Source organism: Tyto alba, unplaced genomic scaffold, assembly GCF_018691265.1.
Source record: "Tyto alba isolate M040663 unplaced genomic scaffold, T.alba_DEE_v4.0 Super-Scaffold_40, whole genome shotgun sequence".
NCBI lineage: Eukaryota > Metazoa > Chordata > Aves > Strigiformes > Tytonidae > Tyto > Tyto alba.
In genome coordinates, this window is record NW_024881316.1 from 9862713 (window position 1) to 9934801 (window position 72089).

The following is a 72089-nucleotide window of genomic DNA, read 5'->3' on the forward strand; positions in this document are numbered from 1 at the left end:
ATGAACACAGTACTCTGCTTTCAGAGATATATCTTCTCTGTCTTTGCTTTGCAGGATTGAGCAGGCCAAGTTGTTTTATTTTCCCTTCTGTGGTAAGTCCTGTCTTATCTTGACCATCTTGGTAGCTTTTCTCTGCAACTAGTTAGGTCTCAATTCATTTTTCTTGGAAAGTAGATAACCAACACTGTAGTCTTCCAGATGAGGTCTACATAACCTTGTATTGCTTTACTGGATATATCATACAGGATATATAAACTTGCACTTTTTCCTAGTCACATTAGCTACAAGAATCATAGTTCTCCTAAAACCAGTTAAAACATACAAGTTGTATTCTTCCTCATCTCTTTCCAGTAAGTCTGTTATAGGATGAGACTTTATGAGTTCTCAAATTAATTCATGAACTTGCACGCTAATATTTTAAATATTAGCCACTTTATTTATGTTGTCCTTGGAGCGGTCTAATTTTTCCCATTTGATATTCTTATCTTCCTCTTTATTAACCATGCTATCTAAACTTGTGTCAGCACAATCACTGTCACTCTCCTCATTCTCTTATCAACATCATTAATGAAATTATTAACAAGGTTGCTCTCTAAATTGAATCTTAAAAAAAAAATCTATTAGTAATTTCAATACTTCCCTTTTGATACTCCCCATTGTCTTCTTACTACTCGCCTTGCTTTTCACCCACTTTCAGTTCTTTTAGTGATTCTTATCATGTCCAACTTAATTAATAATTTCCCACAAGGAAATATATCAAATACAATCAAGACAGAATAGTTCTATCCATTCCCTTTGCCTAAAAATATCACAGAATTTATCAAAAATGATCTTTCGTTAATCTGAGATAATCTACCTTTGATTAAAAAGATGTGATATTTCATTCCGTTTACCTCCATGCTTTTTATTATTCTCTCCTTCACACTTTATTTTAAAGCCTACTGAGAGCAGACTAAAACATACTTAGATGCCTGGATCTGGTTTTGCACCTTTCTAAAATACCTTTGCTACTTCATAGTTAGCTGGTAACACTTCTGCCTTTCTCTAACGCACCTTCTATCAGAAATTTCATGTACCATGTCTTTCAGACATGTCAGTTGATCAGCCAGACTACTGACATCTGCCTTTCCCTCTTCTCTGTGTGCTAAATTCTTTAGTATCTTTTTCCCACGAGCCACTTAGTCAGCCAACCCCAGCTGCTGATAGCTGCAACAAGGGAAACTCATTAGTTTGGTTTCAGGACTGTATCTAGATTATCTCTCACCTTTACTTTGCCCTTACTGCACAGTGGCTGCATTACACCTCTTCCCTAGCTCACTTTGTGGCTTAGGCTGCTGGAAAATGCTGAGAGATTTAACATGTCTCAGATTAGGAGGTCAAATAAGCTTCAGAAACAACTGTGACCATTTGAGTTTCTGTAACATTTATACAAGAGAACTTTTTTCTTTTTAGTGGAGTATAGTTCCTTGCATTCAGTTATGTTTGGTATTTAGCAAAGCAGCTCATGCTTGTATTTTGCAAGGTTTTGTTTGTGTTTTGTTTTTTTTTTATATATACATATATGCATTTTATTACAAATGATAAAGAACACCACAGTTGAAGGAATTCATAGCTTTTTAGAAGATTTTACGCAGTGTGGGAAAGTCTTCCCAGAAATGGAAGGAAGTAATAAGAAAACACAAAGCATGTTGCGGATGATATCTCAGTGAATTTGGCAGAAGACACCCCTGTGCTACTTTGCAATAGTTTGCAAACCACTCATGCAAGACAGAATTGTTGAAATTGTTGAGATTCATAGTGAAATCTGACACACAACATGTTGCAACCTGCTTCTGAAAAATATTAACACAGGACCCAGAGGAGCTACATGAGAAGAGTGGATTAGGGAACAACTCTGCCATGCTGAGCAGCAGAAATCTTTCAATATCATCGTGGTGCTTTGTCCTCAGGAGATATTTTCACTGTACAAGAAGCAAGCTTCTTCAGGATCCCTCCCAGCTGGAACTTGAATTCGTACAGCACATGTGCATCATGGTGTGCTTCATACTACTGGTCACTAAGGACATGCTCTGGCCTCACACTTGCAAGGCAACACACAAGACAGTTCATCCACCAGTTCTTGCCTCTCAGTCACCCAGGCTAACTCCTCTCCTTTTAGTTCCTGCAGGTTTCCTATGAACACCATATATCCAGTCACTTTCCAACACACAGGCAAGGCAAGGCTGATGACTCGCAAACAGTTCTACGGCAACTGTGAAGGTCTTTAATCACGCAGGGTTCCCACGAACTGAAATGATATGACTTTGTATTTCCAAGAAAATATTTAACAAGAAAAATATAGTTAGTCTTACTAGAAACCTTAACTATTCCTGTGCTTAAAGATAGAAGGGAGCCTTTCTTGTAGGTATGCCAGTTGTTGAGACGATCCAACACCTTCCACCTCTACTTTCTAATATCATTCTTCCATTGCTTAAAATGACATAGTGTAAACAACTGAAAAATAATTTGCATATACTGAAAATACAGCACAAGTTGAAATCTTTTGAAAGAAGAAATCACTTAGCTCTTTTCTAAATTAAGTTAGAGAAAACTAATGCTGGTTTGCTCTTCTTAAAAAAATACAACTGTTACATGCAGTAATTTTAAGGGATCTGGACAAAGAGTAGCCAGGGTAATATATCTGCGCCTTTGTCTGTACTCATGAAAATGTGCCAAAATTCTAAGCTTTAAGATTCTGTATATGTTGGATGAATTGTAGTTAACATATCCAGACGTTTGGGCTAAGTCTCTGGTCTGTTAAGATGTCTCTCTAGACTTACTTTATGTTTTACATAAGACCTACTGTCTCATTTTTGGAAAAAAAATACAGCTTTTAAACCTGCTCTATGACAGGAGCTACGAACAGCTCCACAGCAGTTATCAGAGGTTTCAGCATTTGTGCATGCTCTGACTGTGGTGTCCTGAGACTTCCAACAATCCTTAAGGGCTCACCTTCCTGGCAGTGTAATCTCTTTCCAATGTTAAGAGACAAGGCAGAACATGGGCTTCCTGGGTTCTAGGTTCTTCTAAACACAAGAGCTGCTTTTCTCCCAGATAAAAACAGCCTGTGGAGGATGCAGCTTTTCTCTTCCTTCACCCTTCAAATGTATTTGTTGAATATTTAAAACGTTCCATTTGGGGGGTTTACAAGTTATATCCAGTCCCAAACACACAGCTAATTAAGACTGTGTCAGTCAGAAAACAAAAAGAAGTAATAATATCAAAATTGCTACATCCTTAAAACACCACTTGATCTTCATGACAGTGACATTTTGATAATGATGATGACTCTGACTTCACAATGAGAGAACTCATTTTTGAGATACATATTTCTACATCAATTTCTGAAAGGAAATGAACCTCACAAGCAACTATAATTGGAATGCTCGCCTCTGTGCTCTTAATTCTCATCAACAAAAAAAATAAAGGTCACGGAAAAATCTCACCACTAAAATATAAGAGACTGCAACTGTCACTTGCCTTCTCTCAAGAGAGGTCTGTGAAGCCTAACAAAAAGCCAAATATTCAGTTACTTTTACTAGAGATCATGAACTACCACCTAATGGACCACCACCCACCTAGCCAGCTTTCCAAAAAGCACTGATGTAGTTCACTTTCCCCACTGCATAGCATATGTGTCCAAATAAAACATTTTTTAAGTTTTAAGTTCAGAATTCTGCCTGATACTACACTCAAGCTTGCAACCAGGTATCAAGAACAGCAGTGATAGATTTTCACACTTTTTTTTTTCCCCCCCTCCTGTTCCCTGGCTTCGGTTGACTTTATGTGTTAGCTGCCTTGAATCCCAGTCTTTAAAAGCATTTAGAGAACTGAAGCAATTCATCCAGCACTATGAATTTATCTGAGAGGAAACTGGCTTTGATCTGATCTGCAGTTTCCCAATACCTCAGAAATCCATATTCTTCATCTTCCGAAAACCAATATATTGCACGCTCAGCAGCTGAGACTGTAGCAGCTGCTTGTACGAAAGTGATATGCTTTCCTTTAAGTCCTCAGGTCCAGGTCCAATCACAATACTTTGTGATACCATGTCACAAGTTGATCAAGACGTGTAGTAAGGGCAGCTTTCATGAAAATTAAACTAAAATGCATCTTTGGGTATAATCAGGTGCTAGATCCAAAGCATCCAGAGACTACATATCTGGAGAGCACCAAGGTCAGTATTAATATCCAAACCTATATACAACCTCTGAGAAACTAGGGGCTCTGAATAACCCTGTTGCTGGATGAATCAGATCTTAGCCAGATTTTGCGGTACCTGGAACCTTCCCATGTCTAACAGAAGCCTCTTTAGATCCTCTTAGACCAAATCATATCTGAAAATCAAAAAACAACAGGAACTCAATGCACGCAGGATACGAGTCTGCTCCCCACACACACAAATGGCTTGTGCGATGTAACTGGACCAGCCCAACCTGTTCTGGAGACTAGTTTCATCTTGTATGCAACACAGACTACCAAGTACACACACCATGACTGCTTGTCTGGGGTTCTGCATTGCTAGGCATCTGGAAATCCTGGACAAATTACTAAAACTGACAGAAAAAGGCAAGAGGGGAGCAAACCCAAAATGACAGTCTGTCACAAGGCGCAGCAGCTCTGACAAAGGCACTTTCACTTTAGTTTTTCTAACAAGAGCTGAGCCATTGTGACAGTAGGTCACTGCCCATATTCATCCTTGATCTTCTCTTTCCTATCTAACTGCTTAAGCAGCTTTCTCGGGCTAGTTCTGTAAATGAGCTCTATCTCCCGTTTACTAGACTTAACTATGAGGTACAGACATTCACTAGCATTTTAGCAGAGGAAGATATAGGAAAGCTTACTAGATCTACTAAAATTACATACTATTAATAGTATTGTACAATAACATAACTTTTTATATATAGCCCCAAGGCTAAACGTATTGAAATGAAGCACAGCTGTCTCCATGAAACACAGCAGCTACATCCACTCATCTCCGCACTGATTTCACACCGTGGGTCGCCCTGAAACCTCGGCCTGGGAGATTTACTACCAAAACACTGACGCGTTGCGTTGCTCCAGCCAAAAGCAGAAGCGCTAGCTGTTGGATGAGGGCCGAGATTCCCAATCAGCCCGGGGCCTGGAGAGGGAGCAGTTAAGGTATACATTCATCCCCGAGTCCTAAACCCTTATTGCTATGCGTTTACATCATTCGCTTAATTGCTCTCTGCTCCCCAGCCACCCTCCTACACACGCGTCCCCCGGAGAGACTCTCAACAAGCACAGGCCGCCCAACGCCGAGCTTCAGAGACAACACGCCCCCCCACACACGTCCACCTCTTCCCCTGGGGCGGGGGGGGGGGGTGGGAAATAAGAGAGGTATGAGGGAAAGTTACACAGCTCGACCCCCGCGGCGCGCTGCCCCGCACTCCCACGGCCGGTGGCGGGCGGCTGCCTCGGCCCCTGCGGCCGAGCGGACGCGCCCTGTGGCCGCGGGGAGCGGGCGATGCCCGGCGGTGGGGTGCTGCCTCGGCCGCGGCCTCGGCCTCGGCCCCTCCATCGCCGGCTGTACAAACACCCGCCCGCCCCGGTCCCGCCGCCGCCGCGCACCCCCGGCGGCAGCGGCGGCAGGAAGAGGAAGCGGGGCCGGAGGCGGGGCCGTGGCCGTGGCCCCGCCGCCGCCTGAGTCGCAGCCGCCGGCGCCGCGTTTCCCCTTCCCGCCCCCTCCCTCCCCGCCTCCGCGGCCGGGGCAGCAGGAAGCGGCGCTGATGTCAGCGGTCGCGGCGCAGCTCTGAGCGGCTCCCCGGACCCCCGCCGCCGCCCCTTCGCTCCGCCGCCGGGGCTGGCGGAGGCGGCTGGCTTCGGCCCCAGGGGGCGACCCCTTCCCTCCGCCGGGGACGCGCGGCCGAGGCGGCTCCCAGGCTCGGCGGAGGCCGCGGCCTAGGGCAGCGGGGGTGCGGGAGGGCGCGGGATGCGGAGCGGCGGCGGCGGCGCCGGCGGTCGGGCCTCCGCCCGCCGCCCCTGAGGCCCGCGGCCGCCGCGGATGCGGCCTCGCCCCGGCGGCGCCTCGGCCAGGCCTCCCCCGACCTGCGCCGGCGCGGAGGGCGGGAGCCGCCGCCGCGCCCCGCGGAGCCCCGGCCCAGGCCTCCGGCAGCCCGGCGCCCAGCCCTCCGCCCGCGGCCTGCCCTGGCCTCTCCTCCCCCCGGTGAAAGAGGAGGGATGTCCGCTGCCGCCTCCGCTGAAATGATTGAAACCCCCCCGGTCCTCAACTTCGAAGAAATCGACTACAAAGAGATCGAGGTGGAAGAGGTGAGTGAGGGCCCCGCCGCCGGGCGGCCTTTCCCCGCACCCCGGGCGCGGCCTGCGGGCGGGCCGGGCTGGCCCCCGCCGCTGCGGAAGGGGCCGCGGGGGCTTTTTGTGTGCGCGGGGGTGCCGGGGCAACCCCCCCAGTGAACCTGCCCGAGGGTGCCCAGTCCCCAGAGGATGCTGCAGTGGTTGGCGCCGGAGAACAAAGGGCGGCCAGCTGCGGGGTTGTGCTGAAGCGGGATAGATTTATGCAGGACTTAATTATCAAGTTTCGCCGCCCGTTTTGCCACCTACTTGGGTACGAGCGGCAAGCGCTGTCATAAGAGGGAACTGTTAATTCTGATGTTTCTTTTGATTCTCTGTTTCTCCGTGCCTCTGCTTTCTCCTTCCACCACCACTGGTAGCTGAACCATTGTGTATATAATTATCATACCAGCGTTAATTATTTGCTGAATGTACAGCCCTGTTAGCTGTAAGGACATACAGGTCTTTTATTATTTTTTCTTAACGTGGGCAGGTGATGTAGCACTCATGAATCTGTAACATTTCATTTGTGACCTGTGCACATTACCCAGGAAGTGACACTCGGTTATCATATAGCATAGCTGGTAGCAAGTATTTCTTCTTCTTCTGTAGAAAGTTTCATAGTAAAACTGCTGCCTGAAATTCTTTGAGGTTGAAATGAGATGGATAAAGTACAGAACTTCATCCGTACTTTTCCTCTGTCTGGTTTTCCTGTGAAAGTAGGATGGGTGTGATCTGGGATAGCTTACATGCTTTACTAAAGGGCTTAGTAGTATGCGTATAGCATAGTGTTGTTTAACTCTGAGAGTCACACAAAAATATTGCTGCTGTTGAATGTTTTTCTTCTTCCACTCTTGACATCTCTACAGGAACGAAATTGCTTCACACAGATCCATACTGAATCTGATGAGGCCAACTTGGATCTAACAGATACCCAAACCCTGCTGAAACAGTCTTTATGTTTCTATTCATAGATTAACATCTTTCTCTTTCAGTAATAATTTCCCTCTTTTTCTTAAAAATTCTGTGCAGAAGTAAATTTAGTTTTGTGTAGTAGCTTTTATAGATATGACAACCAGCGTCTCATGTTTTTAAAGTGGTTTGCTAGATACTGGTTAGTTCATAACTAGTACACGGGGCTCGTGTGGCCTGCAAAAGTTCAGAGAATATAAAATCTGCAATAGTTTCTTAGAACACCAGGGCACTTCCTGCTGTATTCAGGTAGTGTTGTAGTAATTTTGACTTTCATCATAGCAGACAGTGAAGTTCTGTTGGAAGATACTATCTTCTGAGACTGCCTTTTCTTCTTTCTGTGAATGTGGCCATCATGAAGATTTTTGACTCTTAAGTGTAATCGTTCCTCTTCCATTTATGCATTTAACTGTTCTAAAGTGAGAAAATCTCAACGGTGTTTGGGATCTGAAAGTATTTCTGCATTTAATAACACACTGATGTTTTTGCAATACTTACTAATGGACAGGGATCAAATCGTACACTTTGGGAGAAATAGCTTTCCTCACCCAAAGAAGAAAATAAAGTTGATAGGAGTGTCTCCATCATAAAAAGGTGTCCTGTGATGGCTCATAGAACTGAATAGCCTATCTGCTAAGTTACACATAGCATGTAGAATTAGCAAAACACTATACAAGTCTTTAATCCTCATGACACCCTTGGGAAGGCTGTTAGCAAGGATTAGATTGCTCTTTTTTATGTAAGAAATGTGGAACTGCACAGTGTGTAAGTGGTATAACTAGAATTTATCATTCTAAGGTTTAGTGTTTGGAGCTTGACTGTGTCCTACATACCTGCCTGGCACCCAGTGAGACAGGACTATCTGCACAAAAATGTATGTAGAGACGATGACTAAGAAGTAATTTGTGCTTTATTTAATGGGATTTGTTCCATTATCCTCAAAGTAGTATCTGGTGGAGAGGACAAAACTTGTGTGATGTAAGCAGGGGAGCTCTGATAAACTAATCTCTCCGTGAGAAAATCTGATGATGGCTGGTGTAGCACTTTGAGTTGCACTCAGTGTACCTGTCCTGCCAAAACTTTTTATGAGCGATGGGCATGTCGTAGTGTTGAACACAGTGTAAATGTCATTGCACAGGGGAAGAAATAAGATCTACTTGACAGTAGAACAGGTGAATTGGAGAAATACTTAGGCCTTGATTTTCTCAACTGTAGGTGTTGACCTCTTATTCATGATGTAGTTTCTGTGCAGACATAACAAAATATATATTGCTACTAAGGATTTTCTCTGCTCTCAGTTCAGGCTCAGAAGTTTTCAAGGGTTTTTAAATGGCTGTAAGGACTCAAAATGGCCAGATTTTAATATGCTTGGCAAACTTCAGATGTTTTAAAATGGAGTGTCGAGATCTACACTAAGAACTCAAATGAATGCTCGTATAATCATAGCTTTGCTGTTGTATTATCAAGGCTGTCTTGTCAGCAGATAGCAGTCCCACTCTGCCACTGGTTTATTAATAGATATTGAAGTTCTGGAATACTTGCAGGCCCTGAGTCCTTGCTAATAAATGTGAGATCTATAAGTGCACTTCCATTTAGGTTTGACTGAACTCTACTGGATAATATCAAGAATATACCATATTGTGTTTCAGCTACCGTGCACATGACTAACTGTGCTGTAGTGTTACTTCCCACCAGTCAAACATGTTTCCAACTTCAAGCTGCCTTTTCATTATTTAAAATGCTTATATTGAAATAAAATACAGAGACAATTACTATGAATGAGATGGAGTCGAATCAAAATTGATGTGACACAGTGGGAGCATCTTCAAAACTAGAAGGGGAAAAGCAGCATAAAACTTGGTTTCAACAGAAATGATCCCTACTTTACCATGCAAATTTTTGACAGTGAGGCTGTCCCCTCTTAAGTTTTCAAGTGTTAGATAGGCAAATCATTAGAAACTGAATACATAAAACTACAGAATTTATCTGAAAAAAATAATATAACTGAAATCAGGTTAACGATAAAAAGCTTAGTAGTCCTACTTTAAAATCTGGTATTAAAGCTTAAATACTGCTGTCTCTTCTTCCCAGAGGAACACTCACATCTAAGCAATAAACAGACTTTGGTGAATTGTTCTGGCAACCTGCTCCCTGCCACTCTTTCCTGAAATTCCCACAGCCCTTTCTCCATCATGTAACTTGATAACAGTCCCATACATGACCAAAACGCAGACCTCTTCAGCACATGACGTGTGTACGCCTTGGATCGCGCAGTGCGTGTCTGGTCATGTATGCTGTGGCCCTGCCCAGTCACTGTCTGATGTGGCCAGGTTGAAAACCATTGCCATATTTGTGTAGTTGCAAGTTACTTTTGAACAGTCTGAACGTGTAAATTATTTGCAAACTGTTGTTTAATGCTCTGCTGGTATACTGTAGTATATACTGAAGTTTATTGTCAACAAGCTGTTTGGGCAGCAGTAGTTAATTCTAAGGGGATTTAGGGTGATGTTTTCTTTAAGATGTACAGGTAAGCTTTCTAAATATTTATTTTATAAAACCTACTTAAGGTGCCAGCAACCAAAGATGCAATTTATGGCATGTTCACCTCCCTCAGACATTTTTGAAACAGTTGAGTAATTTAATTAATTGAGAATTGTCCTGAGAACTGCATGTTGTTCCTTGCAGTTATGGAGCAGAACAGTTCAGAGGCAAGAGAATGAGGAATTGGGAAGACAACTAACTGGTTTTTGCTCCCCTTTATAGTAGTTAACTTTTAAAAAGTTAATGAGATGCAGTGACCGATTATTTCTGTTACACTAAAAGGTAAAGTGGATTTGCATAAACTGCTGTTGAATATGGAGTTGTTACTACCTCCGTTGTTTTTTAAGACCTGGGAGATTGTGTCCACTTGTAGAATACCAATATGCATAACTGGAAGAAGTTTGGATGAGAACTGCAGGTGTGATTTGAGATCTGAACAATATTCTTGGCTATCTGATATGAGTACAAAAGGCTTGGTTCTCAAGAACCTAGGATGGTAGTTAGGAATCCATTTGAAGCCAGTTGCATCTGTAATTTCTCAGCCTTTTTCAGAGTTGGACATCCAGAAGAAAGGGCAAAAAATGATTCCATGGTGAAAACGCATGCCAGTTTTCTGTGGTTTTACTCTAAACACATTTCTGATTTAATTCAGATCACTATTTACATTTTGTTCAGTTATACCAATGGATGATTCTCATTATTCAACTACATAAGAAAATAGCTGAAGTCTCAGCTGGAGTGTTAATTTATAGCGGAAGTTACACAAGACCAATTTCATATGGATGAAATTTAGTGTGCAGTAGGTGTCAGAAGGTGGCTAATTAGCTAGTTAAACTGTTAATGTGAGACTTCACACTTATTTGTACACATGCAGATTTATTCAGTGAATCAGTTTGTGTCCTGTAAAATAAATTTATATTTTATTCTCATAAAGAATACATGGGAAGGGAACCTCACAGGCTCTTCTACCCCAGTGATGAAAGCAAGGTGCGTGTTTATGAGATAAGTTCTGTGTCTAATGCAGCAGCTAAGGTCACAAGTGAGTGACAGTGTAATTGCTGTTGGAAATTGGAGGGGGGGAGGCCTTTCTCTAAGGAAAAAAAAAACAAAACAAAAAAAACTAAATGGAAGAAGTTTCATGTGTTCCTTATTTATCCTACCCAGTGGATTCCAGTAGTATTTTCCTGACTGCATAGTGATTATTTGTTTTTCAAAGGCCAGTAATTTTAGACTGTGCCGGCCCAGCAAGCCCAACTCATGTTGGAGTCCTTCACCCTGAATGCCTCATTACACCGCATTTTGTGTCTAAAACTAGAATCTCCTGTCTGGGCAGCTGTAACAGAACAAATTGCTTCATGCTAGAATATCAGACAAGTGTTTTGTTAATGTTTTTAAAATACTGGTAATTAAAATTAGTTCACTTCTTAAGACAGATGTGTAAAAGGCTATCAGTGTGTAGAAAGCTGGAATGAAAGTATAACCTGATAAATGGTTATCTTTGCTTGAGATGCACACATTTCTTAGAATGACTGAGCTATCGAAATGCAGAGAGGGTTGGTTGGGTGTTTACAGCAAAGGAAGAATTTCTGGAAACACCTGTAATTTTAGGAAGATATATGATGGTACTTTGATGCTCCATAAACACGTTCTGAAGAAGTTGAAAAAAGAATTATTTCTTAAAACAGAATGAAATTCAGATAGCTGAGTCACTAAATAATAGCTGCACAGTGTTGTGCAGCTCTAATAGATGATGCCCTAAACACAGACCAACTGTATCAGTTTGTGGCAAGCAGATGTTATGTATATTTATTAAGAATATAAGTTGATTTTTAATAACCAATTTTTTTAACCGAGAAATCTTTTTTCTTACAGTGTTTTGCATAACTTTAAAGTTTAAACTTGGAAACTAAACTAAATGACTTAGTTTGCTTAAAATTAGTTGGATTGCTGACGGGGTTTAGGGGGGATGGTTTGGGGGTTTGGATTTGTTTTCATTGCTGTAAAAATCCCAGAAAGGGAAAACAACATTTAGGATTGGGTTGAGCAACAGTACAAATAAACAACCAGTCAAAGAACATAGCTGTAAGAATTGGCAGATCTGAACTCCTTCCTAAAAGTGCTGCCAGGGTATTGGCCACAGTCATTTGTAGCACGAGGCTGATTTGCTTCAACCTGCTTAATAAAGCATAGCACATACAGAGGAACCAAAGTTGGAATTCGAGGCTGGTTGAATGAATGACAGAAAATGTATGCATATATTTTTAGGGGCTGTAAACTGTTATTAGTGGCTGCTTCTGGCACTTTCTTTTTAAATCTAGATGCTTTCCATGTGTTGTACAGGGCAGATGTGTGAAAAACTGAAAATATTAGTATGCTTAATTGGTACTGCCAGAGCTCTAGTAGATAGAATAGAAGCAACTGAATTTAAAAATGTGTTTCTGTTTTTACAAAGCATTGTAGAACATCTTCCCCACCTCATTGCATCTGAAGCTTGAGAGATCCAAAAGTCAGTTTGCATAAAACCTTTCTTTCATTTGCAAATATACCAGTAACCAAGGGGTCATAGATATTAAAGATAATTCAGAGACTGCTGTCTGTTTGGAAGCATAGGTTTTGTTGTTTGGTTTTGTTTGTTTGTTTGTGGTTTTTTTTTTTTTTTTTATTAACTGTTTGTCTTGCTTCCCAAGATTGTAAACAAAAGTGTTATGTAGATACTGCAAATTATGAAGACAATTCTCCAAAGAATACAACATCTGCTAACCAGGGAGCTATTATATTTTATTGCTGCTTTATATATCTGGAAAGGTTTTTTTAGAAGGAAAAGCACTAGGTATCCAGCATGCAGAGCTAACTTAACATGGAAACGTTGGATAGAGATGAAAACTTTGCATCTTTATATTTTTGAGTGAAGACCTGTGCAGTTAATGCAAAGTTGAAACTAATTCTTGAAAGTTTTGACATTTGATAGGAGAATAGGTTACATCTGAATAAGCAGAGATGCATTTTTCTTGTTTTACTGAGGGGGTGGGGAATTATTAGTCACATCCCTTGGGATAAAATATATCTGCAGTCTCTATTTCCCGCAAGATTTCTAGTCTAGGTACTTAGCAGTCAGTATAGACTACATACCTAGAAGTCAGTATCATGTATCTTTGTTTATGTACAGCATTTGATACTATTTGTACACAGAGGCAGAGGTAATGTTTGTTCCAGGGCTCTTGTATGGTTCATACTCTTTAAATAAGACTCTAAATACATTATCTGGAAAACATGCAAACAGCACTCTCTTTTGCCATGTCACTTTGTCATGCAGTAAAACGTAACTTTTCACTGGTATGAAATTTACAGGGAGAATAATAAAGTTGTATATACTTTTCAATCTTTGAAGCTCTTTAATCATTTCTTCCAGTTTAGAACGTCTGTGTCATACTGAGTAGTTCCTGATAAACTTAATTCTATTCTGTAGAAAAGTAGAAGCACTGGTGTTCTATTTCTAAACGTGTCATCTGCCCTACATTTTCCTTTTTTCTACTAGAAGATATTTGAGGTCCAAAATCTTTTACCAAAAGAATGTGTTTATTTTTAGATCATTTTCCAACCATACACAGTGCTACAGATCAACTGCTGTTTATTGATTTGTTGTGTCAATAATTCCATGAACTGTGCTTCATATAATTCAGAATATGCACTACTGCCCAAACATATGGTGTGGCACCAACAGCAGGGAACAAGAAGGAATGAGTGTGAAGAAACTAAAGTTCAGGCAGTGCCTCCCTCCTGTGCTATTAAGTTACTTAGTTGCAGCACACGGTGTTGAAGGAAACGACAGTGTTTAAACCATTCTGACAAATTCTAAGACTTACTCCTTTAAAGAGTAAGTTCAGTGAAGACTTAAAGGAAGAAAATTAAATATAAATGGAATCCACCACAAGCAGTATTCTGCCAATTATAACGTATGCTTTTATGATGAATAAGATACTTTTTCCAGATTAAGTAGGAAAGACATACTTGGCTTTCACATATGATCAACTTAAAGTTTGTATCAGACCCATCATTGCTTCTGATAGTTGCTCCTTTCATATGCTGTCCAAGAGGCTGAGCTGCTTTAATGGAGGATCGGCTCTCCTCTGTTTGCCCTGTATCCTAGGTAAATATTCAGTGCATTCATGTCCTCTTCTCAAGTTCAACCCTCTGCCTACGCAGGCACCAAGTCACTGATAAATTGTTATGAAACCCTGACTGCATAGTCATTTATCAAACTCTTCACCAACCATAAAATTTATATATCTGATGGTCTCTCACAGCTTTCTATTACATAATTAAGATTTAGATTGCCTGATAAACTCTTCCTCTTAGTGTCTGACACAGATTTTTACGTTGTTGTTATGTTTTAATTTTTTTTTCAGTCATCAGCAGAACTTAATAAAGTGCACTCGATACTTGGAATTTATTCCACTTTTCAACTGGAGCCCAAGTATTGTGACACTCGTGGCATAATGTAAAACATCACATTGAGCAGTATACTCGTTAATCTTAGTTTCTTCACTGAACAGAAATGTTATTTTAAAAATAAGTCAAAATTTAAAAATAATGGTTTCTCTAGTATATGACCTGGAAATAGCTGTACCAATTCTTGGTATTAAACTTGCAAATAGTCATGGATTTGTCTTCAGAACAGTATGCAATTGTGTATTGGCCTGTGGGATGAATTTGATCGTATGGAATCAAATGCAAGAGATACTCTGGCTTGCTTTTTTTTTCTTATACATGTGATTTTTATTTACATGTGAAAAATAAATATATTGAATATATAAAAATACATGTGTGTATTACATAGTCATAATATTAATTACATCCATAATACATATAAAGTATTTGTACCTATGGACATATACAAGTCTTTTCAGCAAGGAAGGATATGACTAGACAAAAAAGTAAGCCTGATCTGTAACAAACTGTTGCAAATGATTCAGGCTAGGTAAAAAAAGTCAAATTGTTTCATTAAATTTTATCAGATACATCTGAGACCAACCTTTTAACTGATGTATGTGCACTGTTTTCAAATAGCAAGTTTCCTTCCACGTCACTGGACTAAATGTAACAGAGCTGTAGTCAAAACCCATGAAAGAGTATGAGAAAACGTACATTAAGAGAAGGAGCCTTCCTAAAGGAATCTCACTTGGTCTTGCACCACAAGGCCAACTGTATCCAGCTAGGAGTAATCATTATATGCACATCTCATTTTCCCAAAGTGGAGGGGACAGTTCTTCCCAGTTACTTGATCAGCTTGGGTTTCTTTCTATCACAGGGGAGCAGCAGACCTGGAACTGAATTGCTGCTGCCGGTGCGCTTCATTGTGCCTGAGTTGCTCTGTGGCATCCTTCTCGTTAACTGACTGCCCTTAGTAATTCTCCACTGTGAGCAGGGTGCTCTGAGTTACAGGTGCTTGCATGGTGGATGGTTTCCATGTGCTCAGTAAATCGGCACTTCTGTGAAATGCAGGCTTAAAAGCACACACACAGACCGATGAGATTTTTCTTAAACTGTAGGTCTGGTCATGCACTGTGTGAGGTGGGAAGAGGGGTTGTAAGGGACAACTCTCTGGTGCCAGTAGAAGGTGGGAGGCCTGCCAGCCCCAAGGAATTGGGCAATTTTATTCAAAATGTGGTCTGAGAAAGAAGGGGAAAATACCAAGGGAGATTATTTTGGGACTTTTAGGTCTTCAGGTGACTCACTCATTTCGTTTATATGTACTGTTTTTATGGGCTGTTTGACTGTCATTCATATGGGATGGTGTTTCCAGCCGCCATTGTGGACTGCAAGAAAATAGTTGCTGTGTGTTATACCAAGAGAAGAGTCAAAGCCCTATACTGTAGCTGGGGGAGGAGGTTACAGTCAACAGGTTCCCTTTTTACACAGGGCAGAATGGGGCATGTTCTGTGATCTGCTGTAGTTATCTTGTGATAGACTGTCGTGGTTTGAGCGTGGTCAGCAGCTGAACGCCCCGCAGCCGCTCACCCACCCTGCCCCCACTGGGGAACGGGGAGGGAATCGGAGGGGCAAAGGGAGACTCGCAGGTGGAGATAGCAACAGTTCAATAACAGTGACAGAACAATACGCTGACAGCAGCACCGACAGGTAATGTACCATACAGCTGCTCACCTCCCACCTGCTCCCGGCCGGCGATCCCCAACACAAAGGCCCCACGGCCACACTCCCAGGAGTGAGAGCCCCTCCCCGCCCACTCCTGCCTTTATATAGTGAGGGTGATGTCACGTGACACGGGATATCGGCCAATCGGGGCCCAGCCCTCCAGCTGTGCTCCCCCCGCCCCCGCACACAGGTGAGGGCACTGGGCCCTGGGGAGCCCCTGGGGTCTCAGGGGGCTGCAGCTCCTCCCGCTGCCAGACCCACGGGAACTCTAGGCCAGCCCCAGCCAGGGCATAGACTCAGTCTGTGAACCACTGTTGTGGAAGGTAAAGTTGAGAAGCCAGGAACTCCTGGAAGGCTAAGTGCACCCTGTAATGTAAAAGAGAAAAATACTTCTCTGTGTGTATTAAGGAAAGCAGAAGAGGAAAATGCTGTTGATCACCACTGCTGGGCAGCCATTTCTCATATCCATATGGAATCTTTCAAAAATATTGATCATGCTTCCCCTTTTCTCATCTTTTGTAATGCAAAATCTTGATATATTTTTTTTTTAATTTATTTATATTTTTCATCTCCTCAACCTGGGCTCTTGATTGCAGACTTTCTCATATTCATAATGAAAGTTTAGCAGGTCCTAAAGGAAAAGGTTTGCACCTGCAGCCTTTTCTCCCTCATTCTCAGGGGAAATCAGCTTTGCTATTGATTTACTTATTAGGAAAGCATGTAGTGAGAACCTAATCCAACCATGGTTTACATAAATGATAGCCAGTTTGCTTTGACATGGACCCTTGACAAGTGGTGCTTGTACATTCCTGGCTACCAAGTTACCTTTTCTGGATCAGCACTCTCAATTTACATACCAGATTATTACTATATTAAGGCCATCTCAAAAAAAAGGTATTTGCTCAAAGCATGAGCATTCAGGCATCAGGCAGTGTGCATTATTTCAGCATTGGGAATGTGTGGTGGTTCACTGATGTCCTACAAATCACACTTATTTTAAGAAACCATCCTGCTAAGGAGCTAATTCACTAGTGAACCTGTAAGAATTGGCGTGCTGTTTATAATGTGGATGCAATATTATGTTTGAACACTTTGTGGGTCTTTTAATTATGTTACATCTCTGTATTTTAATTTTGAATATTCCTTCTCACCCCCGAGAGAAGGAATATTCAAATTTTTTTTCCCCTTTTCCATTTTGTATTGGATAAACTCATAAATAACTGTGGCTTTCTAGTGAAGAGCTTTGTAATTTTGGGAAATGTGTTTTTCCATCCAAAATAATATTCTTGTTTGTGCATTACCCATTTAAGGAAGACAATAAAATAAAATTCTGCTGCAATTAACTATAATAATCACATTTGTAATGCTTCCACTCCACCCTACTCCTATTCCCTCCTCTTCTTGTTCACCTCCAAAAAAAGTGTTTTATTTCGTTAGAAGCGCCTGCTCCATTCCTCAGGGTATATATGGTATTACTCCAAATCAAGGACTAAGAACATGAGGGCAGAATGCCGTTAAAACCAATGAAGAAGAAAGGCTACTTGGGCCAAATACAGAATCTGTGGCCAGCCCACCTAGACCCTTATTTCTCCCCTGCCCCCATCCTTCTCATCTACCCTGCCTTGCTGCATTTTTTGGAGTTGGAAGAGCTGCTGTCTTTTAGCTGCTGCTGTGCCTTTATGTGCCTTCTATTTCTTCCTGCTCTCCGCTTTTCTTTTGGCCGTATGTGTAACAACTTGCTTGTCTGTGCTTTCCTGTAGCAGCTGGAGTCACTGTGTTGGTGACACTCTAGTTTCAACTTCACATTGCACATGCATGTTTTGTTGTTATTTCTGTATATTGTCATTTTTCCCCTGAAGAACACAATTAAAAGAAGTGAAATTTCAATTTACCATAGTTTATAACTCACCAGAAATTGGAAGTGACCTCATAGAAAAAGGACACTTATCTCTATCCCGCTTTGATTTTCGTGCTTGGTTTCAAAGACCTACTTCAAATAATGGTGATGTCAGAGCTTCTTCATGTAAAAGGGCTCTTGAATAATACAGTATGTAGAAGCTACTACTACTGCTTCAGTGAAGTTACACTGAAGAGTTATGACTCTTGTCTGGTTTTGTGTATTTTTAGGCAATGTTAATTCCAAATAAACTAGGAAGCAGACCTCAACCCAGAAATAAAACATAGTTCATACAGACACTGTGCTTATTTGGAGGACTCTCATGAGAATTTACTACTCTCATACTATTGAGGCATCTGTGAGAAAATGAAAGGATAACTTTGAGCACACTGACCACCCAATCCCAACTTCATCATAGTCCTATGTGTGCATTTAAATTGCAGGAGTTTGAATTCCTCTTACTAGCAAGAATAAACAAAGCAGCAGCAGATAGCTATAATTTCAGTGGTCAAATCTATAAATTTGCCATAGTTCCCTTGATTTTCTTCTAATCAAATCTTGTTTGAAATAATTAGGATCATATTTTTCTGAAATACTGTTACTGTATGTTAATAATAAAATGTTTTGAATGTGTGTTCTCCAGTTCTGTGAAGCTTAGCTAAGCATCAGTTCTGCTTTGACAGCATATTATTAAATTGCTGCTGCAAAACTCAATTCTGTGTGTCTTTAGTTTTCCAAGTTAAATTTCTTTTCTGCTTGTGAAGTCCTGTGCAGCAAATGAAACCAATTCAGGTTTAACTCAAGTGTTTCATATTTTGTTCTAGGTTGTTGGAAGAGGAGCCTTTGGTGTGGTCTGCAAGGCAAAATGGCGAGCTAAAGATGTAGCCATTAAACAAATAGAAAGTGAATCTGAAAGAAAAGCCTTCATTGTAGAGGTATGGTAAGTTTGCTGGAAAATACGGGGTTTGGTAGAGCTTTTCTTAAATTCATGGATGCGTTTAGTATACCAAAAGCTATGTCTGTATTACAAGATAAATGCAGCCTGTGGTACCCAATAGAGGCCTGGACACCTCCTCCTGCAGAACAGGACACCTGTCAGAGCACATTGCAACTCCTTTAGTTCGCTTCCCATAAAAACTGGAAGGCAAGGTGGGGGAGAGAGGAGGGCACATGGTCGGCACCGGTTCCTAGATTCTGTCCCAGTGTGGAGTCAGGGTGCAGCTGAAATACTCGCCAAAATTTTGGAGCTGATCAACACTTCCAGGGACTACAGCATAGGTTCTTCATACAATTAGATCCATACTTGAAACTGTTCTTAAGTTTTGTCAGCAGTTCTAATAATTTTGTTGGTGGTTTTTTTTTTTTTTTTTACATACAAGTTTATTAATACGTGTGTGTAGCTCATTTAAGGGCAATCATTCCTTTCATTCAATGTCTACTTCTGCAGAAAAATCTTGAGTAGTCCAGATACAGTGATAAACTTCCTAAGATAGATAACATTCTCTAGAATCAAAAGTTAGTGGTGTATTTTAAATGAGATCCATTGTGACTTGCTGCTTATTATTTAATCAGTAATAATCTAGGATTTCAAGATATACAAAAGGTGTTAAAAATAAAGCTCTTAATTTTGGAACTAGAAATGTAACAAACTGAAGGGTTAAAGGAAGCATATTTGTAATAGGCCTCTCTCTGTATATATTTATATGTTCATTACCATGGAAAGTTTTTAATGTTACTAATCTGAGTAATTAACACTGAGTAGATCTGATAAGTCTCGTAGCATTTTTGTGTTAGAAAGAGATATGAGAAGATAATACCAGAAATACTTCAGTAATTACTGGGATTCAGGAAACCCTACACAGTGCAAGCATCAGTTGTAATATTCTGTTTGGATTTTTTAGAACTTCTAAAGTGTACAGAAAAAATAATATTAGCTCCCTAGACATTGAACAGCGTAAACTGCCTCAGAAGTCTGTGTAAAGGGAAAAAAATTTCTTTTTCCCTCCTTTCTACTACCTACTGGTAAAGAAAAATTCGGTGCAAAATAGTCTGATTGTTAATTAGTACAAGCAGTAGTATGTTCTTAGAACTATGTCACATTAATATTGAACTGGCTGGCTTATTTTATAGGATCGTGGGGTTTGGTGGTGTTTTTAGAATAGTAATCTTCTGTAAAGCCAATATGAATCAGATTGTTTATGTAGTCAGACGATTGGGATTCCAAGGCTGGAGGTTCCAGGAAGAGCACTGAACCAATAGAGGTCATAGCTGTACAGTGCTTATGACCTGAGTGATTTTACTACGCCGTGAAAAAAATACTTTCTTTAAATTTAATTTATTCAAAATTTCTTATAAAATACAGTTCCAGTTAGACACAAACCTAATTACATAAATTAAAACTCAGACAGGGAGATCAATCTTGTAATTACTAAAATGACCATCTAGGGTTATGCAGACGTGTAAATTGCTGTTGTGGTATATGAATTACAGATGTGAAAATAAAGCATTAGCCTTTTTTTCCCATGGTTTGAAATGAAGTGTGATTTGTATTGCAGCTTCGACAACTGTCACGAGTAAACCATCCCAATATTGTCAAGTTATATGGAGCCTGTCTAAACCCAGTAAGTTATAGCTTTGTCAGTATGACAGAAGGTGACTAGCTTAACATATGCAAGCATCAACGCACAAAATGTGTATTTTATATATATTTTGTATGTTTTAGCCATAATAAGGGAACATACAGATATGTAGGTTGGTTGATATTTTCAGGTTTTTGTCTTTTTCTTTCCCCTGCTATGAGAAATAAATTATTTCAAGAAAAACCCAAAGCTATGTCTAAACACCGACTGTACTTCAGTTTGTGGGAATGGCATCTGGTGTATTGCATACGTAGCGTCATTCATATCCACAGTCTTACTAATTGCAAATCAGCAATCCGAAAAGAAAATACATTAGCAACACATGATTCATAGCTTGTAAATCAGTTCCTATTCGCATATATGCAATTTTCAGGATTTGCTTTTTCTCTGCAACAGCTGCAAACAGTCCCACAGATTCTCAAAGCAGAAAAGCAAGTACTGTGACAGGACAGATGTGTCCTTAGCTAATTCTAGCATGGGCTATTTAATTGGTTAAAATAGTGCTGCATCCCTTTTTTCTTAGTACTAGTGACATTTTTTTTACATGGTATTTAGAATTTTTTGTAAGTCACTAAAAAAAGCAAAGGCAAAAGAATTGCAGTTTGAAGACAGCATTTGCTTTTCAAGACTGGGAGGAAGGGAGGTCATTCTCTTCTTTCCTAGCTTACAGTGGGAACTAAGTATAAAACTGTTTCTTACATGTAAATATGTACCGTTCAAACTGATTCTTTACCTCATAGATAAGTTTTCTATTAGCTTAGGTATGGCGACTTTGCAGTTTCTCTCAAAGAACTTTCAGTTTACAAAAGCCGTTTTCCACCCCTACATTTAAAACATCCCTATTTTTTGTCCCCTCCCCCCCCAAAGGTGTGTCTTGTTATGGAGTATGCTGAAGGAGGTTCTCTATACAATGGTGAGTAGCATTTCAACATAGTATCTTCCTGGAGCTGAAGTGCTAGTGTTAGGGCAAACATGGTATAAAGTCATTTCATACATATATCCCCATCCTTGGGGATAACTCAGAAGCCACCTGGACACAGTCCTGGGCAACCGGCTCTAGATGGCCTGCTTGACCCTGCTTGGTGGACCTCCAGAGGTCCTTTCCAACCTCAGCCATTCTGTGGTTTTTTGAAATTCTTAAAATAATTTCAAAGAGAAAGGAATGTGCTTTTAAAAAACACTTTTCAGTCCCCTGGTTTGTTTCTTGTTATCAGTCTGTGTATTTTATACAAGTCATTTAGGATTTTCCAGTGGAACATCTGAAAATATTCTTCCTTAACTTGTAAATTCCCTGAGCATTTGTTTAACATAGACTTTACCAGGGATAGTTGAGAACAGGCAGCACCTTCCATATGGAGTTTTAACATCAAAAACTATTAAAGACAGGAAAATATTTTGACATTTCCATTATTTTAATAGTCTGCAGAAGGGTATTTTCAGTTGCAGTAATGAGGCATTGATAATTACTTAGATTCCATAGAGCTTTCTGACTGGTATGTTGTTAACTCCATTGTATCTGTTGTAATATGCAATAAAGTTCTTTTTAGTTTGTGCCTTTGTTTTGCAGTGCTGCATGGTGCTGAACCTCTGCCTCATTATACTGCTGCACATGCCATGAGTTGGTGTTTACAGTGTTCCCAAGGAGTGGCGTATCTCCACAGTATGAAACCAAAGGCTCTAATTCACAGAGACCTGAAGCCACCAAAGTAGGTTTATGGCTCATATTTCATGTTTTCTTACAATTGGAATTTAAGATAATTTATAATAATTTCATCACATTTGAAGGAAATACCTTTAATTGATACTGACTTTATTGGATGTACTATATTCTAAACGAAAGCTGTGCATTTGAAACTTAAGTTACAGAATATTGGTGCATGATACAGGCAGTGCCCTGTACTCGGTTACATTCAGTTAAACTGGAAAAAACATCCTGCTCCTGCCCTGAGTCATGGAAGAGGATTTTGATAGGGATAGGGATTCTCATCAAAAGGTTTTAAAATGCACAAATTTTACAGTTGGTTGTGGTGCTCAGTAAAAGAACATTAGGTGGGGGGATTATTTGGTTGCTTGGTTTGGTTTTAACATCATGTTTAATCTGATGTAATAGACCTCTTTCCCCACATGGCCATCCTCCTCTGTCCCCTTCGTGTGCCTGTTACACCGCCCCTGCCAGAATCTCCTATCAGGTTCCACTGCAACAAAAATGAATAGTTTTCTGCCCAGTCAGTTTGTTGATCTGACTCATTTTACAGCTTCAGATCTGACTCCACAGATTAGGTGGAAACAGAGATTGGGGGATCAGCAGGATCATTCCCTTTTGGTGGTAGCCTGCAATTATTACCAAATAAAATTATGATATGAAGCCATACTTTAAATCTTGAATTATTTCTTGTACACCCAGTTTTGATTTAGAGAGCTGTTAACATGTAACTGCAAGTGCTTTCATTTAAATAACTAACTATGTTGACTGACATTAATGGGAGTACTGATCATTCTTTTTTTTGGTAAAATTGTCATAGCAATTGCTGTTTCTCAAACTCTGGCATCTGAAAGACTAATTTTGTCTTAGTGGTTTACGGTGGCTAAAGATACTTATTTAAAATCGATCATGTAGAAATATTAATGAATTACAACGTATATTTGATTACTTTAAAATATTTCATATGTTCAGATTAGGCACAAGTTACAAAACTAAAGCACTGAGAAGCAGAGCCCTAGATATTCAACTATATTAGACTGATAATTGTTACGATTAAAAACAAAATCATTGGTTTATTAGCAGACTATTTCATCCTACGATTTTAATTTGTTGGGTTTTTCCTTTGACAGTTTGCTCTTGGTAGCTGGGGGGACAGTTCTAAAAATCTGCGATTTTGGTACAGCCTGTGATATTCAAACACACATGACCAACAATAAGGGAAGTGCTGCTTGGATGGCACCTGAAGTTTTTGAAGGTAACAACAATTTACAGTGTCAATATTTTATGTGTTCTTTCTAGGGATGCAACTGTGAATGAATTTGGTATAGGAAGTAAGAGCATCATGTAATCTCTATTTCAATCAGGGTATTAAGGTTTGGGGTAACAGCTGAAAGTCTAGGCAGAAGTCTAACATTTATTTTAAAATCTGTATGATTTTATATTGCCAAATCATTATGCACAGTTGAACTGACTATCATATTAGTATTAGTTAATTACATGAAGATGTGGAACCTTTATTTGTGTCATTGCTGAGATTTCCATAAGGAGTACCTTTAGACAGCTGCTGTTTCTTATAAGTAAACAAAACAGCCAGAGGGCTGTTTCCCCAGGATTGTGCTGTTTCTGAGATTTTTAAGTCATTTCAAACTCTTCTGACATTTAAATACAGTCATTACTTTCGCTCCTTATTCTGATCACCTTTTGTCTTCAGAATTTCCCTGTTAGTGTCTCTAAATTGAACATAATTGCCTTAATTTTTAATCCCCCACTTTCTTGTAACTCCATCTTCATCTGTTTTTTGTGTAATCTAGAGAGTTGATGTACTTCCTCTTTCCTACATACTGAGGAACTTATTAACAGTTAATTTAGTTAAGTAGGAAAACAAGCTGAGTGTAGCTGGGGAAGACTGATGATACTTGATAATTAGATACGTATAATTGCTGCATGATTATCAGAGAAATAATCCAGGCAATATAAGATTGAAAATTAAACACCTTTCAGGCAGTCAATACCTTAAATTATCATCGCAATTAGCAGAGTCGTCTGGAAAAGTCATCTTCCTGCTTTAGGAAGCAGGTGTCCTGGCTTTGATGTATTTGGCACGTGCCTCTGTGCAGCAGTGGTTTTCCAGATTCTGGACACAAGTGACCTCTTTTCTTTTACTGTCCTTACTCCAGAGAGGAGCAGCAAATTTATAGAAGTCCCTATACAGTGTTAGGAGGTGTTTCCTCCCAAACACCACCTTTTGGAGCTTTTGTTTTGAAGGTACCATTTTCTCCCGTGTATTGCTTAGAGGACCCACCCAAGGGTGAGCAGTTTCGCTCCAGTGCCTAAAAATTTTCCATTATGTCACCTTATATTGAAGCACATACTCTGATTCTTTAGCTAGGAATGCTTCTTTTCTTAACATTTGTTTATTATTAAATGAAATTGTATAAATAAGAGATTTTTTTTCTTTTAGAAATAATCACTTGAACAATTGGTGTTCAAGATAATTAGATAATTTTTATTGTGTGTGTGAAAATTAAGGTAAAATGGATTTTGAAATAAGTATGTTGTAGTAAGGACATATCCTAACTGTTGTATACAGTGCATATCCTAATTCCCCTGGTGTATGAGTTCATCAAGGCAGAACAAAGAAATCTTGTATCACAAAGTTATTCTTGGACAGCAGCAAATGTTTTCAGTTTGCAGTTGGTTTTATGTACTTTTATCTGAAAGCATCTACTGATAATGACACAAATCTTTATACAAGAACAAGTATCAAGGAAAGAAAGGAATCTAGTAGCTTCCATGATGCAGCATGCCAAATTACTCTTGAAACAGTCATTAAGCTACTAAAATTATCGTGTCTAATATCAAAATTGTATAAAAATCGTTTGCTTATGCTACTGCATCAGAATTCAACAATGAAATAAATAATATTTAGTTCTGTTCTAGTACTAATGTTTTTAGATGAGAACAATAAAGGCACGAGAAGTATCTGTTGTAGATGTCAGAGTGCTAACTGAAGTAGTTGTTCTAATACTAAGATTTTCCCCTATTTTAAACGTTAGGGCACCTAAAGCCTTGTACACATCAAACAATCTAAATTAAAATAATATAATTTAGATCAGAATGAAGTGAAAGAGAGCAAGTGTTCTAATCTCAGAACTCCTTGTAGAAGAAAGTATTTTTAAATTGCTTTGGGATAACTGGATAAATTGAGGAATGATTGTGTCTGTGCTACCTTGGTGTGTTACATAATGACACAGAACAGAATACTCTCCCTTCTCTTAGACTCAGTTCTCAGAATTAGTCCAGGACTTCTCAGTCACAAAATAGAATTTCGTTGCTCAAACAGGAGAATAGCACTACTTCCCTGTCACAGGCTATGTGTCACAGAAGTGCTGTGGCTGTATTGATGAGAGAGATTGTTCTGCTTCCCTTAGTAATCTGCCATTGTTTCCAGATACTGTTTTTATCCAGCACCTTTGAAAATAGGCTGACTTCATTATTCCCCTTCAGTAACTTTTGAGCTCGTTAGCCACATTCAGCTATTTTGATACAAGTGTAAAGAGTTTTGGAGATGCCCGGTTCTTAGTTTTACAAAATCAGTAGCTGGGAGAAGTCCCAGATAGTGCCTTCACTTTGAGAGGAACTGTGGTTTGTGCTGCAGCCTGTCTCTCCTGTTTGCCTTGCAAAATGAGCAGTCTGCAAGAGCTGGCCTGAGAACATGCTGCTTTCCTTGCAGTTTGTCAGAAGCATGGGGGCAGAGGAAGGTGGCTCAGAGGTAGAGTGGAGCCTGTTGCAACTGGATGCTGTATGATGGAACTAGGCTCAATTCCACTGTTTATGAAATGATTTGTCTCAGTGCTTTCTGATTACATATTAACAAAAAAACCTCTTGGCCCCTCAGTGCCAATTTTGGTTCTTGTTTGAAGTCAGATGAGCAAACCTCTATCATTTATATTCACACATTTATTATGTCATTAGCCATTCACATTTCTTTTTAGTATTTGCATGAGTCACGATTACAGAGCATATATTCTTTCCTTGAGGTCTCTGAACATTTGTATTTATTATTCTATATGACCTACGTGTCTTCTGCAACTTTAACAGGAGTCTTAAAAATTCTGAATTTATGGTCAAAGAACTTCAAGTAATGACATAACAAAGAGTAAGAATAATAAACAGGGAAGAAATAAGATGGTGAGGAATTGAGGAATCTGCTGTTTTGTTCATATGGTAACGTTAGTTTCGCTAAAGACCTGTAATTCATAAAGAGCAATGGACACGACAGATGTTGGCATATTGTGACTAATGTGAAAGAATGAATTAAGGAAGACTATTTAGAGGAAGTAAGCATAGTCAGTTAAATCCTGAATGCAGCAGATCGTTGAAATTTAATAAATTGTGGTTTATATTAAGAAAACTGGTGCATTTTATCATTTCAGGATGACTCCAAGTGAAAAGGATTGATTTCCAGGGATCCATTCTTAATGATCCTACTGTCAAATGATTTCAGACTTAAGTTAGCATGAATCAGCCAGTTTTAGAAAAGAGGTTTTTTTTTCCTCAGCAAAACAAGTGAGAGGAAGCATGTAGAGCTATTTATCAGCTTAAACTGTACTTCTTTCTAATGTGTTATATAGAGAAGAGACAAATTATATTGATGACTTTCTTCCAGGTAGCAATTACAGTGAAAAATGTGATGTTTTCAGTTGGGGTATTATTCTCTGGGAGGTAATCACCCGTAGGAAACCTTTTGATGAGATTGGTGGTCCAGCTTTCCGCATAATGTGGGCAGTTCACAATGGTGAGTTGAAAATACTTTATTGCATTTGAAGTTGTGTATTTGACCTAGAGATTTGCTAAACACTCTTAACTGTGCACCTTTAAATTACTAGTTTTTCTGGTTTATACTCATTAAATATGCACTTTTGTCATAAAGACTTAATACTCTTACAGCCACTTTTGTGTCTCAATGGGGGGTTTGTTTTACTTGGCTGCTACAGTGCTTGCATTTCCTGCTATGTGTAACTAGCATGTGAACTGTCGTGGTTTGGGCCTGGTTGGCAGCCAACCACAATGCAGCAGCTCTCTCTCCCATCCCCTCCGGCAATGAGAAGGGACAGAGAGCCAGGCTTGGGGTTCAAGACAGGACTGGGATGGGGGAAAATCCCCCTTTTATGATCACGAGCAAAAGGCAGACTCGTTAGGGGAAGAAAAAAAGAACATACATTTATTACAGACACTAACAACACATAACAGAGTAGGACAGTGAGAAGCACTGCCACATCTTGAGAACACCTTCCCCCCACCCCTCCCTTCTTCCCGGGCTCAGCTCTGCTCCCGATATCTCTACCTCCTCCCCCAGTGGCGCAGGGGCAGGGAATGGGGGGTGCAGTCAGTGCTGCCACTTCCTTCATCTTCGGTGAGGGGAGTGTCTGGAACTTGTTCCTCCTGCTCCATCGTGGTCCCCCTCTCACAGGAGACAGTCCTCCACAAATTTTCTCCAATATGAGTTCCTCCCATGGGCCGCAGCGTTCCCCACACTGCTCCGTCATGGGTCACTAACTTCCTCCAACTGGATTCTCTCCCACGGCTGCAGCCCTTTCCGAGCTGCTCCGGTGTGGGACTCCCCCGCATGCTGCAATCCTCCCAGCACTGAATTACAGCAGTGGGGCTGCCTTTTCCCATGAGATCCCGGCCTTCTTCGGGCACAGCACCTTGATTATGCCGAGCAGGAGCAACAGGCCATAAATCAGTGTCTGCTCCACCGTAGATCTTCATGGGTGGCAGGGGGGGCCGCCCTGCCGTCTCACCACAGGATACAGGGGGGTCTCTGCTCCGGCACACCTCCCCCCTCCTTTCTTCCCCCGTTCCTCCACTGACCTTGGTGTTCACGCAGCTGCAGCAACTCCTCCTCTCAAGTCCCACTGCCCGTCACCACGTCCCTTCTTAAATACGTTATCGCAGAGGCACAGCCGATGGGCTCAATTTCCCAAACAGAAGTGGAGCTGACGTGGAGCTGGGGGAGCTTCGAGAAGCTTCTCACAGGGGGCCGCCCCGATAGCCCCCTCCCCTGCCACCAAAAAACTCCACCATTCACTCAACCCAGAACATGAACAAACAAGGAAAGAGACACGTTCTTTTTGTTATGACATGCTATTTTAAAAGTCATCTGAATCGTGCTACAAAATCCCCACAACCCCTCTGTCTGGATGAATGATAATGAAGATTTTATTAGCCAAGTTGGGTTTTTCATTTGGTTGGTCTTTGTAATTGGGTATCTACAGTAAATGTGTGAGTTTAAGTAACCTGACATGTCTTTAGAAATGTTAGAAACCGTCAAAATCCTGCAGGACATGTTTTTCATTTGCTTCTTTTTTTTGTTCTGCTCTTTGAATTGTTTTACCTTTACATGTAGGTAGCTGCAGTCATGGAGCAGGACATGCTAGGTACTATACAGAACAGATTCTTAGGAGCTTAGAATAAACAGGAGACAGTGGTTGGATTCATATGGACAAAAGGAAGCAGTGGTACAACACTAGTCAGAATAATAGACTATAGTATCTTCATGCTAGTGGTGTAACTCTTTTAACAGTGTGTTTTTAGGTACCGTGGCAAAGCAGAGTTTTAAGAAGAATAAAGTACTGATAGTGAAGTAGTGCAGTTAATGTCTGCAGAGTTTCTGTCACTTGTGAAAGACAACACCAAAGAAAGCACAAACGTGTTTGGAAGATGTAATTAACAAACAGGCAATGAAGGCTGGCGCTCTGCCTGAGTGTCATTGCTTCAGTACTAAATGGTAGAAGCTTAAGGTGAGCACAGGCATCCTGTTCAGTGAAGAAGAGGAAGGGGCAGACAGTGATAGGATGGATGAGCATTATAGTTATAACAATGCACAAAGATAGATGTTTGCAAAAGCCATTTTGAATTAAAAAATATATTCTCCATTTCAGTCTCTCAAGGACACGAGTCATTGAGATTAGGAGTGATGAGTGCCTTGCGTAAAAGCATTAACTGTAAAAGTAAGCATAAAAGCAGTAATTATAAATCAGAAAGCCTCTGTAAGGTGTGAGAGTATCCTTTAGGTGATGGCAAATTCCCTATCCGTCCCTACTTTTGCTTTAAAAACTGCTTTCTTTTTTTTTTTTTTTTTTTTTTCCCCCTTCCCCTCTCCACCTACTCTCCCCACCTTCATTTTAGGAAGGAAGTGTTAGTGTACTTCATCTCACTTGTAACCATTGTGGCACTCTCGCTTCATGTATTACTTGTTATGGTTAATACATTTTTAAACACTTGCTGCTTTCTATGCAAAATGTCACTACATCTCACGTATTAAACAAAACTGCATGTCTATTAATTGTACTTGTTGAAATAGTTGTTGAAATAGTAAAAAGAGTAGAAACTTGAACCAAAAACCAGCTGAATACTTACTTAACAGTTGAAGTAATATATGTAATAAAAAATGTATATAGGCCATGAAAAAGTCACCTGAAATTACTACTTCCACTGCTTCATTATTTTTCAAGAAGTTTTTTTTTTGGGGGGGGAGTAAGGGGGTTTGTTGTGGGTTTTGTTTTTGTTTTTTTTTCTTCTTGCGTGTACAGCATTAGGAACCAAAGGCTGTTACTACTTGCTTCCTAGTTTGGTCTGGAGCTTTATTCTTCGGAAAGTGGTAACATACTCATTAGCCATTGTAATATGTTGTATTTGGTCAGTCAGTGAATTTATTCAAACTACTACTGAAAAAGTTTCATTTTCTTTCTTCTTGTTTGTATGTAATTGTAACTTGTATGTAGCGCAAAGGAATTTTTTTTTGTCAATTTTTTGCTTGTGAAAGAGAAAACTTAAGTGCAGGCCAGTTCTTTCAGACTACAATTAACTATACATTTTCCTAGGTTTATCTTGCAAAATACCAGAGAGAGATCAGTTGATGTCAATTGTCTTATAGTCTGCTTAACAAATTAAGGGTTTCTACTAATTTCAATTATAGGTACTCGGCCACCACTGATCAAAAACTTACCTAAACCAATTGAAAGTTTAATGACCCGTTGTTGGTCCAAGGATCCCTCACAACGACCATCCATGGAGGAAATTGTTAAAATAATGACACACTTAATGCGGGTATAAAAATTTAATTTAGTATCTTAACTATTTCTTAACCTGTTAAGTTGGGAAATTGAATTACAAAATATATGCCTTTTATCACACTGTAAAGACAGGCTTGCATGTTTTTTCTCTCCTCTCTCTTTTTGGTAAAAATTATCAAATTATTACAGTAGAGAAGGGAAATCATTATTCTACTTATGGGAGAAGTATACTAACTCATAACAGATTTGGGGAAATAAATAGTCACAGATGTATTTATTACTAAAAATAATTGCATTTATTTCTCTGATAAATTATTATAAAAATAGTATATAATTTAGATTTATAAATTATTTTATGAGGTACTATTTAAATAATTTTAAAGCAATTGTTAATTACTTTTTTATCAAACCATTGCTGGTTTTTCACAGTACTTCCCAGGAGCTGATGAACCTCTTCAGTACCCTTGCCAGTATTCAGATGAAGGCCAAAGCAACTCTGCCACTAGTACAGGTACACGTCTATAAATAAGACAAAAGATCAGCAGCACAAAATGATGCAGAAAGATTGTAAATTACATTCTTGTTTTGATTTTGAACTCAAATTGGGAAAAGTAACCTTTACAACTTCTTAAGCATTGGCAAAAATCTGTTTTTTTGTTGAGACCTCATACCAGATCATATATAATACTCTCAGCCAAATGGTTTTGCTGAAGTTTACCTTTAATGGAGAACAAGCATATAATAACAGCTGTTTCTGAATGTCCACATTTAAGGTCTCCTTGCTTCTTCCCCATGAAGGTTGCTAGCAACTGACACTCCTTCACTTGTATGTAGTGTTTAGGAGTTGGCATTTTAAAATTTTTGACTATTCTTGAAAGCTGCATCTGCTTTCAGTTACAATCTCCACAATTTAAATTTGCAGTTGTTTTATGTTAAGATGCAGTAAATACAGTAATTTAAATTAAATGCAAGGAAATCACTAGAAAAGTGAATGGAACAAAATACAGTCTGGGCTTTCAAGTAGTCTTGCCATTAGAGAAATCTTTTTAATAATGGAAAATAAAGATCATTCAGTCTTCTCATTATTTTAGAGTACAGTTTTCCTACTTCAATTGTTTTTAATCTTGGGTGTCTTCACCTTCCAGTGCTTGCTTGATCTATTTTCTATCTCAAAACAAATTGCTGTTATTTTGGATAAAGTTTCCTTGACTGCTTTGCAACTTAAGTTACCCGTATATTACAGAATCTTTTCAGATGCAGCATTGTACTGAGTTTACTAGCTGTTCTCTACCCCTCAGCACATGATTTTAAGATATATCACTTTAAACTGTGAATGAATATATATTGTCTGTTGTTTTTCAGGTATTTGTGCTCCTCTGTGGTTAATGATGGATTTTTGTCATTAATTGTGAATGAGGTTGCTGGCTGTGTTATTAATATAGCATCTACCCCCAAAATTTCAGAGCAAGCTAAAGACTGACTTCAGCATGTCATCATAGTACTTTGTCATGTATTCTGTCCTTTTCATTCCTTTTACTTTTTACATTAATGGATCTGCTGAAATCATGCAGCTTGCCTTTCATTAAAAGTTTTCAAAAGTGTTGCTTTAAAATAAAGTTAGGCTTCTGAGAATGCTTGAGAGATGCACTTCAGTATTTTTAATGGAAATTCTCAAATGTTTTTCCTTTTTATTGAGTTATAGGTTCATTCATGGACATCACTTCTACAAACACAAGTAACAAGAGTGATGCTAACATGGAACCAAGTGACTTCCAAGGAGCTTCTACCAATGACACTATTAAGCGTTTAGAGTCAAAATTGGCGCAGCAAATGAAAAATACAGCCAAGCAGCCGGTAAGCCAACGCGTGCAATTTTGACCCGTAATAATGAAATGGGCAAAGGTGGACAAAAGTATTGTAACTGCTACGAAACATTAGTGTCTTCTTTCAAAAATAGTACAAAATTGGAGCCAGCTAGTTATAGGAAAAGAGCATGAAAAGGAATGGAAAAATATTGAATGATTTCAAAAAGGTAAATTGGAAGGCTCTAAATAAGATCTCAAATGAAATCAAACAGTGGTTCATTTTAAATAAAGGGGCTCAGTAGGTTAAAAATATATATATATATGAAAATTGCTGCCTTAATTTAGAACCAAAATATTAGTATGACACGAAAGGATTAAATATTTATGAGAATTTTGAAAATACTGTGTTTTATTTCAAGTAGGATGAAAAAACACAAAGATATCTTGTGAGAATATTGGCCTAATTCTACTCAATTTTTATCCACATAAAGTTAGATTCTTTGGAAAGTTGTAGATATTTGGTTCTTGTATACCAATAATAGCTAATGAATACTATTTATTGAATTATAAACTTTAAATCTTTTCACTTGTAAAATGTACATTATAAAAATACATTTTAACCTACATACTGTGCATATCATGGAGGGGCTTCTGCAGAATTTTTTTTCTTTTAACAAATGTGACTGTTGAAACAGGGTGATCCTGGCCGTTTAAGTTTACCCCCATCTCGTGGGAGCAGTGTGGAGAGCTTGTCAGATGTTCGCGCGCGACCACAGTCAGCCCTTGTTTCAGGAGAAGCCAAAAGGATGAGTGCTGACATGTCTGAAATAGAAGCAAGAATAGCTTCCATCACAGGTAAAATTAAAGGATGTTTGGGGGATAGACTAAGGAACTGGAAGGAAGGAAAGGAGGAAGGAAGATGTAAAACATGCATAGTGTTACAAAAGCTTAATACCATTAGCCATGTGAAAATACTTTAAGTTTCTATGTAGTGTTTATTGTTCTTGATTAACTGTGCGGGGGAAATGGCTTCATTCACAGTTATATACTCAGCAAGGTTGAGTATTCTACTTGGGTATTTCTAAGGTTGTGGAAAAGATTACTTTCGCTGAATTAGACTTTTACGATTTTTAAAAGTCACTGAGACTTCTAAACATCAGTCCTATTCCAAATGCACAACTTTCTCCTTTGCATCTGAAATGTTATTCCATCTTTGCTAGCATAATTATTTATAAAATAACATGTCCTTCAAGGTTATCCCTATAATATTTTGAAGTTGAGGTGCGTTTAAAGTTCAGCATGTTCCCAAATAAGTTTTAAAATCCACTGTGACAGATTTCAGAAAGAAAAACATAGTTAGGTTTTATTCATCAGATTAACAAAGCATGGGTAAAAAACAAGCTACAGGTGTTTTGCTAGGTTTGCTTCAGGTAGCTATAAGCTGTTGTGTCTAAACACTGAATCCTTGAGTGAACTGGAATTTATGTGTAAGTATAAATACATAATTCTATGGTGAAAGCCATCTTTATTCTTCCCAGAAGAGTGAATTAATAAAAATGTGTATACTTGACAAACATTTTCTTGTCTCTTTTCTTCATCAACTATGTTGTTTGTTAAAACCAGAAGCATGCATAGATTAAGTTTCATATATGAAACTTACAATGTTACCATATGTCTTATGGTACATAACCACAGATTTAAATAATCAGATGAAATTACTTTGGTTAGCCCAGGGTTATTTAGTTGTTATAGTATTTTTCTACCAATCTGAAAATTAGGGTAATCAAGTAGCTGTAATTAATAAGGAAATATACATCATATTCTGGCTTTCTTGTGCACCATGACTATTTCATTTTTGTTCTTCATTGTATTATGATTACTCCAAGATCTTGTTTTACTAAATTCTGAAGTTACTCATGAAATAATATTTATCTTGCCCTAAACACTTTTTACTTTAATGTTCTTATTTTAAAGCCTTATTCCAAGATTTGTCTTTTGTATTGTCAGTCTTTGACTGGATGATCGTGTAGCACATCTCACCCTGAATATCTCTAAAGGTTTCCTAACACAGAAGGCAGCTGTGTACTTACCTGATATTAATAACATACTGATTTAACTTTAAAATATGCCAGGACTCACTTTGATCATTGACGCTCTAAAGTCAGTGTAAGTTTCTGACATTAGACAAGATAACCTGGCCCTCCTTTGTGCGAGGTTTTAATTTTCCTGGTTTGTCTTCCTAAGTACATTGCTCTGAATAGTAATTATTATTTCAGAATATTTTAAGACTTCTTTTGTTGTTGAGTGTAGGGTTTCTTTTTCTTGAAACAAAAGTATATATTGAACATCTTAGTTCAGAGGTTTTTTAAGAAATCGCTTCAGGCAGTAATGAACTACTAGAAATTAAGTCAAACCCATCTGACTAACTTTTTCAAAAAGAGCTGAAACAGCACTGTATTGGTTTTACTTTTGTTTTTTAATCTTGTTAACTGTGTGACAGAAATAATATGCTGTAAAGCTGTGGCTGGGTGAGAACTGGGATATTGTTAAGAGTAAATCAGGTCAAGAATTATTTAATGTTGTTCCATCTATCACTACATTAAGTGTAAGAATAAATCACATAGTGCACATCACCATTACTTACTAAGTTTGAGATGGATATGCTGCAGTGTTCTACCTTTGGGTATTCAGATTTTCTCCAAATGGGAGCTATTTATCTTAAACTACACAAGTAATAAAATAAAATAAAAAACGTATGATGAGATTATATGCCAAAGTATATGAAGTTTCCTGGACATCATTCAGAAATTAAGAGGTTGGTGGTGATATCCTGTTTGCAAAAAAAAAAAATACTAATTAATAAAGCAAAAGAATGAAAGGCAGGAGCGATTGTCAAATATAGTAAGAGTAAGCTTTTTTCAGAGACAGATTATTTTAAAAGGAGGTGATTTAAATAAAAACAGAAGTACCCAACTATGAATCTTGTTGATAAAATAGTTTGTACCCAACATTAAAGAGAAAATGTTATATAAGTTCAGGCAATCAAGAATTTATTCTGATTATACAGGTGATCTGAAATAATTTAATCTGTTCTCTGTTTGGATAATTACATTTGTTTTTTTCCCTTCCTTGTTGCCATGCTGCTTTCTGTGTTTGACTTTTGTGTTGCTAACTATAACTAATTACATGGTGTTGTAATGACAGCTAGTTCTGCATTTTTTGCTTCTTAACAGTTGCTTTACTATGTGTAAGCATGAGTGGAAGGCAATGCAGTTTATTCTGCATGACACATTTTTGCATGAACTATAGTTTAACCAAATCTATGAAAAATGCAGTATTAGGAATTTAATAATTTTGCTATTGCCATTTTAGTGTTTTGCATGTGTATTGTATATGTGTATTTTTTCAGCCTATTCCAAGCCTAAACGAGGCCATCGTAAAACTGCTTCATTTGGCAACATTCTGGATGTCCCTGAGATCATCATACCAGGTATCGCAGACCAGGTGAACGGGTCAGTTGGTTAAGATGCCGGAATAATGATCAGACTGCTAAAAATACTTCTTGCTCCAGTTGCTCTAGGGCAGAACTAGAAATTATCCCAATAATTTTTTCATAATGTCTCTGTAAAGAGGAGTGTGATATTTTAGTACAAACTTACTTTTATCAGTAAAGGATTCCATCTTCTAATTTGAATTTACTTCTATTGATAGAGGATTTTTTCCTTTATGATCTTGATGTTCAGAGTCTTTTTATAGAGCAGAACTGTATATGCAGTCTTTTATGACAATACCTTATTTGGTGAATATGGACTTCAGTTTAAAAGTTCTTGTCTAGGTAATTATCTTGCCCTGATCTTTTTTGTGCTTGAGCACCCATTTTTAAACTAATCAAATATTAGTAGAACAAAAACTTAAATACGTTATGTACAGAGCTTCAAATCCATGTGATACCTGTGAATAAAAAGAATTAACACTTAATCTGTAATAATTCTTATATTTGACTACACTTTTCTAGAGCTAAAACGTGTCTGCATGAGGTATTTCTGTTGTGTTTAACTCAAGCTGAAATTATTAGGAGAGGCTTCTGACAGGAAGAAAATCAGTATAATCAGGCACCATAGCCGGTAATTTCAGCTGGGACTTGAATGCATAATTCTCATGTATCCCAGGTCTAGTTAGCAGCATATCATTTTCCTTTCCCATTCCAACTTTCGCAATCAAAGTGGATTTCTTTCTTTCATTTCATATTTCTCAAAGCCTAAAAACAAGTATTGTCAATCCCAAACTGTGATAGATATACCAGTGGTGGTATGCACATTGCTTCAGAATGACTTGTCAGAGGCAGAAGATGCAAGAAATGGTGTCCACTGCTAATCTAGAGATCCATTAAAAATTGTGGACCCCCTACTCTAAACTTGTGTCATCCGAGGAAGTTTTCTTGTAAGTCTTGGCATTGTCTGGTATTTCAAAGTTGAATGCAAAAGATAATTTTGCACAAAAGTTTCTTTCAAATAACTTTATTGAAGTTTACATATAAAAATACAGAATGTCAAAAAGTAGATTCCAAAGAACAATAGCACTACCCATGAAAAGAAAACCTGTTTGGCATTGAGGCTAACAAATTAGCAAGAAAGTTTACTAGCGTAGCTTTCCAGTGTAGTTTTCAAATGGTCCTGGCCTGCCATGACATAAATGAGGTCCTGAGAGAGCAAGAAAAGAGAAAGTGAAGAGATCAGTCAAGTTTTGCAGTGTCAACACCTGAGGGGAGCCTGGTAAATAACCTCTAGAAGCTAAGTGCCTCTTGTCTGTGCACAATGTCTGCATGTAGCAGCGCTGAGGCTTGCAAGAAACTTTGAAACTTTTAGAGAACTTTTAAAAAGTCAGTGAAATAAAATTCCATGTTGCTTTCACAAAATAGATTGTGCCAGTCTATTGGTTTTACTTATTTAGGCAGAAGAAGTCAATTAGATATTCTTCACCTGAACTATTTTAATTGAACCTGACAGGATGGGAATTCCAAGGTGAATTTGGAATAGATACAAGAGAAGTAACTTCCGGTAGAAATGAAAGAAGGTATAAGATTGGAGCAATCATATTAATGAATTTTTCTCAGAATTTACTCTTAAAGTATTAAATCTCAAATAAGTGATAATGAAATTGACTGTTAATGCTTTCAGAAGCAACTGTTCTTACAGAGGAGGATTAGAGTATTAAATAGGGTGAGTTTTGTTGTGACTGGGTAAAAAACAGTTAGAAATAGGGTAAAATCCAGGGTCATGCAGTGTGGGTCATATGCTAGCAACAATTTGTTTTGATAAAATGACATGGGACCGTAGCAGATAAATGTGGATTAACTTCAGGTAGTATAAGCCAGTAATGTAACGCAGTTGGGAAAAACTGTGAAAGCTTAAGAGTTCATTTCCAGGAAAGATCAAGAGGCGCTAGTGCTATTTACAGGCAGTTGTTGAGGTGTAATCAGGAATTCAACATACTTTTCTAGGCAGCCATATAAAAGAAACATACGTGCTCTCTGAAGTAATAGCAAGAAGATCTACTAGGATGGTGTGGAAGGTATAAAGAAGAATCTTGAAAGCATGGCTTTTTTAGCCCATAAAATCGAAAGCTGAGAAATGAATAATTATTCTCTTTAGCTGCACATTCATCTATAGAGTAGGAAGAGAGAACTACTTAAGGTAAAAAACAGTATTGGCAATACAGGAGAAGATGTAAATTGTCTGCAAATAAGTCTGGGCTGTATATTAAAAGTTTTCTGGTTGTCAGAACAGCTTTCCTGTAAGAATCTGTGGCCAGAAAAAGACATCAGTCATTATGTGACAGGAATGTGATCAAAGCAGGTATTCAAAAGCACCTTGCTCAGTTATTCTTTTAAAGACAATATAATCTGGCCTGTTTCTCACCTCCTTGCTTTCCTTACTCTCTCAGCACAGTGCTTTCAGTCCCGGCCTTCTAACACACTTTTCCCCTTCTAGTTATACTTCCAAGACCCCCTAACCGGCACCTCTGTCTCGATCCCACCCCATTACGTTCCTTAGCACTTCTGCCACATACCCAGCTCCTCCAGACTTCCCTGGGCACGTCCGTCGGTGGGGCGAGCAGCCTGTCTCCGGCCTGGGGGCAGCAGGAGTGCCGACCTGGTCCGTGCTGCTGCCTGAAGTTCTGCTGAGCACATGGCAAAGCAGCTGCTGCCCGGAGCGGAGCGGGGAGGCACCACGCAGGCACGTTACCATGAGTCAGCTGCTTTGGGCAGGGCTATTTTAGAAGTGTGAGTACTACATCTGCTATCATTGGGGCTTTTCGTAATGCGTTGCCTCAGCTGCTTTTCATCCATGAACTGATTATGCTACCGAGGTCATAAAATACAAATTTTTATCAGTCGAAAGTAAAATGTTGGCAGAAGTGGAAGTTATTTTTGCTCTTCTTCCTAAATAAGTTTAAACGAGGCTGAACAGAACTTTCGTTTAAAACACTGGTTTGTATTACTAGCTTACAAAACTTAGAAACTGAAAAACGGATCAACGAATTAAATTTTTGTGTAACAACTTGGCAAATGAGTTTTCAGTGGTGGTATCCTGCAACCAGATAGCCAAGTGAAGTATCTTGTTTGTTTGTTTTCAATTTATAGTATATATAATATACCATAGATAATGATATAGATAATAAGCACCAACTTTTTTTGTCTATATATATGAAAAATAAAACTCCCCCAGTAAGTACAAAAGGCATAAGTAGCTATATGTTTAAAGAAACAAACAAACAAAAAAAGTAAGTATGATTTATAATATGATCAAGAAAAATAATCAGAGCACCTTTTCAATACAAACCAGTCAAGCAGCATCTAGCAAATATACCTTCAAGTACAGACTTTCCTCCACTGGCAATGTGGAACATCTCATGCATATAGCATGCATGCATTTGGCTTTGTAATTTTGTCATATGTAACTGCCACAGCGTTAAGATTTTTATAGCACTGACACTGCATAAATGATTGCTGGGATTAGACACATTTTGTTGAGTGTCTTCAGAAAGCGGATAGGAATTATAGATGCTTTAGGTCTGTAATTTTTCCTTCTACTTTTAAAACCAATATAAGCCAGAAATCTAACCCTTGTCTCCCCAGATCACTTCATTCTTCTGGAATTCAAATCAATGTTTTAACTTCTTTAAAATGTCTTCTAGTACTGTTACATTCACTGATCATCTTGCACTATGGGAGAGGTTTGGGTCTTGTAGGCGGGTAAAGGAGAGAGAGTACTGTGGGCAAATAAGAAAGTGTAAAAGGAGACTCAAGTATCTGCCAAAGGGCAGGGAAAAGAGTCCATAGCTGGTCTGGCTATTTTGCAGGGGGGGAAGGTGATTAAAAGCCTTAAGTGGTAGAATTTATTTTTGCTGGAGTATGTGGGGCAGCATGCAGTGGAAGTTTCCTGTTGCTTTTGAATTTTATTTTGGAAAATAAACAACGGTATGTGGAATGGGTTTTTTGAGGCCAGGATGGATGTTTGTGATGTTTGATTTTTAATCTTATAAATGCTGTAAAGCATTGAAATCCTGACATAGTGCATCAAGCTACTGTATATTAACTTCTATACCTCTATAAATCTGTTAGTTTTTATAATGAGAACCAATTAGTTTTGAAATGGGCGTAGAGGTAAAAAGATGAAAACTGTGAGAAGAGAGCATAGGGAAGTAGCAGTGATCATTTCAAATAAGCATTATATGTTGTATAGTATATTTTTCAATTGACATTTGTCTTGAACCTGGAGCAATAAGTATTTGTTGATTTGTAGTCTGTTTCTGCTTTGTCAAAGCTATTTGCCAGATGTCTGCAGTAATTATACTAATGAAAATGGCATTGCATAGTAGAGCTTGCTCTTCCCTCATGCTACTAACTTGAAGATATTTCATTTAAAGGTGTTCATTTATTACAGCACAGTAGTTTTGGCCCCTCTTTCTCCCCCCCAAGGCATTTTCTTTTCTTTCTTGCACCCCACCCTGATTATTTTAACATTTTGGCAGCCATGTTCTAATATTTCAGCAACACATGTGCTGGGTTCTTTAAATTCACAAATGTTGCTAATCTGAAATGAGAATTTCAGATATTTTTGCAAGCCTGTTTCAGCTGAGCTAATTTTATAACAGTGTTGTTGAATGAAACGTGCACATAATTTTATATCAGTTGTGGGTGGATCACCCATATCTTGAATATTGAGATGAACTGTGGCAGCCAGATGAAGTATCCAACGGCATGGAATTCTCTTAAATGTATAGTCTTGTTTGTTAAATGATTAGGTAGTGAAAAAGTTCACTGCAGATGAACATCTTCAGAAATTTTGACGTAGACTTGTCATTTGCACGATCTCTAATACTGAAATATTAAGCATAATAGAGGCATTGCTGCTTCGGTAAGTATATTCTCTCCCTGAATTTCAGAAGCAAAAGATGAAGACCACAGAAAAGTTACAATTCGAATTCATTTATAGTCAGAGCAACTAATATATTCCCATTCTAGAATCCTTCAAGATTTTCTTATATGCGTGTTTCTCGTAGTGCTTCCTATAAATTTTAGACTATAAAATGCCATGACAAATCAGTAAAGTGACACTGAGACTTTTGTATTGCTCTTGTGTGGTAATGTGTTCCTACATTATATTTAGTACCTATATTTGAAACTTCAAAGTATGATACCATTAAACATATTGATTAATATTGAATAGTCTTACATTTTGGTAGTGACTGTTGCACATCAAAGCACCTGTCAAGACAGGCTGTGGAGTCGTGTGGAAATGATGCTGAATAAGAAGTATCGAAAAGGTTAAAAGTGCGGTGCCTGTTACAGGGCTTGGAGTGAGCCGGGCTGGCTGTTGCGTGCAGGGCCGCTGGGCGCGGAGGGGCTGCCGTGGCTGCAGGACATGGTTCAGATGCTCCCCTCCAGTAGAGAAGTTACGTAATGCGGAGCTAAGAGCAAGAATTTTGAGCATTGTCAGCTGTTCCTCAGGACGTTTTGGTGTTTCCTTTTGGACAGCTGACCTGCCCTCAAGAGACAATATAAACAATCACCGTAATAAAAATCAAAGTAGCCAGGGAGATTCCGTTGCATAATCTCCTTTCATTTTTAAGGAGACTGTTTCCTGGAAATGCCTTTGATTGCGTGTCAGTGCTAAAATTTAAGCTGTTTTATGTAGCTGTCACTGGTGGATAATTGCTAACAGGTGGAAGGAGAAGAGGAAAAGATTACCGCATTGTGTTCAGTAGGTTGATGGTGAGATGTGATTTAGCTGAACCGTCCCCTTTTCACACTTCTCAGAGCATGAGAATAGGACATATATTCATTCATCTGAAGGAGACAAAGAGCATGAAGGAAGCGCTTTCGCTTCTTAATTTTCATGAGAGGAGCAGCATGCAGGCAGAATTCCTTGCTGTGTTTCTTGAGCACGCCAAAGAGCAACAGGTTAAAGCCGGCAGCCTGTTATCTTCGCGGTCTAGCTTTTAGAAATCCCCATAACGTAACGCACTTGAAATAGATGTCGTCATCAGCTCCTGCCCCGAGTACTAAGCCTGACCAAATACATGTGACAGAAGATGGTGGAGTAGAGTGCAGCCGCTATTCATGTGGTAGGAGTGGTTATTGTATTAGGGTATACTTTTTGTTGACAGGCCAGCATGTTTTGAGTTAAAATTCTGCAGCTGTCTCTCTCTCCCCCTCTCTCACTTTCTCTCTGTGGATTTGTACAAATTCCAAGCTCCTCTGCAACAGTCGCACCCTTCTGATTTTGTTCTGAGTAGATTTCACTGGTTTGTTTTTGTTTTGTTTCTTTCCCAGCAGGAAACGGACAGCAGAGGCGCAGATCCATTCAAGATCTTAGTGTTGCTGGAACAGAGTCCAGTCAGGTAACATCTTTCTTGTCTCTTCTTTACCTTTCAGTAAAGTCAACACCAAATCTGTACAGGGAAACTGGTCTGGAAATCTTCACCTTTGATGCTTTCACAGAAATAATGTAGAAGTTTGGCAGACTGTAGTGTCGTTTGTATTGCATTTAAATGAGATTCCATGAGGGTAATCTATGAATGAGCTCTAGATGAGAAGTGTTTTCTGTATGGGTCATGCAGCATTTATCATTTTTATGTACACATAGGTTTTGTGTACCACTTAATTTGGCTGAGAGCAGATGTTATGCAGGAAAGCCTTCTCACCTCTCTGTATGTAGAAAACAATTGTAATTACTACTTATGATTGTCTGAAGCAGTTACACGTACATTAAACTCACTTTTTGCATAAAAAGAAAAAGCATGTGCATCAGTGTTATAAATTTATTCATCATCAATTTCTGAACCCTTAATAGTAACCTACAGTAATATCTCTCCATTTCTTGTGGAAGGTTTACAGGAGGGTGCTGTCACAAAGTTTGGTTTAAAAAAAGGACTATCTCAATAAGATGCTTAATAACAACATAGCTTCTTATCTGGTATCATAAGTGCCATGGTAACAGACACTGTGGTATGCTACATAAAATTGAAATTCAACTAAAAACGTACTGAATGAGAAATGTACAGCTAATGCTTCATTCAGATGTTTATTTTGTGTTTTTAATTGCTTCATTGTCTGTTTCAGTAATTCACACAGGCTATTTGATCATTAGTGTGAACTGGCAATTTTGAGATCCCTACTATTATTTGGATGTGGGAAACTGGAGCTTAGCATATTCATCAGGTTCATCAGGTTTCCATATTAAACAACCTACTGCGATAATCTAAAATAATTTTGGGAGTGTGTAGTTATCAGGGAGATCAACATATGATCCTTCTTTAATTTCATGGAGTGTGATAGCCACAGAAACCTCATCAATCCCCCAGGTATTATTAGTAGAATTTACTATGTACATCTATCAGAAAATAACAAATTAGTCTTAAATACATTTTAATATCTTCAGAGTAGACAGGTTTGTTAGAAAGAAATTAATCTGCAAAACGTAGTAAAGAACTAGATTAGCCTGTTCAGTTGGTAGAACTAAAATTATGTAAGACTTGGAGGAAAAAAAATTAAGTGACAGTACATCAGTTATACCAAATTGCACTGATTGATGTATGAATATATTTAATTATAGCTTTTTTTAGTTAAAATTTTTCATTCTGTTCATTTTAATTAATGTTTAATATTTAAATAATTTCACCATTTACTTCATTTCTTAGTGTCTATTATAATATTCTTTCTTTGAAAGCTATTCTGTTCCTTGTATGGATGTTGTAGCTTGTGACCAGGAGGATACAGAAGAGGTTTTTTTGTTTACCTCACCTGTTTCTGATAAGGGTCTATAGAAGTACCAGAATCACTTTTTATTCTCCTGCTTCTGATAGCATACATATTGAAAATCTAAGTGGAAGAATTACAATTATCTGCTTTTATCCTGCAGTTTTTTGAAACGTTATGATAAAATCTGGAAAACATATTTTAAAAGGCATGAAAAATGCTATTTGGAAGAAGTTTTTGCACTGTCCATATAAACGAATAATAACTTTTTAATCCTCTTTTTTGTGTGAGAAAGGATATAAAAGTCTGCTGAAACTAATGCTATACTTTTGACATTATATATATGTATATGTAAAAAAAATAACTCTGAAAGCAATGAAGAAAGCAAGCACAATGTAATTATGGCAGAATAAGGGTTTCTGTAGCTCTGGACCTCACTGCCTTGAATTTCTATTAAAAATCTGCTATCCATATAAGCAATCTACTAGGCAAAGCAGAAGAAACATCAGTGACTAGCATAGCTCTGGTCAGTTTATCCTATCTCTCCCCATGTGCACCATACCATGTATAGATTATCCTTTCTAATGTGAAAATCCCCCTTCCCCCTCCCTCCCTTCATTGCAAACATCCTTCTTCCCCACATTCCATTCTCATTTACACCCACCCTGCGGCACAGGCTTCTTCACCGAGCTGCTGTGGCACTGCGTGCCTCTACTCCTGCACCCAGCCCTTGTAAGCCCATATTCCGCTCCAAAATTGAAGGATTGCCATGGTGCTGCTTTTCTTTTTTTTTTTTTTTTTTTAACTATTTGACTGACACACTAAGCCTGATCAGAATCTCTTGATTTAATGTGTTTTTCCTGAAAATTGCCGCTGTGTCAATAGGAAATTATTCTAACTATTTTTTTTAATCAGGAAGGCTTTTCCAATTTAGAATGGAATTTTTATTAAGGTGGAGGGAAACATTGGACTTGATAACAGTGAATATATCAAAGTTTGGGGTGCTTACCTGAGAGGGTAGACCAAGACTCTTATCTCCTTGCTTTACTGCTAGTCTGTTTTAATCTGACCTTGTGTGTTTTGTGATCATATGTATGTTTTATTTCTGTGTACTGCTAGGAGAATTTTTTGTGTGGTTTGTATGGTTGATTACTATTTTTATGTTGTTGAGGCACTTAAGGCGTTTTCCAGTATTCCTGTTACTGATGTTATCACAGTAATAGTGCTTTGAAGATGATTTTACTACTCAACTGACCTCTTTACATCAACAGTTAAGATGGGAAAATATGCTAACCCAAAGATTTTCTGTCATTGGATCAGCTGTTGGAGTAGTTCATTGTTGAGAACATGTGTTTGTCTGGTTTATCACAGATTTCTCTAGTGCTTGGTGACCTTAGACTGGATCTTACTCCAAGTGACATGAGCAGCACTGCAACCCTCTCTGTACAGTCCAATGCTACATTTCCATTTGTTTCCATCCATATACTGTGATGCTTCATTAATTTTCCACTTTTTTTTTTTTTTGCACTGAATTGTTTCTTCTGCCTTTTCATTTCTCTGTACATGCATTTTAAAACATTGTATCGTGCTGTCTGTCCAGCACTACTGCTCTTGCCTAAATACCTTTGTAACACAGAAACAGATCTGCAGACTCTGAACTGCAGCCCTAAACTTTCAGGGGCTTGAAGGAACACAGTGGACCTGCTGTTTACACTGGATAGTCTTTACAGAATTTGGTATTTTATACAGATACTGAGAAACACATTTGGCATAATCACTCAAGAACTGCAGGTTGTGACCAAATGCCTAGTAAGATATCCATGCGTATCCATGTGTATGCTTCCCTGTGTATCTTTTACTGGGTTGGTTGTTTCGGTATATCATCCTTCACAGTGCTATAGTAATATCAAAACTACCTCTCTTAAACCATTGTTTGGTTGGGATTTTTTTTTTTGTTAACAACTGTTGCTGAGCCTTCATAACTCTTACAGTTTACTTTGAAGTGGAAAAAAAAATAGTAAACAAAACCATGTACTGTATTGAACATTTGAGAAGCCATGTCAGAATGTACATGCCCACATGCATGCAAGCTAAGTGGGATAATTTGGATGAACTGATATTATACAGATGAATCATTCTGTCCGTGAGATTGTGAAATTGGTCATGGATACACTTTTTTCTCCTGCTCTTTCACAGCAAGATAAAATCCACAGATGAGGCAACAGGGCTGATAACGATGATTTCTTTAAATTGGATTGCCTGTTTAAATTAAACTTGAGGGGGGGAATTATTCCTCAGAGCAGGCCAGCTTTTCAAGACTGCAAGTCTTTGAGAAATGGAAGCTGAGAAGCTAACAGTGCCATGTGGGTTGGCTACCTGGCAGGGATGACTCGAGAGTAACCTGATAACAAGTCTGTTGAGCGTAGAGATACCTGGAGGAAGCCAGGATGAAAGGATACCCATGAAAGGGTAACAGAAACTGATTGCTAAGGGACAGTCTTTAAAGAGCAGCTGAGAACGCCATGAATGAGCATGGGTTAGTCCTAACCTGGGTTAAGACACAAAGAATAAAGGAGCTGGTGAGGGTGGGGGGGTGGAACATGTTGTTCTCATCATCTGCCAGTGGTTGCACATCTGCACTAAAAGTCAACAAAAGGGCATTTTTTGTACAATTGTACATTATGTAATAAGAACAAAACTAATTCACATTTATCTAGAATTTCTCAGAATGATTGTAGTCCCTGTAGACATAGCTGAGACTATAAAATGTGAAAATCTGAGTCACACCAGCAGATTGTACATGGCAGGGAAACCACTCTGATGTAATAGAAACATTTACAAGCCCAGTAACCCTTCTCCCTCCACCTTCCTCCACTTTAAAAAGCCACGTAAGGCCATGGATCAGAGCAATGCAGTGGCAGCATGCTGAACACTGAAGCAGTAACAGCCCTGACTCCCTCAGACATCAGTGGTACAAGTCTGGCTTACCTGTCACTGGGGCTGGTGTCCAGGAGGCCTAAAGCATCTCATTCAACTACGTGCACCACTGCTGTGATCTGACAGGCGTTCGGTTCCTTGGACTTTGCAAAGCTTTTTAAATATGCTTCAGATACGAATCCTTCACTTCTTTCTCTAGTAATTTTGTTTAAACAATGTTATCAAGGAAATGGTGGTTTTCTGTTGTTGGATCAAAAAAGTCTGGTACAGCAAGCAATCTAGTACAAATTGTGAAGTTACTCTAACTAGAGGACTTCTCCAGTGCCCTTTGCTATCAAGTGTAGCTACTCAACAAATCCCTTTTTGCTTAAAGGACTTACATGCTGTTAAAAGGGCTTGCTCTGTCTTCTGACCTTTTGCATCAGCAGAGTGTGTTTATCGTTCATATCTGAGGACACTGACCAGTAAGCAGTAAGCTCAGCAGCTTAAACCTTGCTTGAATCAACAAAGACTCCAACACAACAGCTTTTTTCAAAATGTCTGATGCTATCATCCTCATGATATTATCCATCAGATTATTTCTACAATAGTTTGTTGCCCTGTTCCTGGCTACTAGCATAAACCACTAAACAGTTAATAAAAATTACATGAGAAATGTAATGCAGTTGAAATAATGGATATATTGGTGTGTCAAATCTTGTTACTCTTTGGATTGTTAATTGACTGAAATCCTGGCTTTTAAAAATTAAATTAAGATAGGATATTTGGAAATTAGAATCATAAAGAAATAAAGTTTCTAGGTAATGTATATTTGAGTGCTTCTTTTGAAAAACAAGGATATTTAATTAACCATTTAATGATAAAAACAACATACTGAAAGTAGTTGTATTTTAATAGCATCACTTCTTTTTACTTAATTTTTTTTCCTGAAAAATCTTGCTGGGGTTTTCTAGTCTTACGTCCTTTACTGTGTTAATTTTATGTCAGTGAGAGGGTATATGAAATACAATAATGTATATTGTAAATAATAATTCTGAAAAAGAAGCTCAGTAGAATAATGAAGTCTGTGTTGCATGTTTGCACTTCTGTAAACAAAAGGATTGGAGGAGTCAAGCTGTATATAAAGGAACTTCCTACAGAATTTTGTTTTAGTTCTTAATTTGCTTTGTGCGAGATAATGTACTCATTTCAAAATTGCTTTGCTTTATTTGGTTGCTCCTTTTTGATTAAACACTTTTTTCTTGTTTGCTGAAGATGAATCATGTAACCTCTTGAGTTAACATAAGAACCATAAGAAAACTGTAGATTAGCACACCACAGTCCAGTGCAGTTGATAAGATGCATTTCTTTAGTTGACTGTACTTCCATTCATTGAAAAAACATTGGAAACAAACTTCATTTTTTTTCTTACATTATGGAGCTGCTAGATTTCACTGAGTGATGCTGTGAAAATTACTAGACATAGTGCTGTGCTTTTATGTAAAGATCTTGAACACTTTGTCCAGCACTGCTTTTTATTATGCTGAATAGCCAAATAATAATTATTTTTATATGGTAAACATGGAGCAGAACTGGGGATGAAGTTTATCAAACTATCTGGAGAAGTTTCAGGGTAAAGGAGGCGGATATTTGGGAGGGTATAGGTTCAGGTTTCTTTGAATTTATTTTTGTTTTTAATAATTTTTTTAAAACTAATCCTTAAAAAAATATTCTGTTAATTTTTCTTGTCATTTTATTTTCTTTTATTATTTCAGGAGAGTAGAAACAGCAGTAGATCATCTAGTCCTAGTGTGAGAATGATCACTACCTCGGGACCAACTTCTGAAAAGCCAACTCGTAATCCATGGACACCTGATGATGCAGGTAATCTTTTGTTCATTAGTTAACTTTTTGCCTGGAAAAAATACAAAATATTTATTTGATTATTGTGTGAGGTGTGTGCCTAGACATTGACAAAATTAAGTAGTGAAAATCACAGTCCATTTTATTTGTGCTTAACTTAAATCATTGCACTATTGCTTTATTTTGCACATTGGCTTTAGGAACCTTTTTATAGAGATTATATTAAGTTACATAAACTTGTAAGCGTTTTGCTTGTAAGAAAGTACTGTACATATGCAGTGATAATAGTGTTTAATAGCACCAGTTTTTGATTGTAGTGTGGTTTGGGGGAATTAGGGGAATAGACATTTTAGAGCATTTTAGTCTTGTGTATTTGTATTATGAAAGCACAGTTAAAGCTTTCATTGCTCTGACTTCTGGAATGAAATGCTATGTAGGTGAGTATCAGCTGGAACACGTTAATTCTGGTTTTTATCTATGTTGTAATTATGCTTATGCAGAATGTACATGTGCACATAGTCTTACTCTTTTTAAATGAACTAACGAAGTGTTTCTGCAGAAGTGTTGTAAATACTTCCACTGTAGCATCACTGTTCTTTTGTTATGAATAGGTTAAGAATGAACATAATTTAATACTTGAATTCAATTTTTAAAATCATAATGCACTTCATTATGAAAAGAACCAGTACTGGACTGCATGAAAACAATGGATCCCCACAAATTTCTTTTTAGAATATAAAAAAGAATTGTATTTTTGTTACCAAAATGTTCAGGTTGAATCTTAAACTTAGTCCGAGGCTGGTACCTCATAGTGCCTCAAATTCTGAAATCTTTTTCTTGTGATCCATTTCATCTTTGGCCAATCAGACTCATTCTTTTCCTGCAACCAACTGCAGAATGGAAACTCACATGTGGACTGACTCTTGCACAAGCACATATATATATATATATATATATACGTGTGTATATATATGCGCACTTGTATTTTACCAAATATAAGGTGATTCTGTATGTAAGGTGTGTACTTTGCTGTTTTTGTCCCTTGTTTTAGTGGGAAGAGGGCAACATACTCTTGTCTTTTGCTTCTGTGCTTTCTTCTTTCTGTCCATTGTCACTTTTCCCGACCACGCTCTCTGCCTTGCCACTCATAATTTCCCAAAGCCCTTGCCCACTGCCACAGCCCATCCTGCGCCATCTTTTGTGTAGCATGGGTCCTGAGTTGCTTTAGGCAGTGAGCACTGATGGGAATTGCTGCCTCACATGGAAGCAAGCTCTTACCCATCAGTAGTTCACTGGGAACTGAAATTTGCTGATCGTGTGCCAGTGCAAAGGCAGTTTGTCACAAGTCTTTGGCCTTAAATGCAGCACAGCACTAGGGCTAAAAGTCAGGTCTGTTTTCTGGCCCCCAGAAATCCCTCACCTTATACTTAGGTAAATACAGCACGTACCACATGTATAGTTTTTCCTGTTAGGTTTATGCAGTCCGTAAGCAAAGAATTGTTTTAATTTCTAAAGAGAAAAATAATTTTAGTTTTCTGTAAAGGAGGGTATGTTTTTAAGTTAATGAGGCAAAATGGTAAAATGAGGATGCAGCCAAATCTGGTCCATCACAGGAAAAGTTAGTTCTGTGACAGAGTACTGAAATGCTCAGGAATGTAATCTGAAGTATTTTGCATGTACTGATGTATTTGAAACACTGTAATAATTCCTTTGCTGTAACAGTATTCCATATATGGCAATAGTCTAATGTAGGGAAGGAGTTTTTATATTGTTCTCATTTAAGATACTGTGGTGATTAAGTCTCTGGGTTTAGGGTTGGTTTGTTTTTTTGGTTTGTTTTTGGTTTTTTTCTTTTACCACCTTCCAGTTTCCTTACAAGCATACACTTAACCACTTTTTCTCCATTCCCACCCTCTTATTTCTGTTTCCTTTTGAAGCTGCTCTTGGAGATAGCATAGTCTTTGAGGGCAACACCTTAGTTTCTCTACCACGACTACTCTGTGGCAGGTGCTTTTGGGGTATGGGTAAGCAGCCCCTTTTTTTTCCCACCTACCCTCCTCCATATAATCCTCTAGTAGCAATAATACAGCTATAAAATCGGTAGTTTCTCCATGTGTCTTTACTCCTATGTCTCTTAAAGCTTAACAGTAACCTTGTGATCCCCAGATTGTGGGCTACTAAAAGACAGGATCTGTAAGAATTCAGAAACATGTTAAATCTGGAATGAAAGCACTAGAGAAATCCAGAGTAATTGCACTGTAAGAAGAGAGCAGCCAGGCCCAAGAGATAGATTGGTTATTGGGTTCCTTGCTACCCACAAAGTATCTCTGCAGAACAGAGAAGATGGCTTAGAGCATGTTGTGAGGAAGATACTGACCTCACTTGGAGCAGGTTTCAAAACTGAGCAGGAGGTTGTGCTTATTTTATTTTGGCAGAGCTGGTTTGCACAGCTTCTAATTTTAAAATCATTAGGTGCATGGGCTGGCTGGCTGATCCTTCATAAACAAGAATGAAATGGCAATTTTTTTATAAATAGAGAACATAATTGCAAACTGTACAAACCCAGTATTTTTTAAATCTGTATGCTGTTACATGGCTTCTAGAAGTGTAGGATGATAACCTTAATCTTTATTTCTTCTTGGTGTGATAGACCATACTTTCAAAGTTCTTAACATTATCAGAAAAACAAAATGATTCATCTGCCTTGGGATTGGATCGCTGCTATTTCCATTTGTCTTTCCACATTCAGATTGTGTATTGTGAAATGATTTAGAATTCTTGTTTTTGTCCTATAAGAATAGAATTAACTCAGAAAATGCATTAAACTTTTCTTGGTATTGTTACAGAGACCAATGGGTCAGATAACTCCATCCCAATGGCATATCTTACATTAGATCATCAGTTACAGGTAATGAACATATGCTTTGTTACATTCTTTATCTTGCATTTCATTCTAATGTGTGAATTTGGGGCTGCAAAATGTAGTGTTGTATATTTACCTGTGTTTATATTCTGTCTAACTTTTGACCAAGGCTAAAAAAATATATTATGTAATCTGAGACTGGTTGACTCAGATTTGATCAAGCTATTAAAAACAAGTCCTGGGAAACATGATCCCTAAAAACAAATGTGAGCTAAGTTTGACTGTCAAAATAAGACATTATTTGCTTGAGTGTTACTGAATTAAATTGTTGTATACACTTTATTTGTTGTGTGGGGGATTAAATGCTACTTTGATTTTTGTGACAGAGAGAGTATCTGATTAATAACTGCAGATTTGAGGTTTGAGTCAACTTTGACATCAGTGCAGTAACATTTTCCAGATCATGTTTTAACGCTTATTTTTAAGAGCTTACTGGTTTTTAAAAGACGTTATAAATACACTGCAGAGACATTCTAACACAGTATATACTAAGATATCAGTTCATTAGTTTTTAACATGTCTGATTTATTTTCAGCCTCTAGCACCGTGCCCAAACTCTAAAGAATCTATGGCTGTGTTTGAACAGCACTGCAAAATGGCACAAGAATATATGAAAGTTCAGACAGAAATTGCATTGCTGTTGCAAAGGAAGTAAGTGAAATGTGTTTAACCTTTTCTGTCCTTCTCTATGTTTCTTTTACATAAAGCCTGTTATCTGTGAGTATTATTTCTGTCTGTATGAAGTAACATTCCATAGGGCATAATTACTTTCCAGCCTTAATCCCAGAAATACTGAGCTGCTCAGTACAGGTGAGTTATTTAGAGCAGGTAATTGACATTTTTAACCAAAATTGAAACTATTCTTTTGGACAAGTCCTACTTTAAAGAGTATGTAACATACTAGTAATGTTTGTTTGTATCATCTCAAATCAAAGACCCAGACTGTTGAAGAAATTTAGGATTTTATTTCCAACGCTGTCCAGTAAAAGATTTTCAGTTGTAATTTGTAGATAATCACATGGATAATGGATTATAGAATTTTGAGTAATATGTCAATGTTACTCATCTTTCAGTTATTTTTTACCTTCTATCTGCCTATTGTCAATCATTGCATCTACAACAATATTAACACACATCTTATGTTTTTCTACCAGGGGTTTAGGACCTGATACTTAAAAGCCATTGTGTACCTTTTGTGCACTAGAAATAAACTCTTTCCTCTTACACTGTGTACACCTACAAGCAAAGCAACTGCATGTATTGTTGGATTAAGGCCAAAGTTATTGGTGATTCAGAATTTCGGCTTGCAATATGTTCTGTTGTGTTCTGCTTCTCACCACTTCTGTTTCCTGACACTGGGAAGCAGTTCTGAGAGGTCATGTATACTCCCAGGCTAGACCAAGTAACCAGTTGGTTACCCGCCAGTGTCTGAGCCACTGCAGGGAAGCGGTTGTTAATGAGGAACTTGCCTTGGTGTTTGTGGAATAGCTAATGAGAAAAATGTGTGTACAAACCTCTTGCTCATTAGAAATAGCATACAGAATGGGGAAAAAAATCTTTGTAAGATCGACCTCCTATCATCTATTCACTTTTGGCTTAGCATCCCGAGAATAATATTTTTTCAAGTGCAACTAGAATTTTTAGACTTCATGAGGAGATACTGAAGCTAGCATGAATAACTTTTGGGTTTATTTCTCTTGTCCCTAAGGGTGAATAAATGATATAAAAATGTGTTTCTGTTTCAAAACTGTTAATTCTGTACCTTTAGATTCCTACTTTATCTATTTTCCAGGAAGTCTGCATACGCATTTCTTCCAAACTGTTTTTCCTTAGTCAGAACATAATTACCCATAAGTCTTAAAACAAAAAGTAGTATTGTGATTGATGAACTTAATGGTGGTTAAGGTAGTTATTGGCTTAACTTTCATAGAATGATTAAGTTTTTTTAACTGTAATTACAAACCATATGGCAACAATTAATTAACATGAACTTTCTCCTCTACTATTTTGTGGATAAAATACTGTTGGCAACTTGCCTTCTTGTCTGTCACCTCATAAACAAATAGTAATGCAAACTGCTACATCAGTTTTGCCACATGATTTATAGCAAGTTTTTCTGTGTGTTTATTCCTCTAAAATTGTTGCTAAAAAACATATTGAACACTTACAAATTAAATGAAATGACAGTTACAAAAATAACTCGCTTGATTCTGCTTTTTCACTGCTTTAAAAAGTTTAAGTCCAAACAGAAGACAGCACTTCACTGAAATGTTACCAAAATTATTGCAATTTTGTCTTTTAAGTTGCCTTTTGAGTTATTAAATGTACATAGTTAAGCAAAATTAGAGCTGAATATATTTATGAAATTCTGTGTAGATCCTTAGATGTTTTACTGTGACCTGTAGAACTACATCTGAAAGACATTATATAAAGGACAATTTTAGAGATGGAGGCTATGACTTTCAGCTATTTTAAAGTTTAAATGTGGATTTGATTTGGAAGAGAATTTTTCCCCAGACTACAGTGAAGAATAAGATTATTTTTTGTCAACTTATTTAATTCTACACAAAATATCACCAGCCATGAGTTCAGACCGCTAATACTGATTTGAAACATATGAAGTCATCCACACACAGATAGAAGTAAATTATAAATAGCAATTACTCTTTCTTTTGGTTTATTTTAGACAAGAACTAATAGCAGAACTGGACCAGGATGAAAAAGACCAGCAAAACACATCCCGTCTGGTACAAGAACATAAAAAGCTGTTAGATGAAAACAAAAGTCTCTCAACTTACTACCAGCAATGCAAAAAACAATTAGAGGTCATCAGAAATCAGCAACAGAAACGGCCAGGCACATCATGATTTCCTGGGACCTTTCAAATGACAAATATGCACAGAAAAGACTGATACTTTTTTTATTGTTATTATTATCCCTTATTATGACAACTCATGAGTGTTAGCTTCTTGGTGTGATCTGTATTTGTCTGCTACACTTAACATCATTTAATTTTCTTTTTTCCTATGGTGGACATCCAGTTCAACAGGTTAATCAAATAAGGTGAGAAAACAGTGACTTGAATTAACCAACAGCCCTCAATTTAAAGCAAGAACAGTGGCTGTATGCATGCTCCTTGTGTGAAGGCTAGCCTAACAAGTGTTAAAGTGGCTGCTAAATTGTAAGATCTTGTTTTTAGTTTTTGGTGTTACCTCGATAAGAGCAAAACAAAAACTTTCCTGTTTAAGAATGGTTTTGTTCCAGTGTCTCATCTCAGACTATTAATATGACAATTATTTTCAGGACTTAATCATGCACCAAGCTGCAGAGGTGATGTTGGCTGACCAGAGTAATTCATGATGCATTAGTGATGCCTTTTACCTGTAGACGTAGTGTATTTTTTCCACATGCAAAATGGTAGGCAATCTGATGCCAGCATCATTGGTTCAGTGCTTGATAGCCCTGCATTTTGACGAATATATTTCTTGTAATCTTGCATTCATAAAATATTTGAAGTAAAAGGCTGTATTTTCTTTACTTTCTTGGGGGGAATGACATGCAGCTTCATTTAGTTACTGGGCAAAAGTTACGAAGGTGATTCACTGGGCGAAGTTGGTCCCTTGTATAAAGACAGAAAGAATCAAAAATGTGTGAAAGTGTGTTTTAATCCTTTAAAGCTTTTGTCCTTTTAGCATCTTTGGAAGGAAAATCAGGAAGCAAATTAATACAGAACTTTAAATACTTTCTCCCTTTATACCACTTGTTTGATTGGGTTTTTTTCTTACAACTTACTTGCTGAAAAGCATTTACCATAGATGTAAATAAGTTTGGTTTAGAAAAGGAGAGGAAGATCTGGGTAAATGAATTTATTTTAAATAGTAAATTATGAAATGGAGTTGAGTATGCAAATAACAGAAGCTATTAAGAAAATGAGGGAAATGTCTTAGATCTCCATCAGGAATCTCAGTTATTCTACTCATTTGAACACAGTTCAAAGGAACTCTGTCACAGAATGCCTGCTGCCTTTGTGAGTAAAGAATTGCATTTAATGGACTCAAGCAGAATATGTAATGATCAGTGTCATTATTTACCATTATTACATGGGAGAAAATAACTACTTGTTTACATTGCAGATTGATTATTTGGATTATGAATTTGCTGGTACACAAATGAGCCACTTCTAAATATAATGAGAAATTATTCCTTACATAAGGTCTTGGTGTTCTCCGTTGTGGGCAGGGTTTTATTAACACTCTTTTTCAAAAGGAAAATAGAAAACTGAAGTTTAGCTGCTGAACCCTCAAAATATAAGAGAAGTAATCTGAATTTTGACTTATGCTTATTTCAAATGAATAATTATGCATAAGAGCCCATGAGCAGAACTTGGAAAAACGTTAAGGGTAAAAACCTCATGGTATTTTCTCTTCCTGCCTACCTGATAAAAAACCCATTAATACTACTGTGCTTATCTGTGAACAACAAAGATGACAGTTTACTGAACAGTGTCATCCTGTCTTGAAAATAAACCTGTTGTTCGCAAACCTTTGGGAGTTAAAACCCTTCCCTCATTTTATTTAAATAAAGGAAAGGTTATCATTCCCAAAACCTTAGCAGATAATTTGATTAGTTAGCTGAAACTGATAGTGGGATCAACTTAAGGGCACGCATATTTATAGCAAAATGTAACTGGCAGAGAAAATAACTGTAATATTAGGAATGGCACAAGTTATCTCAAGTATTGCTGTTCACATACATCTGTCCATTTGCCAAAACGGACACATTTGATGATCAGCAGCTTAACATATGCTGAAGCATGAAGTAGAGCAGCATTAATATAAATGCTCAACTTCAGATGCATAGTTGATAATTACACACACAAAATCATTTCCCAGGACAGTTTTTACAGTTTGCCTTGTCATAAACCCAATACACGTAAGGTAAATCAGTATCATACATAAAAAGTCACCTTATGGCAAAGTCTAAATAATGAAAGTGAATGCAATGCTAACTTAATGGTACATAATACAGAAGTCTGTTCTAACAGTTGCTTATGATTCTACAGGGTTTACATTAAAAAGGGTCTCAGACTGTAAAATAAATACTGTGCTATCATGCACTGTTGAGCTTGGCTTCATTCAAGAGTTAGGTTACATTGCTCTTGGAATTTTCAAAGGGAATGTGGAGTTTAACCTTTTGCCTTCAAATTGTCCCTTTCTTAATCCCACCAAAAATTTTAAAAGTACTTTCCCAGATTTCTCAGTGAAGTGTTCTGTATGGCACAATCTGTGTATCATAAAAAAAAAAAAAAAAAAAACTATAAGGACAGAATATAGTGGTTTGGGATAAGAAGAGTTTTAACAGCTAACTTTCAGTGACCTTTATTATTTCCATAAGGCTCTTGTTTTAAAGTTGTTTACAAATGTACTTTTATTTTTCACTTAAGCTATTTGGAGTGTTCAGGAATTTTTTCATGTACTCTTGTCCAGTTAAAGCTGTTCCTCTAATCATGGAGGTGAAATATTTAGTTTTGTCTGGGCACTGCCTTCTCAGAAAAGGTAATAGGCTCTGCTTTTTGTTACAGTATGTGTTCTGTAAGATATTGTGTAATTGAAAGTATGCTTCTGTACACTGCAGTTCTGCCAAAAATGCTTTTTTTAGGCTTTTTGTTTTTTTTTTTTCTGATGAGAAGTTGAAGATTGTAATTCAAAACTTGTACATAAAATGGTGAATGATTTCATATGATTCAGGAATGAGCAGTGTGGCTTTCTGCTGCAGGGTTTTATTGCGTTGTCAGGAATCTAATTAATAAAATCTGAGAGACTTCCACAGATATGCAGTAATGCCCCAGAACTTGCCAGGGCATCCTTGATCTCCGATGGAATCCCACATGGGGTGGGGGATAATGATCATGCAGTTGTTCCCACCACCGAAAGAAAATTCTTCTGCTATTAGCTCTTCCCTTCCTGTGTGCAGAAGTAGGGTGTAGGATGAATAGTCCTACTCATAACTGAGTACCAGGATATTTTAAGAATGCCACATCTTCCATACGGGTGTTCCGCAAAAAGATAAGCACTCGTCTGTCGTTGTTCAAATTCCATTCCCTGGAATATCTCTGTTTTGTTCACAATGGATTTTACTGCTTGAGAGTTTCCGCCACTGTACCACAGACCAGAGGCAACCCCTTAACTGTCTCCTTGCCTGCGAAGAACACAAAATTGTGCTTCACATCTGTTTTGAGTCGCTTTGAGCAACTCTGTCGCCTCAGGTGCTCTGCTCAAACCTGCAAGAAAGTTTGAAGGGATATGGAAAAAAAAAAAAAAAAAAAGGTGTGGCACACTCAGCCCCTCAAAATACAGATTTCCCTGTGGTTGAAGAAGAGGATTTTTTGAAAGTACGCCTGCGTACGTGTATGCGCACATGTATACACACTGTTATGTACTTAACATGTATTGGTGTAGAGCTGCACATACCAAATCAGAATTGATAGATGTCTTTTTATTTCTGAAATCTGAGCTTTCTGTAGTTACCTTTTATTTAATAATGTCACTAGGTGAGTGATGCTCTGAGCCTGTGAAGATCAAGTTCTGTAGACAGGTAAATACAGGTGTGTGTGTGTGTATGTGTGTATGCGAGAGTGCATCGGTTATTTTCTGTGCCAGTGTAACCCTTTTCTACTTCTTGCAGGGAAAATTCAGGTCTCCCACCGCACTTGGACAGATTCGCTACAGATGTTTTGACTTTGAACCAACATCCTGACTCTGGTCATAGAGGGATACTTAATGAAAGAGCAAAACTGAATTTAGACCAAATACTTTAAATTTTTAGTTATTAGTAAAATACTGTCTTAAAATACTTAAAGAGCACTGCTGATCCTAGGGCATTAACCTAAACAAGCATTAATGAAAAACTGGGGGGGCTTATTTATAGCTGTGTGCTTTATGCTAAGCAGCTAAAAATTTTAGATACCCCAAAGGATAAAATAGGCTTGTGTTCACATAATTACATGTACTTTGTCGATACCCCCCTTCTAACTTAGATAAAGGCAGCCCAGCTACTCCTGCGCTTGGGAACTGTTGCCTCTTACGGATGGAAAGAGGAACAGATCGTTGCATTGTAAGAAGTTAAAAGCCTCTCCAGCCTTGGGAAGCAAAAGGCGCTGGGAGAGGCAGACCTGGAAGTGGGTGGAGTGGAGCCCCTGCCTCCTTGGTGTGAGACAGCTCTTCACTGGTGCTGGGGGAGATGGGGGTGACACAGAGCACCCCGACTGCTGATCCCTAGCAGAGCACAGACTGCAGTTGTGAGTTTTGGCTTCCCTCGGACCTCTTCGTGTCCTTAAGCAGTGGGTGCTCCCTGCGTAAATAAAATTACACTGACATGCAGACTGGTGAAAATGCAATGGTCTTCTCTTTTCCCCGCCACGCTTTTCCCTCCCACTGGTGTTGAATGGGAGAGGCTGTGGAGCAGCTGCACGTAGGCTGCTCTCCTGTGGTATTTAGGCAGAGAACCAAGGAGTGACTTGCATTCATATAACATGGGCTCAGTGCGCGGGCTGGAGCATAGTTTTAGCTTATAGCAGAAAATGGGAAATAAATGCCTAGTTGTAAGAGACTTGAAGATTGTATGGTGAGGTGGATATGGTTAAGAGTAAGGTACCTGGGCCTGTTCCTCTCCTTTTTCATGAGGAGCATCAAGGTGGCCTTCACCTGTTGGGCCGTCATTGAGCAGCATGCAAAGCCACCGTGACTGTCCTGGTAGCTTCGGTGGGTTGCAAAGAGGGGTGGCCAAAAAGCTGCTTAAGAAAAGGAGGAGAGCTGTTTACGCAGCATTGCTGGTGTCTGTACAATGTATGTTTAAGACTACTCGGAATTCCTTCCAAAAACGGGCAAAGTTACAAATACTAGACCGAGGGAAGAAATTGTCCTGTCATGTGAAGATGTCCATATTTGCCAGGCTGCTGCTGCTGCTGCAGAAGTGTTCCTTTGAACATCTTTGTTCTCCAAGGCCCCAGAAGAGCCTGTCTGCGCCTGTCGCCGGAGGGCTCCTCGAGCAGCTGTCCCCAAAAAGTTAAACCTGGTACGTGCAAATCAGACTCTTATTAAAAGTTTCTTACATCATCATTAGCAACGCGGCTAGAGCACAGCCGGGAATTGTTCATGAGGTAGGAGGTGAAGCTAATTTAGCTCATCCTCTGAGGGCTGCCTGGGGCCTGCGGGGCACAAACTGCCTCTGTCAGTAAAGGGGTGGATAGGACCCAGGAGGCAGAGATGGCGCAAGGAGCCGTTTTGGTCGCAGCTGTGCTTTGCCTCGGAGCAGAGTGCCGCAGGTGAATGCTAGCGGGGCTGCTGGGGACAGCCGTCCTGCCACTTCTCCCTGAGGCCTTTAGCCATCCCTCCAGGCGGCCTTGAGTGCTGGCAGACACCCAAGCTGCAGCAAAGTGTGCGGTTTAAGGTGATCTTTTTATGCTCATCAAAACCACTAGGTACCGAGAGGTTTGTTTTGAGTGGGGGGGGGGGGGGAGAAATAAAAAAGGTGAGGGTTATTGAGAGCGCTGTATCTGCCATCTCTGGATAGGGAAACACACCCATAGCCTTGGCACAAGCCCTCTGAGCGCACCACTGAAGGAACCATGTGGTGAAACAAGAGGTGTGGTGGGAGCTTTCACGGTTGCTTTCCTGAGCGCTCTGACTTCGCTGACCTGAAAGGAAAAAGCCTTATCAACACAGCTGGGGACCTGAGTGTGGCCAGCTTATTGTTTACTTTGCATATTATGTCATCCCCCCAAAAAAAGGTGCTATAGGTCAAACGGAGTTTTTCGTCTCAGCTGCTTTAATTCTGTGCTTTTAGGACCATGTAACATGTGCCTCATATTCACTCAGCCTTCACTGGCTTGAACAGGTATGGTTCAAAGTGTAGGTGGACCCAGCATACACAAGAGAGCTACCAGCAGCAGAAACTCCTTTTCTCCAAGGCATTGGCATGAACAAGTGGAGGGGCAGATGAATTTGCCCCTCCATAAACCATAACCTTTTATCTGACTACTTCTGGAGCAGGACCTCAGGCTAAGAACTTGATTTCTTTTTAATACAATCCTATTGTGATAAATCACAAAACTTGTGAAGAAGGATGAACATTAAGAATATAACTTGGTTTTAATTGTCTGAGAGCTCAGATCTGGGGGATTTTTTTCCTTCCCTGGTGCCCAGTCTCAGAAGAGGAGCTAGCTGATATAACTAATTGCGCACAGCTTTTCTGTATTCTATTCAGCTCCTAAAAATTTAGTCTTTGCCAATGAGACTGACGTACAGAGATTAGACAGTTGCTAAAGAAAGTCATAAAATCTAATTACAAAGAAGATGGCCCTAGAGAAGTTTAGCTTTTACATGATTTATTTGGGAGCAGATTTTGAAACAATTGAGTGAGCCATTTTCAGAGTAACTTTAGTAGAGAGAACATCAGTCTAACGGCAGGTATTGACGGTACAAGTTTTTAAACAGCATCGTGTCTTTGCCTGAGGGGTTACTTCTTGTCTGGGTATTGAAGTTGCTGGGGGAAAGCAGAGCTTTGGGTTCACAGAACGTGTACCTGCAAAGTCCCTTTCTGAAATCAAACAAAATGATGAAATCTCAAAAATCTGCAAGAAAAATGTAGGAAAATTAATTTGCAGTCAATTTAGCATGTTAATCCAGATACCTAAAACTGGCTGAGCAGGAAAGCAAATGGTGTATTACTCAGACTTGCAGGAGGGAGTTGGTGTTCCAAAAATTTTGCTTTTTCCAACTGTCAGTTGTTCTGAGAGGTTGTTACTCCCAGGAAGTCATGTCTGGCTGAGACCCTTTCGCTGTCACAACTACAGACAGTATTGTACCCTTTGCTCTCTAACAAACAGCAGAATCACACAACAGTACAGTCCTTGATCGGTAACAGCGTGTGCAGGGGTAGGAAGAGGGTATGTTCTTCCACATTTCCCAGGAAAGTCTCACTAATACCACAGTAGCAGTTGCAATGGCCAAGTTTCTTACGAATGATTTATAGTGATAAGCAACTTGCTGCTTAAGGTTTCTTTATCTGAATTGGCTTCTTGCACCAAAAGACAGCATATCTCATTATTTCCCCCCCACACCCCCAAAAGAAAACAGAATTAATTAAAAGGCAATCTATAAATTAATATTTAAGAAATATGTGGGTTAGATCACTTGTTAAAACAAAAGAGCTGTCCATGCTGGCAGTATAATATACAATTATCTGTGGTGGCCCTCTGTCAGCCGGTACTGCCAGGTCCCAAGAGCACTTTGCTTGCAGGATGCATGAGCTGAATGTTTTAAAAAGTGCTTAAAAGAAGTTTAAAAGTGCTGACTGATTATGTTCTGGTTCAATGTCCCTCCTGCTGTGTAATAGACAAGTATGCTCTGAAATACACCTTAAATACAGAGGTGTTCAGGCGAGGCATTTATTCATTTGTACTCAAACCACCACAGCAGCACTCTACATTGTGAAGATTTTTGCAAGATCATCACAACAGATTTCTCAAATCTCAATGCTATCAATTCCATCGTCTGCCTTGTGGTCCAGCCTCAGCGTGTCAAGAGAAGAAAAGTGGTCGTCTCCACAAGCCAGTCAGAAAGTGAATGCCACATCAGTGTTATTGGAGTCAGTTACATTAAAACATTGCTGTACAGTATGGCAATGAATAGCAGGCTATGCTGTTCACTTACTAACTTGGCATAAATACAAATCCCTTAAGAATCAGATGATGAACACTAAGCACTTTGAGCTCTCCTGAATCTTTATGAGCCAGTGGCTGGTATTTACTTGGACTAATGTCCCCCGTGGTATCTGCTCAGACTTAATCATTGTTCTGTGAGTGATGATAATGCACTAATGCCAGCTCCCATTTCTTTCAGGCACAGCAGAGCTCAAAAATTTTCAGTGTGGTTGTAAGCAAGCTGTGAGTGGGGATCTTTTTTGTTTCACTCTGAAGAGACATGGGAAAGAAAACTACAGGTTTCTCTTTATTTTCAAGAGCCGAGTGAGCTTGTCAATGTTGGAAAGCCTCCCACAGTGTATCAGGGCAGCAGTGAATGGAAGTTCCTGTTGCTGTGAGCCTGAAGATACACAGCCTTCTGTATAATGAGGATCAGGATTGTAGAGGGATGGTGCTGTCTCTGCTCAGTATATGGCTATTCTTCCCATACTGACCATTTTCTCAGAGCTCAGCCTTGGAACAGGTAAATGGAGGGTTGGTAGAAGTATTCAAAAGGACACTTTCTCCCACTTGCTCTGCAGGCAAGGGAGCTGTGTTCCTCTACAGTAATTCAAGCCATGACCCTAATTCAGGCTCCTGAAGTGGATGATGAAGAACATACATCTCTGCCTTGCAAGTCAGCCTTCCCATTGACTACACAAGGTGTGTCTGGGAGAGATTACTCTCAGGTGCCTTTAGCATCTGTGCATACCTCAAGAACTCCACCTTTATCAGCATCTGCCAATGAGGAAAACCAGAGGTGATACCTACACCCATTTTGACCCATCTTGTTTTGTTTGTGCTGCTGAACATGTTCTGGACCTTAAAATTATTTAATAGCCAAATATATAATTGACATGCAGTTTTCACAGTAAGAGTACGTATCATAACTTGCTTTGTTATTTGGACCAAGGCTAATGTTTGATACACGATAACCAGGTTTATCTATTTATACCTAGGATTAGTAGTATCAAGAGCACTACAGTCCAGTTGTACCCTTGGTGTGTTTGCTGGCAGGCTGCAGGAGGACCTGTGGTACAAGGAGAAGTCTAGTAGCCACCACAACTCTTCACCTCAAAGAGCAGGAGGGATGTTAAGTTGTGGCAGTGGTTTTGCAAGGTGAATGCCTGTAATCTAGCCTAACATCGCCGATTCGCTCTGTGTTTGCCACCCAGCAAAGAAATTAATGGCATGAGTCACTGTCAACTCCTACTAAATAAACCAGTGACCTAGAGATGAAAGGCTCTGTATCCAGATTGTTTTCATTAATTGCACTATGGGGCGAGGATAGATTTAATTTCAAGGACAGGAATATTAACCTCAATTCCTTTCCTTAATTGAGTGTGGAAAAACAAGGGGCGTAAGCAAGGGAAGCAGAGAACAAGGACATGGGTCATTAGCACTGTCAGCTGGTCTCACAGGCAGCAGCATCTTGTAAAAAATGTCATTGCAGCAACGAGGAGGCAAAAGCTTGTTTGGCAATGTACAGCGTATAGGTAATAAGAAAATTTACATCGGTGACTGGATTTTCACCTGATGCCTAAGCCTCAGCACAGGCTTATATGATAAACCAGTAACTGGAGCTCATCTTTCAACAGTTCATAGGGTGAAAACACCAGCAAAATGCTGCAGAACAGTCACCATGGGTAACACTGGCCCCATGGGAAGTCTTTAAGGGAAAAGGATGTGGTCATTAGGCCTACTTTTATTACAGATATGTAACACTTGCAGAGTATTCCTCAGCCGAAGGCTTCAAATCACTTTCCAAAAAGCATGATTACAGGAAAATAGAGGCCCAAGGGAGCATAGCTGACCTTCCAGAAGGTCTGTACCTAATCTGGGAATAAGATCCAAGTTTCCTGCCTGTCCACCCAGTAATTTATGTAGTGGGCTCCAGTGATTCTGTCCCTGATTAAACATCAGTTAAGCAGCACAATTCAGGAGAGACTTCCTGGATCTAGCTTGACTAAAGAGTACATCCTTTTAGTTAGCAAGGATTGGGTACTTTTTTTATTATTATTAACTGCTGTTTTCAGCTAAGTTGATTAGACTGATACATATGGAAGTAAACCAATTACAAACCAGGTCAGCTGTTGTGAAAGTGGGAGAGCAATGAATGATGGGGTACACCTTTTGGATGCGCACAGCAGGATGATGAAATTACATCTTAATATGAGATAATCTGTCTCCTACATATAAAAGGCTTTAATAAAAGACTACAGGTTTTGGGCTTGCTACGAACTAACTGACTCTGCTTAATCTTGCTCAGGTTCATAACCATTAATGAAATAAAACAATCTAAGAGACAACTTTCTGGTAATGCTGTAAAGAACTTTATAATTCAGGGAGAGAGTAAAATATTCTAAACCAAACACATTGTTATTTGTTAAAATTTGTGTAAAAGCATTTAAAGATTATGCTATCATTTTTTGTTGAAATAAGAGGTTAGCAGAGACCTATTTATGTTATACACGTCACAATTGTCCTTAGAACTGACTGTGCTTAATTACATTAAAATGCTGTGCAGTTAGGAAAGAATGTGCCTAAAGCTGTATCTCCACATGCAATACTCATGAGAAGAAAGAATTTCTCACCAAGCTCGAATTCTTTCTTTTCTACTATTTACAACACTGGAAATGCAAGATCCTCTTCCTTTTACAAATCCAGCAGTGACTAAAAAGCCATAAATAAAAATGCATTGCTTTCTTGTAACACCAGTGAGGGAGCAAACAAAAAATAAATAATTGTGTATTTCACTTCTATCTGGAGAAAACCTTTAAGGCTCTACGTTTTGTTAGTCTCTTGACTTAGCTCAGTTACACTTTGCTCCCTGGAGACCCATTATTCTGAGAGAACTGTGGCCTACTTGGCTTGAGAAATTGGGCCAAAATTTCTTTACTTTAAAAAAATAAAAAATAAACGCCAGAGTTTCTTTCAGTGATCCAGAACATACAGCTGAACTCAAGAGGGTACAGCCAAAACCCAGCATGCTACAGAATAGCACTGTGCTCTGTGTTTGCTCCTAGTGTACTATTGCTGTGGTAGTGAAGATCTGGTTTGTTGCCCCTTGCTGGGCGAATCGCCTTTTTGAGTCTTGAAGAAATTTCTATACATGCTTAGCTTGGGGTGCTGTTACCCCTCTGGGGACTCTTGCCCAGCCCCAGCCAGGGAGCGAGCCAAGGCTAACGCCCATGCTGTGAACTGTGCCCAAGTTCTGCACCACCAATACACTAAATCATGATTAAAACGATCAGTTGATTTTTTTGATCAATGACTTCTTCATGCCCAGCTCAGGTTTCTTTTCCCCATATTTTTCATCACTGAAGTTTAGGCAAGTACAGAGGTCATCCTCCACCTGTGGTCTCTGTTGTAAGACTGGGGATGTGCACTACCTAACTGTTGATCTTATTGTCAATATACAGAAATAAATATCTAGGATAAAAAAAAAAAAAAAAAAAAAAAAAAAACAAAACAGGAATAAATACATGATAGATACAAATTAGCCTCTACATTCAAGGAAAGTGAAAAAGAAAAATGTGTTATTCCTCTTTTTATTGTGCATACTAGTAGACAAAAGCAATATATTTCCACTATGTAAGTGGCAATAAATATATGTAGTTTTTCTGCAAAATTTCTCAGTGTCAGCTTTGCAGTAGCCAAGACACAGCATTTATGCTGGATCTGCAAGAAACCATAATAAATTTGAAAAAGTTAATTAAACAATACTGAGACTGCCAGCAGGGGCTAAATTACATCATGCTATAACCTGGGTTTCCTGGAGGTGAGAGAGACGTCTGCTGAGCTGAGGGCTGAGCGGCAGGAGAAAGCTTGGGGTTTTTGACCTATATTACTCACAAAGCCCTTCAAACTGTGACACTTTGCTCCATAACTGCGGTGAGACCCTGAATAAAGACCTGGCAACAGAAAAATGGTGCCAAATAGCCCTTATAATCTCTTTTGTGCAAGGCAATTATTCCCTTGTATTAACATGTCAGAGCACTAAGGACTTCATACTTACTAAGACTTTTTGTTTTGCAATTTCCCACAGAGCAGTAAATTTTGTACTACTGAAAGATGTGATTATGCAAAAACATGGCACTTCTTCTTCCCTTGCCCTTGGAGGAATATCACTGCTTTTGAAGAAGCGTCTCAGCTCTGCAGAGAGAACTCAGTAGGACTGGTAACTTAAAAATTTGTTTGCCAATGAGCGAGTCTTTAGTTGGTCGCACATTTCATTTCAACACAGTGGTCTGGGAATGTTCCTGAGCTAATTAAAATGCACTGACTATTCAGCTGGTGGTGCTGAAAAGCTGCTTTGCAGCTTGGAAATGGGAATTGCAGCAGTTTCCGCCTTCTGGTTCAGAACTGTTAGGAAGGAACATCATGTAAAACCTGTTCAATGCACAAAACCTCTCTAATGGTTGCAAAATGGTTTTGTGTCTGAAATTAGACACTGTTAGTAATTTAAGAGCAAAGAAAATGGGCATTTGGGAGGACTCTGGGGTTTGCAGCTACTACAAAGACCCTACTTAAAACCCAGGCTGATCTTGATGACAGCTGGACAGGCTTGGACACAAAAAAAAAAAAAAATACTGGATAATAGTAGTTAAGAAGAAGTAATCTTAGAAGTATCTGAAATTGGTCTTTAATTATTTTTAATAAACACCTTAGATGTTACTTTCATTTTAGGATTTTCCACATTTGAAAAAAAAAAAGCAAAACAAAACAACACAGTACCTAAATCACCCAGACTAATTACTGGAGTAGTCTTTGAAATGACTCAAGCAGCCCAAGGATGCTTGCAGTATTTGCAGCTGCCACCAAAGAGCACAAGGACAAGCGCAGGACTCTCCTGCTCCGGGTGGTGACTGCCGTGGGCAAGCCCTGCTACAAACCTCCGTGGCTTCTTATCTTTAACCCTGAAAGGATTCAAAAAGTGCTTGCTGGAGTCCAGCTTCTGCTTCAGCAGCAGGCAGGGCTCTTTTGAAAGCAGAAGTGTCGCATTTGCACCACTGTCACCCTCTTACCTGGCATAGAAGATGCAGACTTACTTAGAAATGAGGCATCTCTGCATTTAACTACGTGATCCCTCTGACTGTTTTTAAGCAGTGCAACCTTTCTAAACTTACCAATGATTTACCTGAGCATGACAGAAAGGAAAATGAGGTGTGTTTTTGCATTTCCTTCTGCCGTGGTCTCACAGTCACCTACGGAAACTGGGGGGGGTGGAAAAGTGAATTTTCCTCTTCTCATCACAATTTAAAGAAAGTATATGGAAACCACTTTGGTGGATCTGCAGTCTGCAACTTACTCAAAATTAAAATTGTCCATTGAGTATATTTCCACTTACTCTAGCAGAGCTCTGGTGATTTACATCAGTTAAGAATCAGCTCATCGTTTCCTTTAAAGCTACTCATATCATTCTGTGGTTATGAGCACTCTACAGAGCATTTAAGCTGCATTTTTAAAGAGAAGAAACCCTCAACATGCTTTCTGTTGCAAATACGAGTTTGAAGTGATATTTCATGGTGAAAACATGGTTAATTTTCCTCTTCCAGAGATTTTAGTGAGGTTCAGCGTTATTTTAGATATAATAATCTGTTTAAAAAATGAAGTGTTTCATCCTGTTGGTCTCTATGTTAATATTTGTACTTTATATTATGTTTTACAAAAAATCATTACCACAAGCCATTTTATTTAAACTCAGCATGTTGAACATGCCTTTTCTGAAGTTCTGAATTATTTAATAATTATTTAATAAGCGTGAAGTTTACAACTTAGCTAAAGGTTATCATCTATAATAGATACATCTGCTTATGTTTTCCCAAAAGCCATGCATTTTAATTTTTTGCTATACAAAAGAGTAAATTGTTTCTGTGTCTGTACAAATTATGATGAGACTGTGGTTTTCCTCTTGATTTTGCAATGCTCACTTTACATGATCTTAAATTTAAAAAAAAAAAAAAAAAAGTTGCAGCAGGTTTACACCGGAAAATAAATACAAACCCTGCTGTACTCTCTTGAACACTGCCATTATCATGTAAAACTTTATATTAAAACCAATTTTGGTACTGTCAGACTGCAACACAGAATAAACTCCTGAGGACAATGCTCCTTTCAGGAACCATTCAACTTTTCTTGCAAATGAGGCCATTTTTAGTGAGGTAACACTCTCAAAAGAGCCAGATGACTCAGGTATCTGAGCTACATGCTCAGAAGGGTGTTTAGTACCTTGAAACCCTGGTTTCCACTGAAGTCAATGGGACGTAGTTTCCTAAAATATCAATTTGCTTTTGAATATGAGTACTAGTTGGTCAAAAAAAAAAAAAAAAAAATCAGCTCTTTTGGCATGTATCAGCAAAGTCAAGACCGCCTTATTTTTCTTCCTTCTGTAGTCACTGGCACCCCTGAAATTAAAGCCCCTGGGCACAGGGTAATACAGAACACATAAATTTGGCACCTAGCCTTCTAGATACAAAAGTGGGCATTGCTGAAGAGTGGTCCAGCAATCCCACAGCCAGTGACACTGGGGAATGGGCCCCACTCACCATCAGTGGCTGGAGGGATCAGTCTTCCAAGTACATACATTTATTATTTTTAAATGAGACAAAGGCTCTTAAATCATTGGGTATATGTAAAATTTTTAGCCTGGTCCTACCAGAATTACAATTTCGAAGACACATGGAAGAGTTCTGTGATTATAGTGAAACCCCAGAGCTGCTGAATTTTAGGATTTGTGGTATTTTTTGCCTCTCCTCCCCCCTTATTCATGATATGAGGAGGGACCTCCTCATCAGGAAGGAAATTTTCTGGACTGATGCTCAGTGCTGTGGTACCTTGGAGTTAGGTTTTGGATGTGATCAGCTGAGATGTTGTTTCTCTGATTTACTCCTAAAGGAAGATGTAGTTGAGGATTTGTGGGAGAACTCTCTTTGTTCCTTCCATGAACCTGTACTAAAGCAGGTAGGAAGCATTAAGCAATCCATTATTTGAAAAGAAAGATTGTTTAAACTAGAATGCCTGGAAGCACCTTAACTCTAGACAACTGGAAATCATTTTCTAAAACCTCTTATTCAGTAAGAATCATTTAATTCTTTGAAATGTAGGCCATTTTCAAATCATTTTCTACAACAAATGGGAGCGGCTCAATCTGTTCTTCACATTTTAGTAATTTAAAAGGACATAACTGAATTTTATTTTAATGGTAATTGCAAACTCATGCAGAAAATGTAAATGCACACTTCCCGATTAGCTTGCAGCATAAACCATGGCTTCTATTAATGTATTCCAATTTGTAATTCTTTGCACAGTATGAGATTTGAAAGCTGTGATTAAAATTAATTAGGTTAAGTAAAGTTTATCCCCCCTGAGCACTTCTATTTGAAGAAAGAAATAGTAAAACACTAGCTACATCTGGCACCGCAGGAGGCTAAAGCATCACAAGGAGTAGCAGCATTGCTTTTTCAGAAGAGTCGCATGCTGCTTTTTTGATGTACCTTAAGCGCCATGTATTCTTTTCTACAAGCTAATTGGGAGCTGTTAAGTTACTCTTTGTCTCTTGTGAATGCTCTGGAGCTACAACATCTGTATGAGCATCTGACGAAGGAATCTTTGTAGTTCAGTGGATGACACTAATTTGCAAGTGGCATCATTGCTATCTAGCTAGGCATTAGAGTGCTGCCCCACCACCATGGGAAGAGACTCCCAAATTTGAGGAGCTCCTGAAGCTTGTGTTTTCTAGTTTATTTGGTTGATGGTGGTTGGATTTTGTCCAAATCCTTTTTAAAGGCTTTTTGTTCAAAGAGGGAGTATTTGGCTAAAAAGGATTATAAGTGTTGGCAACACTGAGATTGCTGGGATGGAAAGGCCTTTTTGAAAGAAAAGACAGTCCCACTCTGACCTCCCCTCCCTGGTCCAGACACCAGGGCACTGGCTGGAAACACTGCTTAACTTGCCAGTGTGCTGCATTTTACACTCTGATTTCTGTCACTCTGGAAGTGGCAACCAATACCCCCAAATCTGGTCTTTTGCCATTCTCTGTTCCTTCAGAGCAACTAATTGAATAACTGAGCAATTTTTTTATAAGGTGAAGCCTGTTGCAATCAGTATCTGTCACAGCCAAACTCTTGTATTAGTTACTGGGTATTGAATATGCTTGACCCTATAACCAGGTGCTAGAAGCAAGAAGGTATTTTTGGAGACTGATGCCAACTGGTGACCCAAGACGAAGCCTTCATGCCTCTCTGATGAAGACAGTCCGTTCCCAACAGGGGCAGGGAAGGGCACTCTGCCAGATGATAGCTCTTGAAAATGTTTTGCCCTGCCAGTAAGTGTTCCCCTCCATCTTCCCTCCCTCTTCCAGCTGGATGTCATCATGAGCTGTGCCCAGCAGAGCCTTCCCCTCTCCCATGAGCTGTGCTCCCATGCCTGGAGCCCCTCTGTGCTTGTGTGGTTACCAGGATGCACTTCAGAAATCCAGTCAGATGATGGGAGAGTGAGGAATGATAAGAGATGTAGTCCAGGCAGGGAGAAGGAAGCTTCCTTGCAGAGAACAAAGCACAACGAGCTTAGCCCACAGCACTCACCAGGCACCCAAGCAGATAGCAGAGGGGCACATTTACATAGGGCTCAAGTTGAGCCAGGTCAAAATTGGATTAAATTTTTAGAGGAATTAAAAAATTGAAATCAGGTCAGCAGTGAAGTCTGAGAGGAAGTTTTCACATAACTTTCTCTACCAGTGCCATACCATCTGATTAGGAAAGAAACGGAAATTAATTTTGCTGTTGTTACCCTTGCTCTAGTCCAAAATTAACAAGCACAGCAATACATGAGTTGCAGTGCCTTTCTCACCCAAAGAGCTGCACTCTCTCACCTCATATTTCATTGCCTGAAGCCAGGTGCTGTGCAGAAAGCTCAATCCTGGTGGAAGAGTGATGTCGAGCTGCCACGCGTGGCAGAGGAACCACCACAGGCTGCCATCCAAGGCAAAACTGCTTGTTTCTATTTCTCTGGCGTGGAAGTTGGAAAAGAAGAAATAGGAAATCCCATTAAAATTAAAATACTTTACACTTCCTCCCTGACAGTAATTTCTGAACAAGAATTTCTTACTGTGTATGGTATTCCTGGATTAGAAGGAAAGATCAGAGAAGATACAGTCCAAATGATCCTCTAGTTACATGGCTGCCCGAGCCACTAAACGCACTTGCCATTGGATTGGTCAACAAAAGGGACAGAAAAAAAAATGAAGACTTTGCAGTACTGTGCAAAGTTGCAGGCTTCACAAGGTGATCATAGTTTCTCATGCTCAGGAGGAAGCTTTGCAATCCCTAGGTCTATCATCCTTTTAACTCAGGCCAGGGAGTTACACCCAGTAATTTCTGTTGCAGGCCTGTAATTTACCTGAGCTACGGCAGTGTGCTTTAGCAAAATGTCAGAGAGAATGGAGGGAGTATTGTTACACCTGACATGACAGTAAATCCTTACTGAGAGAATGGCACGAGGCCACGGAGCCCAGCAGACGTGGTGCCTCCAAGCCGGGTGCGACGGGAGGGCTGGCGAGGTATCGGCAGGAGGGCTGCAGCTGCCCGGGGTCTGCTGTCCCTAGTTTGAAGGATATCCACCCCGTTGGGCGTCGAGGGTCTTGTTGCACCCTCCTGTCCTTGGGGCTGCCAGCACAGGACGAGAGCAGGCCTGAGTCTTGCATTCAGTCAACAGCAAAGAAGAGACCCTACATAAACCATAAGCCACTTAACAAGCTGTGTACAAAGTTCTTCTTGTATTTTTAAATATCATGGTCAATCCCACCCCTTGCAGCTGTCCCTTTTCCTCCCTCATCTCTCTCCTCAGAACAGCACTGACACCACGACTGCTCTCCTCTTCCTGCCCTTCTGTGCTCCCCATCCTCACTGCAGCACGCACAAGCCAAGAAGCATGGATTAGCTTGTTTATTGAAAGAATGTGAGAGCAGAGGGAAGGAAAAGACATGATAATTACAGAAAGAGTAGACAAACAGGACACGATGGCTGGCAGTACTGGCAGCACACAGGTAACTGGGAGTGGGAGCAGCATGTGATGACGGATAATGTTGGGAAAAGGAGAAGCAGCACATTTACATGGGTCTTTGGCAGCTGAGAAACATTCCTAGGAGTGCAAAGAGTGAAGGTCAGCATGGGGCTTTGGTAAGAGGTGTGTCCACTGCCCAGCATTCATTCACCCTTTCATACCCCATTTTAGGGAGCGTGA

At 38.9% G+C, this 72089-nt stretch overlaps 1 protein-coding gene across 10 annotated transcripts; it reads left to right on the forward strand.

The window, feature by feature from the left end:
- The first annotated feature begins 6042 nt into the window (after positions 1 to 6042).
- On the forward strand, positions 6043 to 56934 carry MAP3K7 (mitogen-activated protein kinase kinase kinase 7). Of its 10 annotated transcripts, none has more exons than XM_032989891.2 (18): positions 6044 to 6330; positions 18739 to 18849; positions 20470 to 20535; positions 21421 to 21466; positions 22121 to 22259; positions 23386 to 23510; positions 26925 to 27053; positions 30240 to 30370; positions 30766 to 30847; positions 32039 to 32190; positions 32837 to 32996; positions 35551 to 35631; positions 41980 to 42047; positions 48096 to 48204; positions 50121 to 50207; positions 51030 to 51091; positions 51642 to 51757; positions 53793 to 56934. In XM_032989891.2, exons 1-18 carry the CDS (start codon positions 6241 to 6243, stop codon positions 53971 to 53973), a joined length of 1935 nt encoding a protein of 644 aa, XP_032845782.2. In that variant the 5' UTR covers positions 6044 to 6240; the 3' UTR covers positions 53974 to 56934. The 10 variants fall into 10 exon arrangements, with proteins under 10 accessions (XP_032845785.2, XP_032845782.2, XP_032845784.2 ...); XM_032989893.2 differs by having other exon boundaries at positions 50121 to 50201; XM_032989892.2 differs by having other exon boundaries at positions 41983 to 42047.
- The last annotated feature ends 15155 nt before the right edge of the window (positions 56935 to 72089 follow it).

What these genes read in the sequence shown, in the direction of transcription:
- MAP3K7 (XM_032989891.2), top strand. Translation starts at nt 6,241, where the DNA reads ATGTCCGCTGCCGCCTCCGCTGAAATGATTGAAACCCCCCCGGTCCTC. An exon ending in GAAAAGCCTTCATTGTAGAG is followed by an intron (nt 18,850 to 20,469) that starts GTATGGTAAGTT and finishes TTTGTATTGCAG; the next exon opens with CTTCGACAACTGTCACGAGT. An exon ending in GGCACCTGAAGTTTTTGAAG is followed by an intron (nt 23,511 to 26,924) that starts GTAACAACAATT and finishes ACTTTCTTCCAG; the next exon opens with GTAGCAATTACAGTGAAAAA.